This window comes from Podarcis cretensis (assembly GCF_951804945.1).
Source record: "Podarcis cretensis genome assembly, chromosome: 16".
Classification (NCBI taxonomy): domain Eukaryota; kingdom Metazoa; phylum Chordata; class Lepidosauria; order Squamata; family Lacertidae; genus Podarcis; species Podarcis cretensis.
The window spans coordinates 11,971,225-12,040,440 of record NC_137186.1 but is presented as its reverse complement, the minus strand read 5'-3'; the positions used below and the strand labels follow the sequence as shown (position 1 = coordinate 12,040,440).

General features: G+C 47.4%; 4 protein-coding genes across 12 annotated transcripts; all 4 read left to right on the top strand.

The window, feature by feature from the left end:
• The first annotated feature begins 1,655 nt into the window (after positions 1–1,655).
• APOA2 (apolipoprotein A2) lies at positions 1,656–7,640 on the top strand. The gene is made up of 4 exons (XM_079958553.1): positions 1,656–1,719; positions 3,930–4,011; positions 5,688–5,838; positions 7,387–7,640. Exons 2-4 carry the CDS (start codon positions 3,960–3,962, stop codon positions 7,499–7,501), a joined length of 318 nt encoding a protein of 105 aa, XP_079814679.1. The 5' UTR covers positions 1,656–1,719; positions 3,930–3,959; the 3' UTR covers positions 7,502–7,640.
• Positions 7,641–12,046: 4,406 nt separating this feature from the next.
• UFC1 (ubiquitin-fold modifier conjugating enzyme 1) lies at positions 12,047–15,419 on the top strand. The gene is made up of 6 exons (XM_079958515.1): positions 12,047–12,214; positions 13,389–13,456; positions 13,891–13,954; positions 14,304–14,380; positions 14,501–14,591; positions 15,166–15,419. The coding sequence occupies exons 1-6, from the start codon at positions 12,092–12,094 to the stop codon at positions 15,235–15,237; spliced, it is 495 nt and encodes a 164-aa protein (XP_079814641.1). The 5' UTR covers positions 12,047–12,091; the 3' UTR covers positions 15,238–15,419.
• A 6,896-nt stretch (positions 15,420–22,315) lies between these two features.
• USP21 (ubiquitin specific peptidase 21) lies at positions 22,316–49,680 on the top strand (the record flags this gene model as incomplete). 4 transcript variants are annotated; one of them, XM_079958013.1, is made up of 15 exons in its annotated part: positions 22,316–22,514; positions 27,794–27,887; positions 28,876–29,686; positions 30,838–30,930; positions 35,125–35,184; positions 37,645–37,768; positions 38,571–38,682; positions 38,806–38,943; positions 41,610–41,674; positions 42,104–42,207; positions 43,414–43,500; positions 43,741–43,819; positions 46,555–46,662; positions 46,770–46,884; positions 49,452–49,680. In XM_079958013.1, the coding sequence occupies 15 exons, from the start codon at positions 22,316–22,318 to the stop codon at positions 49,540–49,542; spliced, it is 2,280 nt and encodes a 759-aa protein (XP_079814139.1). In that variant the 3' UTR covers positions 49,543–49,680. The 4 variants fall into 4 exon arrangements, with proteins under 4 accessions (XP_079814139.1, XP_079814140.1, XP_079814141.1 ...); XM_079958016.1 differs by lacking the exon at positions 22,316–22,514 and adding an exon at positions 22,948–23,087; XM_079958014.1 differs by lacking the exon at positions 30,838–30,930.
• A 2,837-nt stretch (positions 49,681–52,517) lies between these two features.
• PPOX (protoporphyrinogen oxidase) lies at positions 52,518–68,727 on the top strand. Of its 6 annotated transcripts, none has more exons than XM_079958169.1 (14): positions 52,543–52,735; positions 53,040–53,085; positions 54,543–54,636; positions 56,157–56,291; positions 57,474–57,589; positions 57,706–57,838; positions 59,040–59,184; positions 59,303–59,493; positions 62,901–62,961; positions 63,066–63,184; positions 64,752–64,865; positions 65,591–65,740; positions 67,060–67,102; positions 68,456–68,727. In XM_079958169.1, the coding sequence occupies exons 3-14, from the start codon at positions 54,550–54,552 to the stop codon at positions 68,590–68,592; spliced, it is 1,431 nt and encodes a 476-aa protein (XP_079814295.1). In that variant the 5' UTR covers positions 52,543–52,735; positions 53,040–53,085; positions 54,543–54,549; the 3' UTR covers positions 68,593–68,727. The 6 variants fall into 6 exon arrangements, with proteins under 6 accessions (XP_079814294.1, XP_079814296.1, XP_079814295.1 ...); XM_079958171.1 differs by having other exon boundaries at positions 52,553–52,604; XM_079958168.1 differs by lacking the exon at positions 53,040–53,085 and having other exon boundaries at positions 52,518–52,604.
• The last annotated feature ends 489 nt before the right edge of the window (positions 68,728–69,216 follow it).

Below are 69,216 nucleotides of genomic sequence, written 5' to 3'. Positions count from 1 at the left end.
TAAAATGCACAAGAGCAGGCTAGGCCCCTTTCCCCCCTCATCAGTTGAGGAGGAAGATTCTAACATGAGAGGATTTAAATGAAGAATTGTTTAGCAGAGCTTGCTCCAGTTTGGCTGCAGGAGATGCTAGGGTTGCCACCTTCCCACCCCCAGCAAAGCTCCCATGCCTTTAACAGCAGTCACACTTGGCAAATTCAGCAAGATAAAACTTTTCCTGGCATGGAAATGAATGGGGGGAGTTGAGGGGAAAGATGCAGAATTTGTTTCTTTTTATTGTCGGGACCATTTATTTATTTTTAAGTCGTTAAGCATCATTTTTATCTGTCATGTGACAAACTTACTATGTACACAAAACACTTTGTTCAATTTTGGTCACCCCACCTCAGTTGTTTTTATAAACGGTTCAGAAAAGCACAGCCAAAATGTTCAGGGGGGTGGAGCCGCCACTCTGTGAGGAACGATGACAACATTTGGGTTTGGGGGGGTTTTTTAGCTTAGAAAAGATGTATAACATTCCTGTATTGAGGGGGAATCAAAGTGAGGCCAGGCTCCATCTGCACTTTACATTTAAAGCCGTATTGTATTACTTTAAACAAGCATGGCTCCCCCCCCCAACCAAGGAATGCTGGGAACTGTCTGCTAATAACTCTCTGTGTATTTTGCAATCTACAGTTCCCAGGATTCTTTGGGGGGGGGGAGACGTGACTGTTTAAATACTCTTTGAATACTCCTTTAAATGTTTGGTGCAGATGTGGCCTGGGCATAGCTGTCAACTTACAGATTTGAAAATAAGGGACCAGCAGCCTCGAAAATAAGGGATCAGCAGCCAAAATAAGGGATTTTCCGGGCACAGGTATGTTCAACTTCTGAGCCCTTCCGAGCCAAAGGCAGAAAGCCCAGCCAGCAGCCAATAAGGGACAGCAGTGGGACATGGCGCTGGGATAAGGGACTGTCCCGCCAAATAAGGGACGCTTGACAGCTATGGGCCTGGGTAGTTTTTCTCCTTCTTGTGTAGTACTAGAACTCAGAATCATGCAATGGAGCTGAAAGTTGGAAGATTAAGGAGTGGACAGACAAATTGAAGCACATAGTTAAAACTCTTGTGATTCCCTGACTGTACAAGGGGGTTAGAAAAAATCATGGATGTTTGTGGCTATTAGACAGTAACGTTTCTGAATACCAATCGTTCAGCTTTTGGCGTGATCCACTGCAGCCGGGCTGTTCCTCTGTTCTTACTATCCCTACACAACGTCCTTGTAAGGTAGGCCAATGTCATGAAAAAGGAGGCAGCCAAAACTGCAATCGTTACTCTAGATGTGACTGCACCAAAGGTTTATATGAGGGCGCTTGCCTCAAGGCAGGGCTTGCATTCTGCATTAACTCTGATATGGCCACGATTCCCTTGCCCACACTAAATGTTATCACTGAAGTAAGTGTGGGCCTCTGTGTGTACTTAACCCTTAGACCCCGAAGCTGTTGACATGGGAATTGCCTTAGTTAGCAGTTGCAGAAATCGCACATTGCACTTCCAAGAGGGACAGTCGATGTGGTGGCAGGTTGAAGGGGAGGAGGAGGGACGGGACGGGGCACAAGCACCAATCAACAGGGAGAAGAGATCGGGTGAAACAGGCTGGTCTTTTGATACCCTATATAAGAGCCTACAACCTCAAACTAACAATCACTTCTATGTTGACTGGCTCCTTGTAACTGATCTTTTGGGTAAGAATGAATTGACTTTATTTTATTTAAGAAGAAAGGGTTTGGGGTGGGGTGGAGCAATGGAATTGTCACTTTGCCCCCCGGCAGAAATATTGAAACTTTACCAGCTATGTGACACAGGCAGAAATCCAACCGGTGGCGCTTCTGCTAATAGAGCTTGACTTTTTTTATGGATTACGGCAGAATTCAAGTGAATCCACAAGCCCTGCTCTTGAAACCTTGGTTTGTGGGGGCACTTGTTCTTTCAGTGGGCGGGTGAAAAAAACACTCTCCTGGGTGTTCATATGGGTCTGAGCTGTGGCAGTTGTGCAACGGATGTCAAAGCACAGAATTAAGCCCCGCTGTGGCGCTGGGGGTAACTGCCCCAGTTTAATTTTAGCCTGTTCTCAAGAGGGGAAGAAGGTGTCAAGGGTGGAGCGGTAGAAGGATGGGAAAGTAGAAAATCTAAAAGGAAGCTGGTGACAAATGTAAAACGGAGGGGTTGTCCCTGACAATAGTTGTTGTTTGGCTACTGCTAGGCTGCAACAAAGGGTTGCAGCATGAAGTGCTCTGATTTGGGATAAACCGGATCCGTTCCGTTCCCAACAGTCAGTAAGCTTTCCCCCCTCCACACACACAATGTTTTCTTTATTTCTGCAAACCTTGGGGGCTCCCCCAGCCTGCTGATATTACCTCCTAGTGCTATGGTTGCCATACGTCTTGAATTTCCCGGACATAGATGGGATTTGGCAATCAGAAACAGTGTCTGGGCGAAAATCGCTTAAATATTCGGGAAAATCCAGACATATTACAACCCATGTCAGAAATGTAGATTTTGGCGAATTTCCTTTTTTTAAAAAAAGCTCAAAAAAACCTCTACACTAGTCCCAACTTGGCTTCATAGGCACCTGAACTAAGGGAAGTGAAATTACTATTGTTCGATAATCAACACCACATTTTAATTTTTAATTTAGAAAGATTCTGTGCCACCTTTCTGAGTTTGGGATTTCTAAATCACTTTTATTACGTCTGAGTGGTAGACGTAGACGGGTACAGCTCTCTCATCCCTTTGTTCCCCCCTCCCTTTAGCTGTTCAGCCTCCTCACTAACACAGGCATTGCAGCCTTCAAGAATGGCTGCTCCCTACTGACCAAAAAGGAGGGATACAATAGTTTCTAGTCCTCATGAAAAGTTTTGGGTTTTTTTAAAGCGTGCCATGCGGTTGGGCAGAAAACGTGAAGTGTTTTTTGGGGGGGAATTGTTCACAAAGTTCACATATTTACTATATTCTTTGTTTTTAAAGCAGTAAAGTATTTAACAAGCAAGCAAACAAAAAAAAAACTTCCTCACGAGAAACCTGAGAATTCACTTGGCCAACTAAGTCTATAACAGGGTTTCCCAAATTTGGGTCACCAGCTGCTTTTGGACTACAACTCCTATCATCCCTAGCTAGCAGGACCAGTGGTCAGGGATGATGGGAATCATAGTCCAAAAACAGCTGGAGACCCAAGTTTGGGAAACCCTTACTATACCTTTAAAGCAATGCTTCTATCAAACTATCTGATATGATGGGCCATCACTTCCCCCTCAGCCTCATAGTGCCAGGGGCTGGCACCATATTTGGTCTCTGAAGCTTCCTACCCAACCTGAGCTGTGGGAGGGTTTACGTGGCCTTTGAGCAGATAGCCTGTGGACTGCCAATGGTTTGTGGGCCATCTCTTTGAGGACTACTGCTTTCCAGCACATTCTTTCCTCCCAGGGAATTCTGGGCACTGTAGTTGACCCCTCAGGGAGCTTCAGTTCCCAGTAACTCTTAACGAACTACAATTCCCAGGATTCTCTGAGGAGAGCCACATGTCAAATGTACACTGTGGGTGTAGCCTGCGTACACACAATGCCCTCAAAGCACGTCTTCTCTCAAGGAATTCTGGGCACAGGACTTCACCCATAGCTGACAAGTTTCCCTTTCCTAAAGGGAAATTCCATTATTCCGAATAGGATTCCTCGCAAGAAAAGGGAAAAGTTGACAGCTATGACTTCACCCCTCACAGAATTCCCAGCAATTCCCTTAACAAACTACAGTGCCCAAAATTATTTTTTTTTGGGGGGGATGTGCTTTGAATGTGCTTTAAAGGTATAGTGCGTAGAAATCAAGCCGTAGAGTGTGTGGGCTTGGTCTTCCTTCCTCACCTCTTTTCTCACAACCTCTCCCCGTCCTCCCTTCCCCCCAGAAAGTCAAGGAGTGCTCCAAGCGTGCCAAAATGAAGGTGTTCGCTCTCGCAATCCTGTTGGTCAGCGTCTGCTGCATGGAAGGTACTGTGGGGCAAGGGGGCTGGCAGCGTTCTTCATTGCAAACCGTGAGGGAATCAAAGAGTGCTTCCAGGTGGAACTTAATTTGAAAACATAATAATAATAATAATAATAATAATAATAATAATTTATTATTTATACCCTGCCCATCTGGCTGAGTTTCCCCAGCCACTCTGGGCAGCGTTCTTCATTGCAAACCGTGAGGGAATCAAAGAGTGCTTCCAGGTGGAACTTAATTTGAAAACATAATAATAATAATAGTAATAATAATAATAATAATAATAATTTATTATTTATACCCTGCCCATCTGGCTGAGTTTCCCCAGCCACTCTGGGCAGCGTTCTTCATTGCAAACCGTGAGGGAATCAAAGAGTGCTTCCAGGTGGAACTTAATTTGAAAAAAATAAAATAAAATAATTATAATTATAATTATTATTTATTATTATTATTTATACCCTGCCCATCTGGCTGAGTTTCCCCAGCCACTCTGGGCAGCTCCCAATCGAGTGTTAAAAACAATACGGCATTAAATATTAAAAACTTCCCTAAACAGGGCTGCCTTCATATGTCTTTTAAAGATAAGATAGCTGCTTATTTCCTTCACATCTGAAGGGAGGGCGTTCCACAGGGTGGGCGCCACTACCGAGAAGGCCCTCTGTCTGGTTCCCTGTAACCTCACTTCTCGCAATGAGGGAACCACCAGAAGGCCCTTGGTGCTGGACCTCAGTGTCCGGGCTGAACGATGGGGGTGGAGATGCTCCTTCAGGTCACTGACAACCATTGAGGGTGGGTGTTTGTTTTCCACTTACTCAATTTTCTCCAGTATTCTTCCGTCTGGACTGAACTTCCAACAACAACACAATGTGGACACAGGAGAGGGGATACTGCTTGCGTGAGGAGCAGAGCAGAAGCTCTCTAGGTAGAGCATTTGCCTTGCATGCAGAAGGTCCCTGGTTCAGTCCCCAAAGACATCTCTGAGAGCTCAGGGAGTGGTGGCGGGATGACAATGAGTGGTGAGAAGGAGTAGAGGGAAAAGACTAGGAAGAGAAGGTGCTGAAGGGGTAACAGGGCTTAGTGAGCTGGGAGAGTCTGTGGCAGACAGAAGTCCAGAATCAGAGGCAGAAGCAGGAGAGGTGGAGGAGAGAGGCCAAGATGAATCAGGCTGTTGAAGAGTCATGGGTGACTCCCCCTCTTGCTGCAACAAGCTCTGTTCTCCTAGAACCAGAAGAGGCATGAAGTGGAAGGAGCAAAGACAGACTGCATGCCGGCTCAGTCTCCGATTGCTTCGGGGGGCAAACCCTGGAAAGGAGGAGACCTACACAATTGTGGGGAGGCAGGGGCCTTTAGTTTCGGCAAATGATTCATGGGGATGAAACACCTGGAGGTGGGTTCCTATGTTCATTAGGCCTGTTACTCAGCCAAGTCTTTGCAGATCCTGTTCTTGCTAATAAAGCTTTAACTCCAACATGCTCTGTGTGATTTACTGCTGGCTCGCTCCTGTCGTTCAGGTAGGGCTGGGAGGAACCCCTGGAGCGTCACTGAAGATGATGCTGAGCTAGTTGGTCTGATTCAGTATGAGGCAGCTCCCTATGAACTAAGAGGGTGTACTGGTTAATGGCTTTTCCCCTTTGTACTGTTGAGTGACCCCCTATTTACGAGTCTCTCCCTGTCCTTGCAGGGACTGTGGTCAGACGGCAGGCGGAACAGGCTCCAGCCGAGGCTTCTGATGTCGTGCAGCAAGTGCAGAACTACCTTAATAGCTTATCTGACTACTTCAAAAAGGAATTCGTGCCACAAGAGAAGATAGAGGAATTCAAGGCCCAGACAATGTAAGAGCTCCTTCCCCCACTCACATCTTTCTTTCTTTTTAAATGTATTTTTATTAAAAGTCCAACAATTCAGAAAGACAGACAGAACGAAAGGCGATTGAGCATGGTCAGGTACGGAGATGAAGCATTAAAAACATAACTTGTACAAAAGAGGCAATATTTTGATTCAAGGCAAAAACAGCGGATCAAATACACATATAAATGAAACAGCACCAGATCCAGTTGCATTTCAGCTGAAATGGGGTGAGGACCCTTTTTATACAATTCTAAAAAAAAACTCTGGATCAGGTAACCTTCTCCTCCACTGCCCAATAAAGGCACCAAATTCTACACATGGAACCTGGTTACTTTTACCAAGGCCTGATGGTTATTGGCTGGTGGTGAATCAGAGACTGGCTTTTTCTCTGCTAGCACCAGTGTTGTGGAATGCAATCTCCCTGCTGATATATGAGATGCTCCATCTGCATTGGCATGCTGCCGGCTTTTGAAGTCACTTATTTATACAGGCATTCCCTTATTCTCTCAGCCCGAGCCTCTTGTTTTAATTGCAGTTTCATTTTAATGGGATTGTTTCATTGCACATGCTAGTTACAGTCATTTATATATTAATGTTTCATCTGGATTGTTTTACCATGCATTTAAATTACACCGAATTTTAAACAATTAGTCTGTATTTTAACAATACACACAGGTCCCGCTATCGGAATGTTCCTTATCTACAGATTCCAAACATAAAGAATTATGCCCAAACAACAGCTGATTCAGATATCGGAACATCTGGAGTTTGCCCACATCCTTACTTGTTTGTGCTTTGCTGGTCAGTCGCAGCCATTTTGGGGCAGAAAGCATGGAAAAGGGGAACAGGCAGAGAGAAGGGAGAAATCAGTTTTTCCTTTGTCTCTCTTTTGTTGGTTGGCTGCGGCCATTTCAGGATGAAACCATGGAGTGAGAGAGAAGACAGATTGGACAAATCACGGATCAGAAATGTTCCCAAGGGAAATAATGGAAATTGTCGTTATGCAAACTCTGGCCTAACGAACGATTTCCTGAGGAACGCATTGCATTCTGAAAACTGCATGTACTGTACTGTGCAGTTGGTTCTTACGTTTTGTAAACTGCTTAGAAGCAATCTGGGCATTAACTAGTTGCATATATATGTAATTAATTAACTCATAATCGGTAATATGGCTAGGAATGGAACCCCCATGCACTGGGGCAGTCTCTCCAAAGAACAGCTGCTGAGGACTGCCCAAAAAGGGGAGAACCATTTGCCTTCATGATCTGCTTGTTGGCTTCCCAAAAGTGTCTGTCATATCACTGTTGGAAATGGATAGGATTGGAGCAGGCACCCCCAAATCCAGCCCTCCAGATGTTTTGGGACTACAACTCCCATCATCCCTGACCACTGGTCCTGTTAGCTAAAGGTGATGGGAGTTGTAGTCCCAAAACATCTGGAGGGCCGAGTATGGGGATGCTTGGATTAGAGGGAAGCCCTTGGCCTGATCCATTTATTGATTCTTTTATTCGTCCATTTATTCATTCTGACAGGGCTTACGTGCAGCGGGCACAAGAGCATGTGACTCCTGTGGCTGAACAACTCAGGGACCAGGCTACCCAGTTCTTCACCAGCCTTATGAGTACCATCCAGAAAAAGACCAAGTAAAGTAGTGGAAGCTGCGTTCAGAGAGGCTCCGTCCTCATCATCTGCTGAAAAGGAAACTAGGGGAAATCTAGCACCTTCTTGTAATCCAAAGACTGGCTGGATCTCACTCTGGTTGTAATAAAGGCGCCTTATTCTCTAAGTGTGTGCATGTGTGCATGTGTCTGGGTTTTGATACAGGCAGAGCATCCAAGATATTGCATGTCCACTCCGCTTAAAATAGCCAGCGATGGGGTGGGTGCCAAATGGGGACCCCAAAGCCCCCTCCATGTTCATCTTTTTCTTGTATACCATGCACAGTTCCCTGCCCCACTGGTACGTCATCCCAGTTTGCTGTTCCTCAAGCTGCTGTAATGAGCTTCAACTATTTAAACAACAACAACACTTGATTAAAAACCGCACTGTAAATTTAAAGTACTGTACTTTTCTGTGTATAATACTAGGGTTGTTTTTTATTACTTTAAAATAAGGTTAGAAATCTGGGGGCGTCTTATACATGGATAGTGCATATGCCGATTTTCTAAATTTGGGGTCCCCAAAAGTAGGGGGCGTCTTATACACAAAAAAATACAGTACATTTAACACACATCCCAAGGTAGACTGGCACTGTACACTGAAGGTTCTATTCTGAACAATGCTACAAGAGCCACCCCCCCCCGCCAAACAGAGGAAAGGGCTGTTTCCTGCAGCTTCCTCTTTCCCACAGTGGTCAGGCAGGTGCCTCTGGAAAGCCTGCAAGCACGACTTGAAGACAACTGCCTACTGGCGGAGGAACACGGGTGCAGAGGGAGCAGACCATCCCTGGCCCCACTATTCCAGTAGGGTGCCATCGCAGCGCCCCCCCCCCCCGACATGCGCTGCGCCCCCCTGGCGCACCACACCCCCAGAACGTGTGCCACGCCCCCCCGCCTGCTCTCGGCCCCCGGTAGCAGAGCATGCAGCTTTGCCACTGCAACTGCCCTCTGCCGATATTGTTCACTAAGGTAGAGTTTGCTCTGATCCAGCAAGCGCGCCTTTTGTTTAATATAAAACACACACTATTTAAATTGGAAGCGCCCAGTGTGGTTTACAAACAGGGGATTAAGCAACATCTTTAAAATACACCGCTGGGAAGGATAGCTCAGTTAGTAGAGCATAAGACTCTTAATCTCAGAGTCGTTAGGTTTGCTGTATTTCAGAAAGTGAAAATCTGGTCACAAAAGTGAGGGGTGGGTGTGTGTCAAATTTATTAAGCTTTTTTTTTTTGGCAAAAAAATAAAAATCAGCAAAGAAACCCACTTACAATATGGATTGCCATATGTCCAGTTTTTTGCGGACATTTACAATGGACGTTGAAAATTCCGCCAGGACACCGTTTTTGGAAGCCAAATCCCGGCGATGTCTGGGATTTTTCGGACGTATGGCAGCCCTAAGAGTCATTAATTTGAGCCTCACATTGTGCAGAATATTCCTGCATTGCAGGGGGTTGAACTAAATGACCCTCATGGTCCTTCCAACTCTATAATTCTCTATGTATATTCCTGCACAGCAGAGGTTTTCAACTTTTTTGAGTCCACGGCTTCCTTGGCCAATTACATTCTTTCTGTGGCACCCCTGTGGGGCTGGCAGCCTCTCACTTTTTTTCGAACACGCTCCCTTGTGGGGTGTTCCTTCAGCCTCCTCTCCTCTCATTTCTCCTCTCGGAAATGATCTCTTTCAGCTTCTGCCTTCTGGAAGAAGGTATAGGGTTATAAAGGCCAGGACTAGCCGCCTGAAAAACAGTTTCTACGCTAATGCAATTCTGGTTCTAAACGCAGCATAAGGGGTCTCTGTAGTATAGTGTATTTTAAAATGGGGTTTTAGAGGGTTTTTTAAGGGGTTTTTGAATGTTTTATGTAGTTTTTATGTAGTTTTTATGTAGTTTTTATGTAGTTTTGTGGTAGTTTTAGGTAGTTTTTATGTAGTTTTTATGTAGTTTTTCAATTTCATTGTTCCGCAAGGGACAATGACAATAAAGATATCGTATCGTATCGTATCGTATCGTATCTCCCCTCTCCTTGGGAGTCCTCTATTGCTGCCCGCCCCAGTGTTTGAGCTGCCCCCTGCCCCAAAGAGATGTGGCTCCTTACACTGTCCATTCCCAACAACAAGGGCCGGAGGACTGGCTGGCTGGGCTCCCTTGCCTGCCTGCCTGCTTGCTTGCTTACTCCAAGGTCGCCTCACCTTCTGGCAACCAGCACCCCCTGGGCAGCCCCAGAGGCACCATTCGCCTGTGGAGCTTGTAGCCAGGGCCTCTGCAACAAACAGCTGTGCAAGCCTTTGTGAGGCAGAGACGCAAGAAGGAATCAGAGGAGGGAGGGAAGGAAAGAGGGACAGAGGCCAGTGTTGCCTGCGGCACCCCTGACCATCATTTAAGGCACCCCAGGGTGCCACGGTACCCTAGTTGAAAACCACTGCTATACAGTATATGTAAAAATGTAAGGCTGTCATCACGCTGCGGTTCTTGTGGATGCCAATAGGTGGCCATGGCAACTGCAGCTTGATGAAAAGCAGGCAGGCCAGTGAGGAGGTGGCAAAAGTGACAAGCAACCCAGGTGAACTATTTAACAGAGGGAGGGAGGTTAATGGGTTAAAAATAAAATAAAATGAATATTACTTGTTAGCTATAGGTCATAGTAATCACTGCAAGAAAAATGTCAAACCAAACACAGAAAAGACGAATGTGTGCCTAATGGTACTAAGGGAGGCAATCATCCTGTAAACAGAGCTGATGCCACGGGCTCTGCTGCGACAGGCCAGCTCCATCTGGCCTCTCCTCAACTGTCACTTGGGGGCAGCCAGTCCATCAGGCTGCCTCAATGGGAGAAATACAAAACTCACCCCACCTGCTCTGCTGGAAGCCCAGCTCCATGTGCCAACTGGAAACAACCATTCAGAAATTGTTGCCTGAGTTCTGATTTTGATTTTCCTCTTCCCTCCTTGCCCCTTGTGTGTCATAGGGTTCTTGTTCTTCTTGTTTTTGTTTACATGGTAAGACTGTCTTGTTTTGACTGTATGCAAGCTACTCTGGGAGCTTTTTTGGCTGAAAAGCAGAGTAAAGGTAAAGGGACTCCTGAACATTAGGTCCAGTCATGGATGAATCTGGGGTTGTGGCGCTCATCTTGCTTTACTGGCTGAGGGAGCTGGCGGACAGCTTCCAGGTCATGTGGCCAGCATGACTAAGCCACTTCTGGTGAAACCAGAGCAGTGCACGGAAACGCCATTTCCCTTCCCATCAGGAGCAGTACCTATTTATCTACTTGCACTGGCGTGCTTTCGAACTGCTAGGTTGGCAGGAGCAGGGACTGAGCAACGGGAGCTCACCCCATCGCGGGGATTCGGACCACCGACCTTCTGATCGGCAAGCCCTAGGCTCTGTGATTTAACCCACAGCGCCACCCGCGTCCCACCAAGAGTACAAATGCTCTAAATAAATCAGCAGGTTTGAAGCTTCATGCTCAAACTCTCCAAGGCTTCGCTCCACAAGCTGGGAGAGGTCTGGCATTTGCCACGATTAGGCTGCTTTAACGGTCTACTTAAGTCAGATTTTGGGGACGCAGGTGGCGTTGTGGGTTAAACCACAGAGCCTAGGACTTGCCGATCAGAAGGTGGGCGGTTTGAATCCCTGCGACGGGGTGAGCTCCCTTTACCTTTACGTCAGATTTCAGAGAGCTTACAGTTTTGGACTACGACTCCCATGCGCCCCAACCAGCAAACGACAACTGGAGCTTGATGGGAATTGTAGTCCAAAAGACCAGTAGTGATGTATGGAAGTGAGAGCTGGACCATAAAGAAGGCTGATCGCCGAAGAATTGATGCTTTTGAATTATGGTGCTGGAGGAGACTCTTGAGAGTCCCATGGACTGCAAGAAGATCAAACCTCTCCATTCTGAAGGAAATCAGCCCTGAGCGCTCACTGGAAGGACAGATCCTGAAGCTGAGGCTCCAATACTTTGGCCACCTCATGAGAAGAGAAGACTCCCTGGAGAAGACCCTGATGTTGGGAAAGATGGAGGGCACAAGGAGAAGGGGGCGACAGAGGACGAGATGGTTGGATAGTGTTTTCGAGGTTACCAGCATGAGTCTGACCAAACTGCGGGAGGCAGTGGAAGACAGGAGGGCCTGGCGTTCTCTGGTCCATGGGGTCACGAAGAGTCGGACACGACTAAACGACTAAACAACAACAAGTCCAAAAGATCTGGCGGGCATTAGGGTGAGGCTGGCTGCTCCAAGCTCATCCGGCGGAGAGGAATCCGTCCGCACTCCCAATCCTTTGGTGTCGGGTAAAAGTGGAATCCAAGGAAACCACAGCGCCCTAATTAAGCCACACAAGAAACAACTTCCACCAACAGCCTACATGTAGCCTCTACTCTTTTCTCCCAGCTCTATGATTTTGCCTCCCCCCCCCCACCGCTCTACACTCTATTTCCGCCCTCAACAATCATGTTGGGGAAAGCGTCACGTGATCCATTTCCGCCCAACTGCTCACGTGCTAGGCAAGGATGACAACAACGCGCGACGTTTCCTCGCCCTGCCCAACGGGAAGCCATTTCCGGTTAGCGTACCTCAACAAAGATGGCAGACGAGGCTACTCGCCGGGTAGTGGCCGAGCTGCCTTTGCTGAAGACGAACGCGGGTCCGCGGGACAAGGAGCTGTGGATTCAGCGGCTGAAGGAGGAATACCAGGCGCTCATTAAGGTACGTGGTCCTTCCCGGTGAGGAGAGGGAGCTATGTGCCGGGAGGCTGACGTGGCTCCGCTGCACTACGGTGGCTTCAGAGGGTCAATTTTCGTGCTGCTGCAATAGGAGAAACTTGCGGGGCCTGAGGCTGCAGGGCTGTTGCCACTTCCCTGGGAGTGAGCCCCATTGAAAATCAGTGGGACTTGCTTCTGAGGAGACCAGCCTCCACCCACTCTGACGCCTACCAGTTGTTTCGGACTACGGCTCCCACCGTGCAGGGCCTTTGGCTGTTTCCTGGGGCTGATGGGAGTTGTAGTGCGAAACGTCCTGTACAGATGGTCCCCGACCTGATGGTTGTACAGTGGTACCTCAGGTTACATACGCTTCAGGTCACAGACTTCGCTAACCCAGAAATAGTGCTTCAGGTTAAGTACTTTGCTTCAGGATGAGAACAGAAATCATGCTCCGGCGGTACAGCAGCAGCAGGAGGCCCCATTAGCTAAAGTGGTGCTTCAGTTTAAGAACACTTTCAGGTTAAGAACAGACCTCCGGAACGAATTAAGTACTTAACCTGAGGTACCACTGTACTGTGATTCAGGAAGGTTTGTGCCCAGGAAAGCTGCCAGCCTAAGAGCCATGTCCGCACGCTGCTCTGTGCGGATGGCACTGCTGAGTAAACACACCTAGGACTTGTGTCTGAGTTCACCTTTCTTTTTCTCTCTCTCTCTCCCCCCCCCCCGCCCCAATTGATTTTTGGAAGCTTACTGAGATGAAATCTTTGTGGGGGGGACTATATTTTTAACTGTAACTACTTTTGTAACATTTTAACAGTTTTACTTTTAAAATAATAATAATAATAAGTGGGTGTGTTTGCTGCCCTGGACTCCTTTGGGGGGAAGGCTAGGATTTAAATTTAATAAATAAATAAATCCGCCCTCCTAAAGAACCCTGAGAACTGTTGCTTACCGCTCACAGAGCTATGATTCGCAGCACTCTTAACAAGCTACAGTTCCCAGGAATCTTTGTATGTGTGCAGGGTGGGGGGTGGGGTAATTTTAAATACTGTATATGGCTGCAGGAATAATCCGTAACCTGCCTCTGTTGGATTTTCAAAAAATGTTCATTACAGACATCATGCTATGGAGGTTACCTTGCTGTCTGTTTTATTTTATTTTATGGATTCTTTCTGTAGTATGTGGAAAACAACAAGAATGCTGATAATGATTGGTTCAGACTAGAGTCCAACAAGGAAGGCACAAGGTGAGTACAAGGGAGACCCCAAAACTTTGTGGGAAATCCTGGGAACTGTAGTTTGTTTTGGGTGCTGGGAATTATAGCTCTGTGAGGTCTGCACCCTGAACAAACTACAGTTCCTGGGATTCTTCATGACTGTTAAAGCGCCACAATAGTGCTTTACATGTATTGTGAATATATTCTACAGCACTTGGAGAATGTTGAAGACACACATTTTTACCCTGGCTTTTGGCAATTGGGATGTATATTTTTATTTCTGTAAGTTGTTTAAACTGTTTTTAACACTATTTTAGTTGCCATTAACCCACCCTGGGACCTTGAGGTGAAGGGTGGGATGATAGTAGCAATAATAGTAATATTAATATTCATTATTATGTGGATGTGACTTTAGTGCGACAGGAGATGTAACTTTGTCATATCTCTTTTTCTTTCCTTGCCAGGTGGTTTGGGAAATGCTGGTACATTCACAACCTCCTGAAGTATGAGTTTGCTGTTGAGTTTGATGTGAGTCCTTGCCCCATGACCTCCTCTGGTCTTCCTGACCCTCCTGCTTTTCATTCCTCACTTTCTGTGTGAGAGCTGCTTCTTTTACTTTTATATGTTTTATTTCAACAATTTGTATATTGTTTAATCACAGTTGCCTGTAAGCAGTGAACGAGAAACCCAATGCAATGTGACTGAAAATGAGTTAAAGCTATACAATCAGAGTTCAATTAAAAAGCCGGCTGGAATGAAATAGTTTTCAGAAACCGTCAGATGGTTTCTGGTGAATGGGTGGATTTAGGTGAGGGCTAATTAGGTCAACCTATGCAGGATTTCTAAGTATTAAGCTCTGCTTAAACCCCATTTGCAGATTCCGGTAACATATCCATCCACCGCGCCGGAAATCGCCATCCCAGAGCTGGATGGAAAAACAGCAAAAATGTACAGGTCAGATGTTCTCCTCCTCTATATTTTAGCCAGTTTGTATGGTGTGGTCTAGATCACAATTTCCCCTTGTATCTGTCCTATTAATGCCCCATATTAATACCTCTGTGTGTCTTCTTGCAGGGGCGGTAAAATATGTCTGACGGACCACTTCAAACCTTTGTGGGCCAGGAATGTACCTAAATTTGGGCTGGCTCATCTCATGGCCTTGGGGGTGAGTAGTAGGTGTGAGAGTGTGTGCGCGCACACATGTGTTTGACTGGGCTGCTTGGGACATCATTTAGTAAGCCCCAAAGGGCTGCTCTTGTCAAATGAGTAAATTGCATTGGCAGCAAACCTTCCGATTGAAAAACTGTGTCCTCCAAATAAGTATCAAAGCATGAAAACAACACGGGAGTCTTCCAGTTTCTTAAAGTTTAAGAAATGCGTTGCATTGGTTTTTGTGGACTAGAGCCCGTGTCAGTTGTATCCATGATACATCAGGGGTGGGGAACTTATTCTGGTCTGTAGGCCAGATCTTTAATTCCCCATCAGCTGGCAGGCTAGAATCAGAAAGTCATCCAGAAGGGAATGTAGCCCTCAGGCTGAAAAATGGGTTCTTAACCTCTATTGTAGATAATACTGAGCCTAGATAGGCAACTTCATATGTTGGATGTGAACTGGGAAGCCTTGTAATTGGAAATATTGTTGTAACAATCCTAAAAGTGTCAAGTATGTCACATGGCCACTCTTACCAGATGTGGGAAAGGAAGTGGCCCTGGTCTGATGGTCCTCTTTTTCTCTTGCAGCTGGGACCCTGGCTGGCTGTGGAGATCCCAGACTTGATATCGAAAGGCCAGATTGAGCACAAGGAGAAATGAGGCAGGCTGTGCGGCCTGCGAGTGGAGGCTAGGCCTCGGCTGCTCTCCTAGGCCTCAACCACCAACAGCTGCAGACTCAAACATGTGCCAGTGACTTTGTTTTGTGCTTCTCTGTGTAACTTCTGAACCCCGGACTTCCGACTGATCCACAGAACATGACTCACTAATTAAAAGAAAGAAAAGCAAGCCTTTCCTAAGAGTTGCTATTTTGCTTGTCTCTTGAAAAGCCCCCTGAACGCACTGTTGTGGCAAATCTTATTTATATACCACTTCATCAGGAAAAAAACTTTAGATGGTTTACATAAAATGATAGGAATTTTTTTTAAAAAATAGCAATAAAAGCAGACCTTGGGTTGTAACCAACTATGTTTTACTCATAGTAGAACCAGTGAAATTAATAGAGCTAAGTTAATGCTGTCCATTAACTTTAGTGGGTCTTCTCTGAGTAGGCACTGGATACAACCCTTTAAAAACGTAATAAAACTGAAACAAAGGTGAAAACCAAGAGGCGTTGAAGGCAAACGTCTGCATTGCTTAGCAGTCTTGTACCTAATGCTGCTCATGCATTCTGTTGTTGTTGTTGTTTAGTCGTTTAGTCGTGTCCGACTCTTCGTGACCCCATGGACCAGAGCACGCCAGGCACCCCGTCTTCCACTGCCTCCCGCAGTTTGGTCAAACTCATGCTGGTAGCTTCGAGAATACTATCCAACCATCTCGTCCTCTGTTGTCCCCTTCTCCTTGTGCCCTCCATCTTTCCCAACATCAGGGTCTTTTCCAGGGAGTCTTCTCTTCTCATGAGGTGGACAAAGTATTGGAGCCTCAGCTTCACGATCTGTCCTTCCAGTGAGCACTCAGGGCTAATTTCCTTCAGAATGGATGCGTTTGATCTTCTTGCAGTCCATGGGACTCTCAAGAGTCTCCTCGGGCATCATAATTCAAAAGCATCAATTCTTCGGTGGTCAGCCTTCTTTATGGTCCAGGTCTCACTTCCATACATTACTACTGGGAAAACCATGGCTTTAACTATACGGACCTTTGTTGGCAAGGTGATGTCTCTGCTTTTTAAGATGCTGTCTAGGTTTGCCATCGCCTTTCTCCTAAGGAGCAGGCGTCTTTTAATTTCGTGACTGCTATCACCATCTGCAGTGATCATGGAGCCGAAGAAAGTAAAATCTCTCACTGCCTCCAATTCTTCCCCTTCTATTTGCCAGGAGGTGATGGGACCGGTGGTCATGATCTTCGTTTTTTTCATGTTGAGCTTCAGACCTCCTCTTTCACCCTCATTAAAAGGTTCTTTAATTCCTCACTTTCCGCCATCAAGGTTGTGTCATCTGCATATCTGAGGTTGTTGATATTTCTTCCGGCGATCTTAATTCCAGCTTGGGATTCATCCAGCCCAGCCTTTCGCATGATGAATTCTGCATATAAGTTAAATAAGCAGGGAGACAATATACAGCCTTGCCGTACTCCTTTCCCAATTTTGAACCAATCAGTTGTTCCATATCCAGTTCTAACTGTAGCTTCTTGTCCCACATAGATTTCTCAGGAGACAGATGAGATGATCAGGCACTCCCATTTCTTTAAGAACTTGCCATAGTTTGCTGTGGTCGACACAGTCAAAGGCTTTTGCATAGTCAATGAAGCAGAAGTAGATGTCTTTCTGGAACTCTCTAGCTTTCTCCATAATCCAGCGCATGTTTGCAATTTGGTCTCTGGTTCCTCTGCCCCTTCGAAATCCAGCTTGCACTTCTGGGAGTTCTCGGTCCACATACTGCTTAAGCCTGCCTCATAGAATTTTAAGCATAACCTTGCTAGCGTGTGAAATGACTGCAATTGTGCGGTAGTTGGAGCATTCTTTGGCACTGCCCTTCTTTGGGATTGGGATGTAGACTGATCTCCAATCCTCTGGCCACTGCTGAGTTTTCCAAATTTGCTGGCATATTGAGTGTAGCACCTTAACAGCATCATCGTTTAAAATTTTAAATAGCTCAGCTGGAATATCATCACTTCCACTGGCCTTGTTATTAGCAGTGCTTTCTAAGGCCCATTTGACTTCACTCTCCAGTATGTCTGGCTCAAGGTCAGCAACCACACTATCTGGGGCGTACGAGACATCCATATCTTTCTGGTATAATTCCTCTGTGTATTCTTGCCACCTCTTCTTGATGTCTTCTGCTTCTGTTAGGTCCTTTCCACTTTTGTCTTTTATTATGGTAATCTTTGTACGAAATGTTCCTTTCATATCTCCAATTTTCTTGAACAGATCTCTGGTTTTTCCCATTCTATTGTTTTCCTCTATTTCTTTGCATTGCTCGTTTAAGAAGGCCGCCTTGTCTCTCCTTGCTATTTTTTGGAAATCTGCATTTAATTTCCTGTATCTTTCACTATCTCCCTCGCATTTTGCTTGCCTTCTCTCCCCTGCTATTTGTAAGGCCTCGTTAGACAGCCACTTTGCTTTCTTGCATTTCCTTTTCATTGGGATGGTTTTCGTTGCTGCCTCCTGTATAATGTTACGAGCCTCCATCCATAGTTCTTCAGGCACTCTGTCCACCAAATCTAAATCCTTAAACCTGTTCCTCACTTCCACTGTGTCTTCATAAGGGATTTGACTTAGATTGTATCTTACCGGCCCAGTGGTTTTTCTTACTTTCTTCAGTTTAAGCTTGCTATAAGAAGCTGAGGATCTGAGCCACAGTCAGCTCCAGGTCTTGTTTTTGCTGACTGTATTGAGCTTCTCCATCTTTGGCTGCAGAGAATATAATCAATCTGATTTCGATGCTGCCCATCTGGTGATGTCCATGTGTAGAGTCGTCTCCTGTGTTGTTGGAAGAGAGTGTTTGTGATGACCAGCTTGTTCTCTTGGCAGAACTCTATTAGCCTTTGCCCTGCTTCATTTTGAACTCCCAAGGCCAAACTTGCCAGTTGTTCCTTTTATCTCTTGACTCCCTACTTTAGCATTCCAATCCGCTATAATGAGAAGAACATCCTTCTTTGGTGTCACTTCTATAAGGTGTTGTAAGTCTTCATAGAACTGGTCAATTTCAGTTTCTTCCGCACCAGTAGTTGGTGCATAAACTTGTATTACTGTGATGTTAAAAGGTCTGCCTTGGATTCGTATCGAGATCATTCTATCATTTTTGAGATTGCATCCCAGTACAGCTTTCGCCACTCTTTTTGTTGACTATGAAGGCCACGCCATTTCTTTTATGGGATTCTTGCCCACAGTAGTAGATATGATAGTCATCCGAACTGAATTCGCCCATCCCCGTCCATTTTAGTTCACTGATGCCCAGGATGTCAATATTTATTCTTGCCATTTCATTTTTGACCACAACCAGCTTACCAAGGTTCATAGTTCTTACATTCCAGGTTCCTATGCAATATTTTTCTTTACAGCACTGGACTTTCCTTTCACTTCCAGGCATATCCACAACTGAACGTCCTTTCGGCTTTAGCCCACCCACTTCATCAGCTCTGGATCTACTTGTACTTGTCCTCCGCTCTTCCCCAGTAGCATGTTGGACGCCTTCTGACCTGAGAGGCTCATCTTCCAACGTCATAACTTTTATATGCCTGTTGTCTTTGTCCATGGAGTTTTCTTGGCAGGGATACTGGAGTGGCTTGCCGGTTCCTCCTCCAGGTGGATCACGTTTGGTCAAAACTCTCCACTATGACCTGTCCATCTTGGGTGCCCTGCTCGGCATAGTTCATAGCTTCTCTGAGTTCTTCAAGCCCCTTCGCCACGGCAAGGCAGTGATCCATGAAGGAGTGCTCATGCAAAAAAAATAAAAAAAATTGTTCTGAAATCGGTGGCAAATATTGGCACAGTTTTGAAAGGTTCAGTCCGCAATCTTCATTCAAAATGGTATTCGATTGTATGCAGCCATAGAGAAAAACCTGCTCCTTGATCTCCAGAACCATCAAGCAAAATTTGGTTACAATATCTTAAGAGGTATCCAAATGCATTACAAACTGACAAACTTCTTTCCAAATACATAGTATAGCTATGATTTAGCAGGGAGCAACATTCTATCTCTGCTACCTAGGAGGGATAGGTATGTGTGCAGGAAGAGGGGAATAAGCTATGAGGAAAGACTAGCTCAGGGTGGAACATCTTCCATCTCTCTGTGCTGCTGGGACAGACCTCAGCCTGAAATCCTGGGGAGCTGCTGCTAGTCAGGGTAGACTATACTGAGCTAGATTGATGTTGGAAGATTCGGGCCATGGGATTTGCTCCCACAATATGTTGTGGTGGCCACCAAATTGGATGGCTTTGAAAGAGGATTGGACAGATTCATTTTCATACCATAAATTAGGGTTGCCATATGGCTTTGGCTGTAATGTCTGGAAAAATCCGGACATATAGCAACCCATGTTGGAAGTGTAGGTTTTGGTGAATTTTCTCTGGATTTTCCCTTTTTGAGATATGGAGACCCTACTATAAATGTTCAGGGAGGTGGGTGGATTGTTATATTTTTGTTGGTTTACATAGCAACAACTGTGTCCCTCCAGAAAGCATTAATGCACCACAGAAAAACTAATAAATTAGAATGGTGTGTGGGTTGGGGCTCAGCGATATATCAATATAAATCACAATGTGGAGCCAGACAACGCTTCTCTTGATTTCTGCAGCCCCTGTTAACTCTGCTGGCTCAACTCTCCCCTGTGTCCTACAGGGGGCGGCAAATTAGAAAAGCTGGTGCCGGCAAAAATCACAATGCGGGGAAAACCGTGAAGCCAGCCAGTGTCTCTACATAGCTCCATCCTTATTTCAGACATCAAGATATATCAGAATATTGTGATGTTTCACATGGTGATATCTTCTTCTTTGGTGATCATTCGTAGCAGAGTAAGATTGTCTTCCATAGACACAGTTTTAACAATGAGTCCGTAAGTGATTGTGGAGGCCAATTCTGGATTCACACATCCTTCCACAGAGGGGACATTGGTTCCCGGGTGGGAGTTGATCACTGTGTGGATTTGCCAAGCGTGCCTTCCTTTTAGCATGTTTCTCCCTTGTGTCCTGAGTTCAAGTGTCTTCAAAGCCCATGACACCTTTGATAAAGGCTGTTCTCCAACTGGAGCGCTTGCAGGCAAGTGTTTCCCAATTGTTGGTGTTTATACTACATTTTTTTAAAAATTGCCTTGAGACAGTCTTTAAACCTCTTTTGTTGACCACCAGCATTACACTTTCCATTTTTAAGTTTGGAATAGAGTAGTTGCTTTGGAAGACGATCATCGGGCATCCACACAACATGACCAGTCCAACAAAGTTGATGTTGAAGAATCATTGCTTCGACACTGGTGAGCTTTGCTTCTTCCAGTACACTGACATTAGTTTGCCTGTCTTCCCTAGTGATGTGTAAAAATTTTCAGTGACACAGTTTATGGAATCTTTCGAGGAGTTAGCTTTGTAAACAAGCATTTTGGTTTCCTTGCGAATGTCCCAGTCCTAAAGCACTCTGCACTTCATTCGCGAGAAAGCCGCACTCGCAGAGCTCAGACGATGCTGGATTTCGGCATCAATGATGGCATGGTGATATATCATGATGTTGAAAACCAGATATTGCCTAGCCCTAGTGTGGATGGTCCAGATGATCCACCATTGAGTGTTCTATTATTCCATCAGTGACATGTTGCAGAATACGCCCATGAAAAAAACACCAGTCTGGGGGCTTCCTCAGTGTGACTGGATGAGGCCCTGTGTGAGTTTAATTCCGTACAAGCAACACTGCCTTTCCCCTCAGTTGATATTTGCTGAGCCATTAATGAATGGGTGGAAGGTAGCATCCAGTTAACATGTCCAGTATCCTCTCCCCTTCATCTTCTCAGTAAACTGATATGAAGCGAGTAATTAATACAGAGGAACGTGAGTACTGAGATGAGCAGATTTTTGCAAGCTGATCTAGGATGGTTAGTTTACCACCATCACAAGGAAACAATTCTCCTTCTCCCTGGGAAAGAGGAGTGAATTGGATCAGAGGCAACAATAAGCACATAAGCATCCTCACAGGCTCATTATGAGATTAACGGGATATCTCACGTATGGTTAGTTTGCATACAAATGCTAATGTTTTTCGATTACAGTATATGGTTCAAGGAAACATGGGTGGGTGTGCCCCCCCCCCAAGTATTCAATTTTAATTAAAAATAGCTTTTAGGGCAGGTTTCGTCCCCTATACACTTTTGCTTAGGGGGTTCAGCCCTATTTGATTTGCTAGTGGTTGATGTAAGAACAGTAAGGCATGCTTACTTGCAAGGAAAAATGTTTACTTCAGTGTTACAACAACCTCCTTGCCCTGCTCTGCTCAGAAGTAAGCGCTGCCCTGTTCAATGGGGCTTATTGTCATGTAAGTGTGCATAGGACTGAAGAATGTTGTACCAGCAATGCAGTCTTGTAGCATTTTAAAAAGACTAATGTAACAAGTAACAATGTAACAAGTATCTATTTGTTAGCCTTCAAGGTGCAGCCAAGATCTGGAAGTTCTTTTACATTTGCATTAACTCCTGTCAAACAAAGTGGATATAATTATGATTAAATATCCTGCAACTGCAATTCCTATGCACACTTAACATGGAAGTAAGCCCCATTTGTTTATTATCATTTCTTATTTCTTAAGTGATATTTCACCTTTCCTCCTGAACAAAGGAGTTCAAGACTGCAGACATCAACAAAAAACATTAAAACACACACACACCCCAACCTGGAAATAGTTAAATTCATTCTGAACAACAGTTTAAAATTTAAATTTAAAAGCATTTCTATTCTGCTTAATATTTCAAAAATCTCTTAAGTGGTGCGAATTACTCCTGAATAAACATTCATAGGATCTGGTTGCAGCTTGCGAATAAATCACAGCGAACGACTCCCAAGAACTATACAATACATAGACCGGATCCGACTTGCAAAGCGTCTAGCCTCTTCTTCTTTTTTTTTTGTTTAAAGGCTACTGCGCCTTTAAATTTCCTGGGACGCTTCCCGCCGTTTCCACGGCGACGGAAAAGGTGAGAGTGGCAGGTCGGGCAAAGCAAAAGCTGACTGTGACGCTACCAAAACAACAAAAGGAGCCTAGGGAGGATGAGCTGCGCACGCGCAGGTCCCGTCAGTCCGTCGCCTGCGCGCGCGGGGCCCGAAAGGCGTGCCAGCGCCTGCGCGTTGGAGCCGCGCGAAGCCGGCCTTGGCCGGGCAAAAGCGCGGAGTGCGGCGGGGAGGGGGGAGGAACAAAGATGGCGGCCCGTGCTGCAGGAGTTGTTGTTGCCATGGCGTCCTGCAGGAGGTGAGGCCCACACACCTGAACTCCTTTGCGGCACCGGGGGTCTGTTGCGGGACGGGGTGGGGTTTGAGGGCTGGGGGGGGGGGTGAGGGCCGTGGGCCGTGTAGCACGAAGGCTTAAGAAGAGGGGGGCTCTAAAGGCTCGGTTAAAAGGATGCTGTGGGGGCTCCTCTCCGTATTTGAGTCGTGGGGCCGGCTGTGGGTCTGCATGGGGGGCACAACGCGACTTAGGTAAGGCCCACCTGCCTAGATGCTGTCTAGCGCAGGCGGCATTCACACGCTGTGCCTGTATAACGCGAGGGGAGGGGGAGGGCAGGGAGCACAATTTGACATTATTATGTAATCGCAGCATAATAATATGTGGGGTGAGTCTTGACGGGGTGGGGTTTGTGTTTTTTATTTGGGCGGGGGGACTTCTCTCCCCAGGGTCCTCGGTGAAGGGGGTGGGGAATGGGCTTCTCATGGGGGCTCTGGACTGCGAAGGAGGAGGGCTCTAGAGGTTGGCCGATGAGGCTGTGCCGCCTAGGAGTTGGGGTGGGCTCTTGGTGACAGCAGGAAGACCCCCAACCTCTATGGAGTAAGTGGGTCTAAAGTGTGGCTTGGAAGTAAAACAATTGAGGGGGGGGGCTGTTCTGGGTGTCAGTATGCTTTTTATGGCACTGGTCCTCAGCTGGTGGGTTCGGGGACCCCGCTAGTGGGTCACGGCTTGTTCCAAGGTGGGTTGCAGCAGGAGCACGGACATCATGCAGATACATGGTGAAAATATTAGGGAATGGGTCCCAAATTGTATGGATGTGTTGAAAGTGGGTTCTGGGAGTGAAAAGGTTGATAACTACTGTTTTATGAGATGCATGGACAAGGGCTACTAGGAGGCTGCCTCTTGAGAAGGACATCCTGCCGAGGGCGAAACCAACTTCATCTATCTGCCAGTGGAGGATCAGCTGCTCCAGTCCTTGATTTTCCTCTTCCCCCCTCATTCCATTTTCCTTTCACATTGTGTCTATTGAATTGTGAGCTAGTTCGCAGATATTGTCTTATCCTTTAATTTACAAACAGTGCTTAGAGAAATTTAGGAGCTTTGATAATGATGATGATATAGGTTTTAAAATAGGGAAGGTATGGACTGTCTTTTTAAATGGGAAGATGCACCCCAAATCAGAAGATGGATTTGTGTTTTAGGTGTTTAAATGTGCTTTAGGTGTTTAGATATATTATTGGGTTGTATCCAGGGCTAGTTCTACCCATAGAAATGAATAGGCATGGCTAATTCAGTTCCATTTCGATAGAGTAGATTCATCTACTCAGAGTAGAGTAGAAGTTGGATAAAAACCTAGTATTTAAATGGTGTATGGCAGTGTCATTATCTGGCTTTATGGTGTTTCTGAAGATTTGGTCAAATTCACAGAAAAGGATAGAGCTCTGAGTGTCTCTTTGCTGCTGCAAGATATGGCAGTAGTAAAGATCTGAAGGATTTTTTTTTAATGATGAGGTGGAGGCCGCTAGGTGTCATGGCTTCAAACAGGGTTAGACATAGGAGAGGAGAAGGCTGTTGAACTTCCATATCCAGTAGAGGTGGAGAACCTGTTAGGCCCTCCATATGTCATTAGACTACAACTTCCATCATCCCTGATCATTGTCCTTGCTTGCTGGGGCAGACGGAAATTGGAGCCCAGCAGCATCTGGAGGGCCACAGATTCCCCATCCCTGGTGTACAGGTTGAGACTACCTTTGAATTCCCCAGTGCTGAGGACAAACATGAGGGGAAGATTGTTGCTGCTTTAGCCCTGGATGATGGAAGCTTTCTGGAGGGACCTGGCTGGACAAAGTTTGTACTGGAGAACTGGACCTTTGCCTGACATTGGTGGGCGTGCTCTATCTCTCCCAATAACGTTTTGCATGTCAATGAAGCTTTGGAACTCCCAGGGGATGTCTTCTTTTCCATTTCAGCCATGGTGAAAAGAAGCAATAGAGCAAAGGGAAGATATGAGGACCAGTGGTGGTTGTCCTCAAGGAGCACATCTGTGATCCTCCAGATGTTAGACTCCAACTCCCATCTTCCCTGGCCATTGGCCATGCTAAGAGTTGGATTCCAGTTAAGTTGTGGGGGAGGGAGACACAGATGTAGACTGGCTGATAATAAAGAGAACTCTGGGATTTTTGTGTATGTAAATAATAAGCTTCTAGAAACCAAGGGGAAGTGCTCTTGTTCCTGAAGCCTGCTTGTGGGTTTCCCGCAGGCAATTGGCTGGCCACTGCGAGAACAAGATGCTTGACTAGGTTTTGGCCTGATCCAGCAGGCTCTTCTTTTGTTCTTCTTTTGTTTTTCATAGGATTGTAGAGTTGGGAGGGACCCTGGGAGTCATCTAGTTCAACCCCCTGCAATGCAGGAAGCTCAACTGAAGCATCATTAGATGACCATCCAACCTTTGCTTAAAAAACCCCAAGGAAGGAGAGTCCACCACCTTCTGAGGGACCTACACAATTTTTGTTCTTCTGTTGCATCTCCTGTGTCTGTCTCTATTCATTCCTCTTTCCTCTGTGTTCCTATGAATATTTTAGAATATAAGCAAAGGACCACTCAGGCTTCTTCAGTGTCATTTATATAAATGGGACTCTCTGTATATAAGTAAATGAGAATGTGTCGAAATTCTGTGTGCCAAGAAAAGCTAGATTCTATAACCACGGCAGAAATTATGCTGATAATACATTTGCATATTCTTTTTTCATCTACTTTCTCTTGCTTCTGCTGTGTAGTGACAAATACCGTAACTATACCGGTTACAGAATCTTCTCTTCTCCTGCTTGCTTTCAAGTCTTACTTTGCAAAAAAGGAAAGGTTTTTCTGAAGGCTAGCTCTTTACTTTGATCCCCTATTCTGTGATTGGGTGGAATTTGTGTGTCCCAGCCTGTTTCCTATGTGGCTCTTGAGGTCTCAGTGGGCATAGCTCTGTCTCCCATAAGAAGAGCCCTGTTAGATTGCACTAAAGCTGGGGCGGGGGCCAGGACCTTGTGACCTCTACATGTTGTTGGACTGCAGCTTTCATCTTTGAGTCCAATATCCCGCCTTTCCTTTTTTTATATAAAATATTTATTGGGTTTTCCAGGATTAATATAATATAATATAATTATAATTAATATAATATAATATCCTGCCTTTCCTAGTGACCTGCCAAATGCTCCACAGTCGGAGCATGAAGGCACCGGTCCTCTGCTGCTTATTTTGTTCCTCAAGTCTGCATAATTCATGTAATTTCCATAGTTCTGCTTAAGCAGGCCTTTTGAATTTGGCACAGAAAATGGGTTTTCCCTTGTTTTTAAATATGTCGCTCAGAATCTTGTTGCCTCTGTAAAGACCTCCTTGAGTTTTGATTTCCAAAGAATTGTGATTTCCAAAAGAATTGCGCCCGGAATGCAGAAGAAATCCCCTTTGGCCAATGGTAGCAGAGGAAACTGAAGGAGAACCTCTGATGGAGAATGGCTAGCCAGCAGCTCTCTGAAGCTCACAAGCAGCTCAAAGAGGCAATAGCCCTTTCCTGTTCTCCGCTTCTTCAGCAGCTGGTATTCAGAGGTATACAGCCTCTGAACTCCACTAGCCTTCGTGGCTGCTACCCATTCATAGACTGGTCCTTCACGAATGCGTGTAAATGCCTTGCAGTACCACCTAAAGTCATATAACTACACAATGCCCTAAAGCTGTTTGGCTGATACCACTGTGGCAGAACTTTGGGACTGGGGGCTGAATGCGGCCCTTCAGGCTTCTCTGACTGGGCCAGGTTGCCTCTGGCTTGCCAGGATGGAAAGATGTGTGACCTTTGCGTGGCCTACTATACAAAGTAAGAGTTGCACCCATTGCTCTGCCCAGTTTACCACTGACTCTGCCCTGACACTGGCATGTGGCCCCTGGAAGATGCCCCATGAGAGAATGCGGCCCTTGGGCTGAAAAAAATGCCTGACTTCCCTGCCCTATGGAGTGTTTGTGATTTTTTGGTCAACCTTTAGGTGTCCTGGTTATTGGAATAAAATGTCCCATTTAGGTAAGTAGATGCACATGAAGCTTAATTCATGAAATAATTTAGATGCAAATGCGAGTGAGCAGCGATGCTGCCTATTCCCCCTTGCTGCTCTCGAAGCTTGGAACTCCCCCCTAAATATGTACATGGCGCCACCTCACCTCCCTTCCTTTGAATCACTTCTCAAAATTAATCCTTTTCTAAGGATTCTTCTTTCCAACTTTAACCAAGTTTTAGGCCGATGTAACTGCATCTGTCCACAATTTCTCCCCCCCTTCTTCATTTCTCCCATTGTCTGTTTTGGATTGGAAGCTCCTTGCAGATGGCCAACTCTCTGTACACCCCTCTGTGACTTACTGTACCCCAGAAATGGGAAGTCTGTGGCCTTCCTGATTTTGCAGAACTACAACCGCCCTCATCCCTGACCACTGGCCATGCTGCCTTTGGCTGATGGAAGGGCCACAGAGTCTCTGGTGCTCAAAAGCTTGCACTGACTGGCCATACTGGGCCAGGTTCAAGGCTCTTAACAACTTGGACACCTCAGTGTCCACCTCTCCCTTGTATCCCTGCTGATCAGAGAAGTATTCAGGGGAATCACTGTTAGTTTTAGTGTCCCCCCCCCCCATGGCTCAGATGCGCAGCATTTGGTAATGTGGGCCCAGTGGAACCTCCTTCTAGCCAAGGTCCGACAGGCCCCCTCCCTGTTGAACTTCTGTGCTTTCTGAATTGGGTTAAAAAAATAATAATCCAGCAGGCATTTTAATTTAATTCTGATTTTGTAATTTTAATTGGGTTTTGATGTCATTGTATTGAGATTTTTGTGTGCTGCACAGAGATGATATAATGGAGAGCTATATAAAATGTCTAAGCAAATGAATAAAAATGTGAAGGAAACACCCATTATGTTACAGGTACTCCCAGCCAGGTGGCCTTAGGCTTCGGTTTCCAAGGTTTTGACAATCTGCGTACCTCCAGAGCTCCTTTCACTCCGTCCTTGGAATGACGAGAACTATTAAACCTGTATCGCAGAAATAAAGCCAAGGTTCTCAGGAAGCCAGAAGCTGAGCTGAATCCTGCATTGTGTTTACAGACTATGCTCACCCTTGTTTCTGAGGAATTGGAGTTAAGATGTGGCCTCGGTTCCCCCTGAGATGCAGGGAAGCGCTTCCCTTTCCATTGGGACCACCTGTCCTGGAATCTGGCTGTGGGGAGCATCTCTGAGTAAAGGCGGAGAATTTTACCAGTTTTCCTTTGCTGTTTTTTTGTCTTGCAGGGCATCTGCCAAGAGGAGCCCTCCTGCGGTCAGCCACCTCTGTGAGGTGTGAGCCAGGGGCCGGCGGGGGTGAGAGTCTAGCACTTTTTGAGAGGTGCGTTTCCAGCTTGCTGGGCTGGGGTCTTTGAGCTGCTTGGCTTTGTGCTGTCCATTTCTGTTGAGTGCCTGTTTTGAGGGGCTAAAAAATTTCCATGCTTTTATTAAATTGGAAACTGGGATTTCCCAAGAGTCTGTGTGCTCAGTCCTCTGAACTGACTTTTCCCACAGTCTCCTGATTTAATTGCTGCATTGTTTTAATGTGTATTTCACTTAAGGGTGTCTATATTGTAAGGTGATTGTGTAGTTTAATTAGGAATGTTTCTACTTCAGTGTTTTGTTTCCTTTATACACAGTAAAAAGCACAGAAGCCTATCCTGAACGTTAAGTGGTATATAAAGTTGTTAATAACTGATTCTATCCAGCTAAATCCTACTCAGAGCAGATGCACTTAAGTCAATGGACAAATTAGTAATAGCTATTTATTTCTCAGTTGGCTCCAATCCAGTATTAATAACCAGTAGCCTCATATTTGGCATTGCTCTGGAATGATAAGGAACCAAAAAACCAGTGCAGCTCTGAAAGGTTCAGTCTGCCATCTTGATTCCAAATGATGCCCAGCTGTATCCAAACATAGACAAAAGCCTGGTCCTTGAGCTCTGGAGGAACCATTATGCCAAATTTGGTTATGATATCTTAGCAGGTATCCGAATGCACAGCCAACAAACATACAGTGGTACCTTGTTTTAAGAACAGCTTAGTTTATGAACAACTTGGATTAAGAACGCTGCAAACCCAGAAGGAGATGTTTTGGTTTGTGAACTTTGCCTTGGAAGCAGAACATGTTGAGTGTGTTCCATTTGTAAATTGAGTCCCCCGCTGCTATGGGAAAGCAGGCCTTGGTTTCAGAACGCTTTGGTTTAAGAATGGACTTCCGGAACGGATTAAGTTCGTAAACCAAGGTACCACTGTATTTCAAAAACGTAATGTGAAGAAACAGACCTGACCGTTTCCCCACTTCCCGCTTTTGTTGCTTTTCTCCCCAGGGCCCTCCTCTATCTCCTCTCCGCAATGCCGCAAGCCTCCGAGCACCGCATGAGCCGGGCGAGAGAGCAGTCGGTCATCACCTCTCAGCCGAAAGCCACCTCCAAGCTCCCCAATGGACACCGAGCCCCGAGCCAAGAGCACCGTGGCTGCTCCTCCGCCGCCTCCAACGGACTTTCCGTGGCGTCCAAATTGCGCCCGTTGCCACCCAGGCCGAGCCCTCTGGATGACAGGGGCAAGAAGCTGGAGCTCGACCGAGGCCGGGCCTCCAAGCGCAGCGACACACTGCGCGCCTCCGCCTCCCGCCGCGGCCCCGTCAAGGCAGACCACGCCCTCAAGGTGCCTGGCTGCCCGCAGGCCGGCACCATCTCTGGCAGCGCCTCCTTTACCATGCCACCCGGCGTCCTCCTGGGCGGGCCGGACTCAGACCGCTGGAGCGGCAACCTGCTGCGCTCCAAGTCGATCAGCATCGGCGACCTGAGCCAGTCCGGCAGCCGCGGGGAGGAGCAGCTGAGCGCCGTGCTGAACCGGCTTGCTCTCCGGGACCGCAGCCCGTCGTGTAGCCACAAACACGGCCTGGGCGCCCTGGCCCTGAAGAGGAGCTCGTCTCTGCGGAGAGTCAACGTCACCCCCGGGGCAGATGGGAGGCCGTCGCCCACGCTGCTGTCCGTCCGCACGGAGGGCTGCCCCAGGACTCGCGCCCTCGACCCGCAGGCCACGGAATACGCTCGTTCCCAAGACGTCCCGGTATCCACCAGCCCACCCCAGAGCAAGGGCCCTGTTCCGAGCAGGCTGGAGGAGAAGGCCACTGCTGTAAGGGACTGGCAAGGGGTGCCCAGCAATGATAATCTTTGGGGAAATGGAGGGCCCCAGGCTTTACAGTAGGGTACACGGGTGTGAAGAAAGTAGATAGAAGGAACTTTCTTAACCTTAGAATCCAGGGCTGTCTAGAAAACTGATTGGCAGTAGATCCAGGGGCAAACTGAAGAAAGTAATTCTCTGCAGCACATGTAGATTCACTTTTGGCATCTCTGTATTTAAGCAGTTGCCTGGGAGTTGTAGGCACAAAGGAATTCCCTGTGGCAGAAGGGTCCTGGATTCCTCTTCCGTCCTGCACCCCTCACATTTGTCCCTCCTCAGCCAAAATACTTTGCAGAATGCTTTCCCCTTCCTCCTCCCTTCCTCCCTGGCTGCTAAGAATCCCGCGTCCTGGGTTTCCATACTAGACATGGAGGACCAACCTCTTAGCAAGCTAGTGCTTAGAAAACAAAGTGTGGGATACTTACTGTTTATTCAATTTATATTCCGCCCTTTATCCAAAGATGTCAGGGCGGTTCATAAGATCAAAATACAGGATAAAAGGACAAAATAGATAGTTAAAACCAAAATGAAACGATAACCCCCACCCCAAGAAACACATTTAAAAGCTATAACTTTTGTGGCACTATGGGGAGTACGTTGCCATGAAGTGCAGTCACAGTTGCCATTTTGGTTTGTCTTAAAGCAGGATTGGTGTAACCTGTGGCCCTGCAAATGCTGCTGAGCTCCAGCTTCCACTCTCCCTGACCATTGGCCATGCTGGCTGGGGCCTACCGGAGTCCAGCAACATCTGGAGAGCCAGAGGTTCCCACTCCCTCCTTTAAAGGTGGATGACTTTTTGTTCATCTCTTGATCGCCTGATAAAGCTCCCATGTTCAGTAGCAGTATACCGCTGAATATCAAATGCTGGGGACAGGCTGTTGCCTTCACAATCTGTTTGTGGGTGCCCCAGCCTGAGCCGACTCAACCTCTGCTTGCACACCAGGACTTCTTTCTCTCCTCTCCTGGTGCATCCCCCCTAACCCCCCAAAATAATTGCCCCAGAGGGTTGCGTGAGCAGAAACTAATGCTCGCTGGATTTCCCTTGATGTTTATGCTGTCCGCTCCCGCTAGTTTTTAACTGCTTTGTTTCATGTTCCTCCCAGGCAGACATGCACGCACGCAGGACTCTCCTTGGCAGACGGCTAAGTATCTCTAACAGAATAGACAGCCACAAGAGTTCCCAGCATTCCTTGGGGGTGAGTCTGTGGGGGGGGGGGAGAGCACCGTAGTCGTTAAGCTGGTTTTAAGTGGCTCAGCTGCATTAGACACACTTAAGTGGGTTTATCGGCCATGGAACCTTGCAGGTTGTGCTTCGGCGAGTCGGACAGAGATCCTTCTCTGAGAATTTGCAGGAAGCCACCACCAAAGGAAGTTTAGGGGGACTTGTGGTAGTTTGCCTGGTTTAGATTTGAACTTCCCTTATACTACTAAGGCAGAATACTGGCCCTTCTAGTTCAGTATTGTCCGCAGTAACGGGCAGCAGCTCTTTGGGATTTTCCATCCCTACCTGGAGATGTCAGGACCATCTGTGTATAAAAGCAGATGCTCTATGCCACTGAACTATCCCTCCAAAAGAATAATAACCATTGAATGGGTTCCTGTAGATCTGCCCCTAGCTGTTTGCTTTCCCCTTTGCCTCATAGGAAGGCTGCCTCTGTATCCTTCATATCAATTACTTACAGTCCTGTAAATACTGGCAGATGGCCAGCATGGATCTGGTTCCCCAAGGCAGGAGGGTGGAGTTCTGGCCTGACTCCCACCACATGCCAGCTGCTGGGAAGTGAGACAGCACAGGCATGGCTTCTTACAGCAAGGCGCTTTGGGTGTCGTTCGGGTGGCAGTGAGAAACTTAGGAAGCCTCTGTATACAGAGTTGAGTTTTATCGGAACTGACTCTTGAGGGTTTCAGGCGGTTGACATCCCCAGGTCTTCTTGGAGAGGCCAGAGATTGAGCCTGCAACCTTCTGCATGCAAGGCAGATGCTTTGCCACTCAGCTGTAGCCCTCCTCACTCTCAACAGTGGTCCAGACAGAGAGGAGGGCATAAGAAGCTGCCTTCTCTTGAGTCAGACCATTGGTCCACCTAGCTGCTCAGTATTGCATATACTGACTCCAGGATTTCAGGCAGGGTTCTCTCCCAGTCCCACCTGAAGATGCTGCTGGGATTGAACCTGGGACCTTTTGCAAGGCAGACGCTTTTCCCACTGAGCTATGCCCCGTCCCCAAGGGGTGATGGCTGTTCATTGTGCTGTCACCCACACACATGGTTTTCTTTTCTTCTTTCTGTTTATTGCATGGTGAAAATCAGTGAAGCTTTTTGTGGACAAACGTCGTCTCAAGGAGCAGCCTCTGCACAGTTGCATTGCAAGCTGCTTCCGCTGGTCCATCTGCCCCTGTTGGAGCCATCTCAGAAGATGCCTCCTTGTGGCCTCTCCAACACTTGAAAGCAGGAGGCAGATGGGAGGGAGGGAAAGGAGACTTTTCTTTGGTGATGGCCTATCGAAAATCACATTTGTTTCCATAGAAACAGATGCATGGAACAAAATGTATAGAGTTAGCAGATGTCTCCCCTAAATCTTTTCTGTGAGTGCAGGCAGGGACGGTCTTTTATTGGAGGGGGTGGCGATGGCTTAGGGGAAGGCACATTCTCAAATGTGCCCATTTTCTTCCACTGCTGTCCCAAGCTGGCACCCTTTTGCTGAACCTGGACTGATTTGGGGGTAAAATGTCCGCGCCCAGCTCCTAGCTCACTATCTGCACCCAGTTTCCCCCGCTAGTGACTCTGGTCGACTCAGGTGCTGACATCTTCCAGAGTTGTAACGGCTAATTAATTCCCTGCGGCAGGGATTCTCTTGCGCAGTTTTTATAGGTCTGTGTAACTATCCGACTTGCCCTGCCCAAGGTAGCTTTTGGGGAACGTCCCATTGTGCCAAGGTGGGTTGGCCCACTGAGAAGTCGCCCGAAGCAGTTGCCCGCTGGGTCTCGGGGCTTTTCTTGAGGACTCTGCAGGGGCCTCTTGGGAAGGCTGCTAGCCGTAACCCTGGTCACCCTGAGCTGTGTATATTTGCTTTGGTTGTGTTTTTATTGTGCTGCGCCGTTCCCACCCTGGCTCCGCAGTTCTCCGAAAGCGTTGCTGCTCCCCAAAGTAGCTCTTCCTGCTAATTAATCCCGCCGAGATGAGCCTCCAGGAGGAGCCAGGAATAGCCAGGGGAAATCGGATCAGCTAATGAGCTGCTGGCTTATAGGGACGTGAGGGAGGGCCCGCCAGTCCTTTTCCCCGCTTGGCGCTGCGCAGGACGAGGGCTGCACCTCTTTCTCGCCGGCTCTTCAAGCGGGAACGGGCAGCGGGGGAGCCATGCCGGGGCTCCAGGGGGCCACTCTGGTGGAGCTGCCCCGGAAGCTGCACCGCACGTTGGCCACCAAGCGGGAGCTTCATGGCCGAGCGGCGGACATCTCTGAGTCCGTGGTCCACACGGCGGTGATGGGGCTGCTGCTGATGACCAGTGAGGTAACCCCCCCCCCCCAATCTCTCCCCGTTGCTGCCACTAAGTTGATAATGTCTGACGCGGCTTCATTGCGTGGCTTTATTCTACAGAAGTGCCCTGAGCCTCTTTCTCCGTATCCTTTACCTTTTACCTTTTTGGTTCTTTGGCTGGATTTATACCATTCTGTTCCATATGGGACAGTTTTCATTGTAATGAAGGATGATTAAGAAACTTGACTATTAAAAAAAACCTGCTGTTTGCTGGGAGAATTTGAGGAACAGGGAGCTTTGGCCTATGGGACAAGGCTGCAGCTGAGAAGAGCGTGGAAAATGCTTTTCCTTGATTTCATAGTGGATGAGAGCAGCGCTTGTTGAATTATTTGTCTCTGACCCAGTAGTTGCCTTTAATTCTGGCCAGCGACTAGGGACCCAGTTACAATGTTTGTGATAAGATGTTTCCCTCCTTCTCCTCATCCGCCCACTGCAAGAAGAGGAGAGGACATTTTTAATAGCTGTTTGAAAGAGTTTTTTCTTGGAGTTTTTTCTTGTGAGAGAAACCTGCATTTGCTGCAGTTCCCTTCTATATTACTAAATTCATACCCCACTTTTTCCCCCCAAAGTTGTCCAGAGTGGAAAACACACAAGCAAGAAAACAATCTGAACATCTTAAAAACACCACTCCAGTACGGATGCAGGCCTGCTTTTATTGCACCACACAGCTATTTAAAAATGAAGAGGCTTGGTCTTCTTTTGCAGCTGGTCTCCCTGATCTCAAGCTCTTCCTTCCCTCCACCACAAAAAAAGGAAACTGAGAAAAGCAACCAGTTAGTGATGTTGCTGGGATGAAATGGCTGTAGATCAGGGCACAACCTTCCTGTCAAGGGCCAATGGTCTAAAGAAGGGGTTGGCAGGATCTGTGGGGCTGCTGGACTCCAATTCCAGACGTTGCTGGACTCCCATCAGCCCTGGCCAGCAACATCTGCAGGGCCACGGTGTCCCCCTTCAGCGGATACAGCAACAACTTCATATGCTCATACAGTTCTCTTACATTGGAAAAGTCCATAGTTCAGTTGATCAAGCCCTTCCTCTGCCTGCAGAAGGTTCAGTCCCTGGCATCTTTAAGTGGAAAAGATTCTGAAGCTCTAGAAAGGCATGGCAGTTGGTGTGGAGCCTATTGGGTCCTCTGGATGTTGCTCAGCTGCCTCCCATCAGCCCCAGACAGCAGGACCAATGTTAGGGAGTTGGATTCCAACAACGTCTGATCCCAAAAAGGTCTGAAGGGTGCCTGATTCCCTCCCCCTGGAGCTAAGGAAGGATTGGTATCCAGACTCGTTTGGGGGCATGCAGCTCCTGTTTCAGAACTTCTTGGTTGCAGTCTTAAAAAAATGCCCCAAGGGTGCCTCCCTCCCTCCCCCTCTTGATTGTGTTCAGATTTCCTTCCTGTCACGGCAAGTCGCACAATATAATTGCGTGTATTTAAATCCTCAGCGGTTACCGCTCAAGCTAACCTGCTTCAGAGCCGCTGTGATTTGCTCACTCCTTCTCTGCTCGAGATGACTAGGTAGGGGAGCTGGAACTCCTCCACAGCTGGAAGGGAGAGGTGGATTGATTTGAGAAGCCTGCAAAAGGCAGCTTGGCCAGAAACTGCAGTGGAACGACCCCTAGACCATTGAGAGGAATCCTACTGGGGGGTGGGGAGCTCTGGCAATGCCACAAGAGAGACCTGTGCCAGTCTTCGGGTTGGGATGCTCACTCTGTATGTGTACTTAAGTACGGATGTATCTGTCAATCCTGCATGTGGAGACGTGAGACGAGACGAGCCTATTATTCCCGCTGTCACAACACGCAAACCATCCCTCCCTCTCTGTCTCTCTCGTTCACTCTGTCTGTTGTTTTTGTTTTTTCCAGACGCATCACACTCTCCTGCTGGGCTCTGGGCACATAGGTCTCCGCAACCTTGGCAACACGGTAAGAAGTGGGCGCTTAGCCTCGCCAGCCCCAGGTGAAGAGAACTCCCCCCCCCCTGCATAAGGGGCTTGTCACAAAGGTTTCTTTTGAAAGGCCCCAACAATGTGCAATTTTTGTTATTCAAAAGATGCCTTAAAATAACCGGCATTGAGAAGTCAAACTTGGTAGGAGGCGAGGTAGCCGTGTCAGACTTGCCACAATGAGAGCAGCAGAAGTGATGTCTCTTATTGAGTTTGTTGTGCGTGTGTTGCAAAGGTGGCAAATCTTTTCTGGGTTGGTGGGTGAGATCTGCATCTTTCCTACCCCTGGAAGGCCACATTTGACAGGTGGGTGGCGTTGCCCACCTGCCAGTTGCCTGGATCCGCAGTGGCATCTTGCGATGCAGCGCTTTGAAGCCCTGACTGTTGGGACTTCAAAGCGTAGCGTGGGGCTGTTTGAAAGCCCTTTTGCAAACGGCCCCAGCTGCTCTTTAAAACTCCAGAGGCCACATTTGACAACCTGGTAGGCCAAGATTGGCCTGTGGGTTCCCCACCGCAGATGATTTTGACCTTTCAGCTTGTATGATGTGTGCATATTCTGCACAACCGCTCTGTGCCGTGTACAGAAAACAGGTTTGGAATTCTGCATCCAGGTGTTGCTGAGGGAGGTGAGGTTGGGTGGTAGGCTCCACAAACGTTCTGCACTAAGCACCAAAATCAGACGCAGGACCCAGCATCTTTGGAAACTCGGTGGGATTTTAGGTGCTTCCTGAAGGCAGCTTGCAACCCTGCCGCTTCAGTCCCCGTTCCTAACCCTTGATCCCCTTCTGGAAGTTGTGGGAGCCTAGCAACAAGGACAACCCCAGCATAACTAAGAGCATACGCTGTGGTTGGTTGCTCCAAAATGGCAGCACACTCCTGTTTCCCACCACCACCAGGAGGGGAAAAGGGGAGAGCATGGAAGTCAGGATTGCTGGCTAGGAATATGGGTGTTTTATTGCATTCTGCACTGGAGCACTAGGTAGCTGATGTGCAGTTCACAGTTGTTCCCCCTCCTGTCCAGGCACTGACTCACCCCAGGCCTTCTTTGCTCCAGCAAGGTTTTATTTATTTAAAGGCATTTAAAAACAGCTTTTTTTATTACAGTCGTACCTTGGATCCCGAACGCCTCGCAAGTCAAACATTTTAGCTCCCAAACGCCGCAAACCCGGAAGTGACTGTTCCTGTTTGCAAACTATTTTTGGAAGCCAAGCGTCCGATGGGGCTTCCGCAGCCTCTGATTGGCTACAGGAGCTTCCTGCAGCCAATCCAATCAGAAGCCGTGCTTTGATTTCCATCTGTTTTGGAAGTCGAATGGACTTCCGGAACGGATTCTTTTCGACTTCCAGAGTACGACTGTATTATTATTCACTAAACAGTGTGTAACATAAAAACAATGGGTTGTAGCCAATGCAAATCCTATTCAGAGTAGACCTATTGAAATTAATGGACCTAAATTAGGTGTGTTGGTTTTTGAAATATTTCTTACTGTGTTTTCAAGAATAAGGAAATACATCATCGGAGTAAACTGTTGAGTAAACTATCGTATATATCAGTGTATAAGATGATTTGTTTTTCTAAAAAAAGAATGTCAAAATTTATGGGGTGTCTTATACACTTATACACGGATAGTGCCGAGGGTGTACTGGTGATTGGTTGTTGCCGCGAGCAGGAATGTTTCATTGGCGATAGGGATGTTGATTTGTGTATGCAGTGAGGGCTGCTGCTGTGGCAAGTGGCCAGTTGAATGGCAGTTGATGGCGGGTGATTGTTTTTGCCCCCCCCCCCAAAAAACCCCTCAAAAACTGTGGGCAATCCGCTCCCAAAAAAGCTGAACAGCTGAGGACAACTGTCTGCAAAAAAACCCTCAACAACTGTGGGGCACCCCCCCCATTTTCTTAAACCTGAGTCCCCAAAAGGGGGCGTCTTATACATGGGGGCATCTTATAGACGGAAAAATACGGTATGTTGATACAATTGCAGTACACAATTGTACTTCCCTCAGTCAGCAAACAACCATTCGCAGAGCCTTTGTAACAAACTAACTAAATGAAACAAAACTAAATCTCCTGCCCTGTTGGTTTCCCCCCCGCTCTGAGTTGGACCAACATTGGATACACCCCAATGGGAGGGGAGTTTATTCAACTTGTTTTTTCTCAGAGTAGACCCGTTGAAATTGATGGCAAAGACAAAGTAACGGCATTCTGTAATACAAGGGTAAGGACAGAAAATGTCTCGTTTTCAAGTCCCCACCCAGTGATGTTCTGCAGGGTGCTGTGTTGGAGGTAGAATTTTCCCAGCTGATTTAAAGGTTCTCCCGGGACAATACAGGGGCAGGTGACCTTTCAGGTAGCTGCATCCTGTATGTCTACACACCATCCCTTTTGGGGGAACGGGAATGTTGCAGGCCATGATGATACCCCCATTGTATCTCCCCCTCCAGTGCTTCATGAATGCTGTGCTTCAGTGCCTGAGTAGCACCAAGTCCCTGCGGGACTACTGCCTCCGTCGGGAATTCCGGCAGGAACAGCCCAGCGCTCTGCGGACCCAGCAGGAGCTGACCGAAGGTAAAGGGGGGAAGCGGAAAGACCCTGCCCTGCTTTTTCTGTTGTTGTTTGTCTTCCTGTTGGCAGAGTCGGTTATGTAACCAGATCACTGTCTGAACGAGCTTCAGCTAAAAAGGATCCTTGTAGTGAGCCAGCAATCTAAATTGGTCTCTGGAGGGCCTTAATCCAATCCCGGTTGACCACTATTATATAAGTACCTCTGCCTTGAACAAAGTATTATATAATTAGAGGACCTAATTCCAGCACTGTCCTGTCCCTTTCTCACCTGCGAGGTATTCATAGGCCACCGTCTCTGGCCTTCAGCTTGCAAACGTATTACAGGAAACACCTAAATAAATATTGTGGGACAAACTGCCCAGGCTTATAATCCACAATTTTGAGGTGGGGGGTGGAATGGTGGGACAGGGAGAGGATTATGAAAGTCACTCCTAAAGGAGTGGGCGTTTGATATTGCATTGTGTTTGCACATCTTTTTCCATTGCTCCAGGCCCTCCTCTGACCCCCTTGATAGTTTTCCACCAGCAGTATCTTTGAGCCTGTCCTGTTGGGAGGAAGAGGGTCTAGGTATGAGTTCTGCCTCTGCCACAGTCTTCCCTGTGTGGCCTTGCACAGGCCACCTACCTAACTCCAAGCCCCAATTCCTCATTTGTAAGACAAAACCAGGAATGGTAGCATATTTGCCGTGTTTCGAGGAAGAGGAAGCAAAATGAAATTTGCTGAGTGTTTTCCCCAGTGTAAAAATGGAGAAGGAGAAAGGGAACAACTCCTTTATTTTCTTTTTTTGTGGCTCTTCATTCTCCAGCCTTTGCAGATGTCATTGCCACTTTATGGCACCCCGATTCCACGGAGGCTGCCAACCCCAGCCGCTTCAAAGCCGTCTTTCAGAAATACGTGCCATCCTTCACAGGATACAGGTGAGGCAAGTTGGGGTGCCCATTGCCTTATCCCTGCCCCACTGCGGCTGCACATTTCTTACCCACCCCAACATTTCCCCCACCCCGGCCTGCCCAACGCTTCTGCCTTTCTTCCTTTTCTAGCCAGCAGGACGCTCAGGAGTTCTTAAAATTTCTCATGGATCGGTTGCATGTGGAGATTAATAGGAAAGGGCGCAAGACTCCCAGCATCCTCTCTGACGCCAAGCGACCCTCAGTACTAGAGGACACGGACACCTTGAGGTGAGTGCAGAAAATGTGGTGCCATCTTGTGAGCTGTACAGAAGAAACTGCTCTATACCACAAATCGGAGCATGCTTCTATTTTTTAAAGGGGAGAGGGCAGGGATTGAACCTGAGACCTTTGGCTTGTGAGGCGGGTGCTCTACCGCACAGCTACAGTTCCTCCCTGAATGTGTCAAGCTGCTGTATACCAGGTCATCTATCCCAGTACAGTCAAGTTGCATCATCTGGGCATTTTACTTACACAAATTCACTTTTGCATGCCCAGCTGCGGCTCCATTCCAGCCTTTTTCTTCTGCCTCCATTTTTCTCTCTCTCTTACTCACCTCCCCCCTCCCTTCTGCTGCTCACTTTCACATGGGGGAGTGAGGGGAGGTAGCAGAAACATGGGGGAGGCCTCCCCATGGGACTTCTCCACCACCAGCAGCCAAATGAAAAGTAACTTTGGCTATGCATGGTTTTCACATATATATGCAACACCTGGAACTAAACCCTTGCATGTGATGCAACTTGACTGCATTGTCTGCTGATAGTGGCTCTCCACAGCCTCAGGTTTTTGGCAACTGCTATCTAAGAGCTCTTATGTTTTGTTACTGTTTACAGTCATTTCTCGGTTTGAAGTCGCTTTTCGGGTTGCACTTGGTGGCGACCCGGAAGTAACGAAGCGTGTTACTTCCGGGTTTCGCCGCTCACGCATGCACAGACGCTCAAAATGACGTCATGAGCGGAAGCGATGAATCGCAACCCACGCAGACGCGGGGTCGCGGGTTGCATTCGCTTCAGGATACGAACGGGGCTCTGGAACGGATCCCATTCGCATCCAGAGGTACCACAGTATGTAAAGTGATTGTTTGAATGATGCCAGTTTCTACTATTGACACAATATATGCCGCTTTTCAGCCAAAAGAGACCCGCAAGTCAGCTCACAAAAGAATAGATACACAAATGCCAACACAAATGATAAAAATTCAAAATAATTAACATTTGAAGAGTGTTTGACTGCATTCGTTTTCCTGCCAAAGAGGCAAAGAGCATTCCCTACACACACAAAATTGAGAGCAAGATCAAATCTTTAAGCAGCGGCTCCTCCTTATAAGAGTCCCAGTTAGGGGGCAAGGCAGGTGGAAAAGCTTGCCCGGGTTGATTCCAGGAGTCTTTCCCATGACTAGAGATCCTTGGAATTGGATCTGGAACTGCTGCAGTGGTACCTTGGGTTAAGTACTTAATTCGTTCTGGAGGTCCGTTCTTAACCTGAAACTGTCCTTAAACCTGAAGCACCATTTTAGCTAATGGGGCCTCCTGCTGCCGCAACGCCGCCAGAGCACTATTTCTGTTCTCATCCTAAGGCAAAGTTCTTAACCTGAAGCATTATTTCTGGGTTAGCGGAGTCTGTAACCTGAAGCGTTATGCAAAGCACAGGCTCTGCTACTGCTTTATGGCCCCCTCCCCTAAACACCACCTCAGAAGAGAGAGGAGATAATGCTAGAAGGGGCTTCCCAAGGAAGCTGAATGTTGGAAGATTCAGGACAGACAAAAGAAAGTCCTTCACTCAGTACAGAGAGGTAACCCGTGGAACTCACTCCCACAAGACGAGTGGTAGCCAGCAACTTGGATGGCTTTAAAAGAAAATTAGGCAAGTTCATAGAGGAGAAGGCTCTCAATAGTTGCTTGCCACGGTGTCTGTGTTCTCCCTCCACCGTCAGAGGCAGTTGCTGGGAAGCGCAACTGAGGAGAGTGCTGCCACTTGCAGGCTTCCCAAGGGATCTGGTCAGCTACAGTGAGAGCAGGCCTTGATGGGCCTTCTGGTCTTGCAGGGCTTTTCTTATGTTCTTACAATGGGCTCATATTTCCCGGTCCAGTGGCCTGTCCTAGTGCAGGGTGTTTCTGACCTACCTGGGCTAATGTGGTGAACAGTTGGGCCTGACCTCCCAGTGTAGCTGAACTACTAGCAGCGCTCAGAGTGTGTCTGAGCACATAAATGCTGGAGGCTGGGTTTCTAGTCACCGCTTGAAGCCTGATTCATACTTGCATCTCCATTGCTCAGTGCAGAGCTTGGATGTGAGAATTGCCATGCTTGGAAAGCATTTGTGTGTGGAGGAGGTGTTTGATGAAATCTTCCCTGCGGTGACTGGTTGTTGCTTACTTAATAATAATAACTAGCCGTTCTGTACCACTCCAGTTTTCAAGTGACATTGCAGACATTCTCAGGTAATTTTTACAACACCCCCGTAACCTGGACTGGTATCGTCACACCCACGTTTCAGATGGAGTCTGAGACTGGCTTGCCAAAGACCATCTAGCGAGGTTGCTCCTGAGGCAAGATTTGAACCAGGAGCTTACAGGTTCCCAGCTCAGTCTCTTACCCCCATGCCAGCTATCAACTTGCTGCCACTGAGCTTCCAAATTTCAGGGGTTGATGGGCCTCCAGTTCACCATCAGTGCCTGGGATTGTAAGCTCATCAGGGGCCTGTTTTGGCTTTCTTCTGCAGTGATGCATTGGTACTGATGTTGCTGAATTAAAATAATAATCGTTTTGCAGGTGGGCTCTGCTTCCTCCTGTTCTCTGCCCCGGTAACCAATGCCCCACCTCCATCCAACCCTCTTCCACTTCCTGCTCATGTTGCTCACACTCTCCTCTTGGGTTTCTTTCCTCCCCCCCCCCCCCAGTGATGACGAACAAGCCAACCAGATGTGGAAGCGCTACCTGGAGCGAGAAGACAGCAAGATAGTAGGTGAGCAGGTGTTGTTTCTTGCACAACCTTGGGCTGCCAGCTCCCATCATCATCCCTGACAGTTAGCCAGGGACTGATGGGAGATGGAGTCCGGCAATCCCTGCCGGGCCACAGGTTTCCCCCATCCCTGCCCTACAGCATGGGAATGGTCTGAGCTGAGCCATAAGGTCGAAATGATTTGCCTGTGACTAAGCCAGTCTAGGAATCGCCCACCTGGTCACACAGGAACATGAGGGCCACTCGAGGGTAGACCCAAATTCAAATGCCAGTGTGCAACTCCGACAGGGTGCTTTTGGTTCCATCTATTATCAGCTTGAAATGCTCCTTTGGAGCCAGAACGCATGAGCTGTAGCAGAATGTGCAAGTCGAACGCTGTTTTTAAGCTGGCCCACACAGTAACAGAAGCATTTCTTTCTCTCTCTGTGCTAGATCTCTTTGTCGGCCAGTTGAAAAGCTGCCTCAAGTGTCAAGCGTGTGGCTACCGGTCGACCACGTTTGAAGTTTTCTGTGACCTCTCCCTGCCTATCCCAAAGGTAGGCTCCTCGTGTCGTCACGGCAGGCTTCAGGGCAGATGCTGTTAAGTGACTGATGCAGCTTCCCTACAGCAAGTCAGCTAGCTAGCCTGGCTAGCTCAGAACTGTCCACTAATATGACTGGTAGTTTAAGGGATCCTTTTTAACTGGAGAGTTAATCTGGGAATCCTCTGGAGTGTTTTCTCTTTTAACTGGTTAACTGGTCAAAGTATTGGGGTTTTCCCCCTATCCTGTAAGCCAGGAGTAGGGAAGGTGGGACTTTCCATATGTTGCTGAACTCCAGTTTCCATCATCCCTGATGACTTTATACTGGCTGGGGATGATGGGAGTTGGAGTCCTTTGAGCTCTGGAGGGCTACAGCTTCCCAATTGCTGCTGTGAACCACTTCAAGAGAGAGGTTTTTTTTTATAAAAAAGAAAAGGTGGTGATTTTAATATTAATATTCCTGGTTGTCATTTTGTGTTTATCTACTCATGAGCAATATCAGAAATGGGCCGCCCACCTGTCAGTCCCCTGTTGCTACACTGTTATCAGGCGATGCTTCCTTTTGAAGCCCCAGTTGTCAGGACTTTGAAATGAACCGTAGGGCTTTCAAAGCCCCCCACGTTTGGTGTGGTGTAGTGGTTAAGAGCGGTAGACTTGTAATCTGGTGAACCAGGTTCGCTTCCCTGCTCCTCCACATGCAGCCTCTGGGTGACCTTGGGCCAGTCACACTTCTTGAAGTCTCTCAGCCCCACTCAACTCACAGAGTGTTTGTTGTGGGGGAGGAAGGGAAAGGAGAATGTTAGCCGCTTTGAGACTCCTTCAGGTAGTGATAAAGCGGGATATCAAATCCAAACTCCTCTTCTTCTTGCAAACTACTGGACTGTGGACCTTTCCTATAATTTTGCAGTGGCTCGGAAGCAGCAAGAAGGAAAAGGGAGGGGGTTTGGCCATCTGAGCAAAGGGACTTGACATCCCCTTGAGCAGGGGAGGTAGACTGAGCTGGGGGAGGAGAGGTTCCTGCACCCAGCTTCTGGGTAAATTTTGGCACTTGCTGGCCTGGCAGTGGGGCAGAGGGACTGCCAGAAGTGGAGATCTTCATCCCTGCGTTTGTTTTTTACGTGTGAGCACTGATGTTTGTAAGCCTCCTCGAACGTTCAGCCTAATGGATAGGGTGGTGGTAAAGATGATCTTTCCAACCAAACCCTTGCCCTGATTTCACAGAAAGGCTTCACCGGTGGGAAGGTATCTCTGCTAGACTGCTTCAGCCTCTTCACCAAGGAGGAGGAGCTGGATTCTGAAAACGCACCAGTAAGTTCATCGTGCTTTTCTGCCACGTGGGTGATGGCATTAGCAGTAGCACCTGTTTTATTGAATTTGTGGTGTCTTTTTGTTTAAATGATAATTGTCCCACTGTTTAAGAGGTTTTTTTAATAAAAAAACCTCCAGTGGTTTATAAAAGCTTTTACAGAAATAAAATGTAGTATAAGCATCTTCTCTTCTTCTTCTTCTTCTTCTTCCTCCTCTTCTTCTCTCTCTCTCTCTGAGCAGGTGTGTGACAAATGCCGGCAGAGGACCCGAAGCACCAAGAAGTTGACCATCCAGCGCTTTCCTCGCATCCTTGTGCTACGTATCCTTTCTGCATTCTCCCCCCCCCCCCCGGCCCAACTTCCCCCAAGAATTGGGAGCCAGTCAGGGCTGCAGCTGGCGGCAGAGCGCCCAAAGTATTCTGTTTGTATTTTATCTGCAGATGTAGAAGCCACTTTGCAACCAAAGGTTACCAAAGCGGCGTACAGAAAAATATCAAGTTGAAATCCCAACTCAGTAAACTACAAGGAACAATAGCAATTTCTACAGTTGTACAATTGTTGTCCTGTAGTATGACTGCGCCACACTGCAGGGAGAAAGTGGCTGCTTAGAACAGTCTGTTAAAAATGTTAAGATGGTCAAATTGGCCTACTTTTCAGGCTGGCTCTGCAGAATTACACAAAGTACTTGGGATAAGCGATACATACAGTCATACCTCATGTTATGTTTGCTTCACGTTGCGGCTTTTCAGGTTACGAATGCTGCAAACCCGGAAGTGTTTATTTCCGGCTTTGCCGCACGCGCAGAAGCGATCTGCGCGCTTTGTGCATGTGCAGAAGCACACTATCTTTTTTTAAAAAAATACATTTTTATTAATTTTCCAACAAAATTATACAATTTTATCCAAATTTTAACAAATAAAAAAAACATTTTGGACTTCCTTCAGCTTCTCTGGTAATCATCCATAGTTATTCTTCAGTATGCATTCCCTTCGTTGTATTGCCATTTATCTTCCCTCCCCCTTCTATTTCTTTTTGACAATACATCTTAACTTTTACAGTGCTTCTTGAAACCCCACTAGCGTTGTTTGCACATCACACACATTTTTCAGATATTCCACAAACTTTTCCCAGTCTTCGGTAAACTTTTGGTCTCTCACATATCTTATTTTCCCAGTTAGTTTATCCAATTCAGCATAGTCTGTCAGTTTCATTCTCCATTCTTGTATCGTCGGTATTTCCTCTTGTTTCCATTTCTGGGCCAATAAAATTCTTGCTGCTGTAACTGCATACTGAAAAAGTTTACAGTCCTTTCTTTTTATTTCTTTTCCTGTAATCCCTAAAAGAAAAGCTTCTGGTTTCTTTACAAAAGTATATTTTAACATCTTTTTCAATTCATTATATATCGCTTCCCGGAAACTCTTCACTTTCTTACACTCCCACCACATATGATAAAACGTTCCTTCTTTTTCTTTACATTTCCAACATTTCTTACATGTCTTATACATTTTTGCTAATTTTACTGGTGTGATGTACTATCTATAAAACATTTTCATCACGTTTTTCTTCAATGCCATGCATGCAGTAAATTTTAGATTTTCTTTCCACAATTTGCAGAAGCACACTATCACGCTTTGCGCACACACAGTAGTGGCACTCTACTTACGGACTTTTCAGGGTGTGAATGGCACCCCGAAACGGATCACGTTCATAAGTAGAGGTACTGCTGTAAATCGAAATCGGATGCTTTCCTGGGTTTCCTAAGGAATTCAGGATTGGCTTCTTCTGGCCTCTAAAGACGACGCCGCCAAGGCTATTCTGGCTTGGGTTTTCTTTTATGATGAAGCATCAGGTTACGCTGCACTGATGTGTGTGATACTCGGTATCTTGCTCCTTTCCAGTCCTGCTGAGTTTAGGGGGGAAGGCAAGAGGTGTATTCTAGAGCAGTGGGACCAGTGGTCAAAGTGCCCTCGCTGCACTCTGCACAAGCATTACAGTCCTTCTCCAGGTTGAGTCCTGGAGAAAACTGTATATAATAAAGTGGCTTCTGCAAGGTTTTGCAATACAAGGTGGATGCCAGAAAGCTGCTGAAGCCCACCTAGTCCCCTAGAACAGCTTGACGCATGAAGAGACAAATTTATATAATATATATTTCATTTCATTTATATCCCACCTTTGCTCCAAGGAGCTCAAGGTGGTGTGCCTGGTTATACGCCAGTGTGGTGTAGTGGTTAAGAGTGGTGAACTCGTAATCTGGTGAACCGGGTTCGATTCCCCGCTCCTCCACATGCAGCTGCTGGGTGACCTTGGGCCAGTCACACTTCTCTGAAGTCTCTCAGCCTCACTCACCTCACAGAGTGTTTGTTGTGGGGGAGGAAGGGAAAGGAGAATGTTAGCCGCTTTGAGACTCCTTCGGGTAGTGATAAAGCGGGATATCAAATCCAAACTACTACTACTACTACTACTCTTCTTCTTCTTCTTCTTCTTCTTCTTCTTCTTCTTCTTCTTCTTCTTCTTCTTTTCTCCTGACCTGTTTTATCCTCACAACAACCCTGCAAGGTAGGTTAAGCTGAGAGGCAGTGACTGGCCTCTAAGGTCACTCAGTGAGTTTAATGACCGAGTGGGGATTTGAACCCAAGTCTCCCAGCACTTTTAATTGCTTTGCCATCACAGGCTCAAAACAAACATATAAGGATGGTGCTTAAAAAGCAGGCTAAACCCGTGAGATTCACTTAGATGCACACCTGCCATCAGGTGTAGAATTGGAAGGATGAGTTTAACTTATTTTTTATGAATCATTTATTTATGGCATTTACACCACCTTTAGCCAAAAAGGTTTTCAGAGCAGCTTACAAAAACCAAATACTATCCCTCCCGTGTGGCTCACATTCTTAAAGGACATGACACACGAGGAAGAAAGGATGGGAGGAGGAAAAAACAAGCTTGAGTACTTCAAGTTATAGCCAGTTATATTGGTTCATGTGTTTTGAGAAACAGACGGTGAAAAGCAGGATATCAGTTTTGAATAAACAAAATTCTTTAACTCACCCTGTCCCAGACCTGAACCGGTTCTCCACCACCCGTTACTCCATTAAGAAATGCTCCGTGTTTGTGGATTTCCCCCTCCAGCAGCTCAACCTGAAAGAGTTTGCCAGCGAAAAGGCCGGTGAGTTGGCGTGCCAGGTCTGGGCCAATCCCTCCTGTGCCGTCTCGGGGCCTGCTTGCTGGAGAAGGGGAAGTCTGAGCTCCTCCTGTTCTCTCTCCCTGTTCCAGGCACCCCTGTGTACAACCTCTATGCCCTGTGCAATCATTCTGGCAGCGTCCACTACGGCCACTACACAGCCTTCTGCAAGGACCAGTCTGGCTGGCGGGTTTACAACGACTCCCGGTGAGCAAAGAGAAGACGATGGCTTTCCTTTCCTTTCCAAATCTCCACCGTGCTGATTCTAGTCTAGTTCTAAGGAAGCTTTCCTAGATCAAAAGCGAGGGTGTAAACACTCTCCAGGGTTTTGTAGCCAAACGACGCTGGTCAGGCAATCCAAATTCTGTGACCCGGGTTCGAAATGCGTAATTTCCTTGTTGAGTAATCCTGGGGAGGAGAATTCCCCGGACACTGAAGGCCTCTTCCATCTCATAGGGAGATAGGGAGTAAGACCGTTGGTCCAGATCGCTCAATATTGCCGCGTCGGTCTACTATGGAGTCAGGAAGGTGCTCTCTCCAGGGCCTGCCTGGGGGTGGATGCAAAGGATTGAGCCTGGACCCTTGTGCATGTAAAACACACACTGAGCTGTGGCCCATCCTCCCAAAAAAGGAACCTGGGATATATAGGAAGCTGCCTTGTATTGAATCAGACCGTTGATTCACCTAGCTCAGTGCTGCCTGCTCTGACTGGCAGCAGCCCTCCAGGGTTTCAGGCAGGGGTCTGTCTCTCCCAGCCCTACCTAGAGATGCCCAGGATTGAACCTGGGACCTTCTGCATGCAAGGCAGATCCTCTCCCACTCTCATTCAGCCGCACTTGTTGAGGTTTCACACACACACACACACACACACACACACACACACACACACACATTCACTTTCAGCTGTTTTGTAGGCATACGGAGTAGAAAAGTCCTTTTTTCGTTCTTAAATCAAACCGTGAAGGGCAGGAAGCTGAAAACTGCACCCTGTGTCAGCATTTTCCAACTCTACAATTCTGTGATTCTGCACCCGCTGTGGGACTGTGGCGCTCACCCAGGCCAGCTCTTTTATGGGTCAGAGGTCACTTCCTGAACCCTCCCTGCCTGTGGCCTGCTTCCTTGCACCATAAATCCTGTGCTCTGCTCTGGACCAGGATGCTAATATAATTAGGTAGCTGTACTAACTAAGTAGCTTAAGACACCTGTTCCTAATGTGTGCCCTGCTTGGCAAGGGTTTAAAGCAGGCCAGGCTGCTGCCTGAACACCCTTGATGCAGCCTTGCAGCCAACTGCAAAGCCATTCAAACCCGGCTGCCCTAGAACCCAAATTCTGCAGTGTGAACAGCTCAGTTTTGCAACCAATGCAAAACAACAGCAAGGGGGTTGTATCCAACGTAGAGTAGACCCATTGAATTCAACAGGCATGACTGACTAAAGTTCATTGTTTTAATTAGCTGACTCTGAGCAAGAGTGAGCAATCAAAATCTCTGGTTTTCCTCACTGGCATGTTTCCCCCCCTGCTCTTTAGCACGATACAATCCTCTCCTGCTCATTATGGGATGCTGGACATTGGTGCCCTGCCCACCAACCTCTCGGAGTCTTCTTTGGCCATCACAGTGCTTTCTAAGATTTCATCTAGCATAGCTCATGTATCACCACAAAATCAAAATGGCTACAGAAAAATAAGAACCTGGCAATTAGATTGATAAATTATCTGGCCCATGCTACACCCTGTGACTTTGGCTTTCTTCTATACACTTGGCAGTGGTTATTAATTTTATTTCGTATCCTCTACACACATGGAAGGGACGCGGGTAGCGCTGTGGTCTAGACCACTGAGCCTAGGGCTTGCCGATTGAAGGTCAGCGGTTCAAATCCCTGCGACAGGGTGAGCTCCCATTGCTCGGTCCCTTCTCCTGCCAACCTAGCAGTTTGAAAGCACGTCAAAGTGCAAGTAGATAAATAGGTACTGCTCCGGCGGGAAGGTAAACGGCGTTTCTGTGCACTGCTCTGGTTCGCCAGAAGCGGCTTAGTTATGCTGGCCACATGACCCGGAAGCTGTACACCGGCTCCCTCGGCCAATAAAGCGAGATGAGCGTCGCAACCCCAGAGTCATTCAAACTGTACCTAACGGTCAGGGGTCCCTTTACCTTACACACATGGAAGTTTACAAAAGTACTGGGCAGGGAGGGGCGGCAGTACAGGCGACTCCAAATTTCCAGTTGGTTCAAAATGCAATTGCTTATTTGACACTGGGAGGAGATCATATCACTGGGAGGAGATGTGATCTCAATACCATCAGCTTTGGTTATTTACTGGTTTTTAGACTAAATTCAAAGTGCTGGTATTAACTTCCTAGAACCAGCACACCATAAGGGCTGCCGTCTCCCGTGTGACCAAGTCTGAAGTTCATCTTAAGATGTTCCTTTACTGTAAGACAGATGTGGGGAACCTGAACTGCAGCTCCCTATGAGCCCCAGCAGATGTGATCAGTGGGCAAGGATGATGGGAGCAGTGGCAGACTTTCAGATTTCACCAGCGCCCTTTGTGGATCCACCTCTTGCCTTCCAATCCGCTCAGTTAAGTACATTAGAGTTGTGGTGCGCTGCTCAGCGCCCAGTGTGGCAGAACTGGTCACTCTGCCTAAATCCGCCTCTGATGGGAGTTGTAGTTCTGCAACATCTGGAGGAGTATCCCAGGCGAGTAAGATGAGGCAAGTAAGGTTTCTCTGCTAATGTGCCATCCTTTCTCTCCCCCCCCCCGCCCCTTTTGCAGTGTGTCTCCCATCAGCGAGAACCAGGTCCCGTCCAGCGAGGGCTACGTCCTTTTCTACGAGCTGGGTGACATGCACTGGAAGAAGCAGTAATAGTATTGGAACCCAGCACTTTCGGCCCTGCCGCCCCTCTTACCTCATAGAGACTGGTGCTCGGGTCTTTTTTTAAAAAAATCATTTTAAAAAAGCGACGGCGACAAAAAAAAAACAACAATAAAAAAACAAACGACACTGTGTGGGGTTTGTTTCTACGAGTGACCCGGGTCATCCACTTCTCCATATACGTTCCCAGGTTCCTTTTTATTTTATTTTTTTCCCCTCATTTGTTCTTTTTTAAAAATAAAATAAAAATCACCAGGTCTTAAGGCGGGATGGGAGCGAAGTGGTTGCAGGGCAAGGCCTGGCAGAGAGAGAGAGAGTGTATGTGTGGGAGCTTGTGAAGGGATGTGTGTGTGGGAGGAAGAATGCACAGAGCCTCCATTGTCCGTCCGCTTGCCCCCCCCCAAGCCCTCAGGGGGGAAATAACATGCGCTTACCCCTCAGTCTGACTGTGGCAGCCACTACTGATTTTAAACGACTATGTGACTTTGTATATATAATGATGGGTTTGTACATAGATGACAAGAGAAAAATGAAGAGGTTGAAACTTTTTTTGTGAATAAATTTACTAAAAAAATAATAACAAAAATGGTGTTTGTCTCACTTCTATTTGGGGGAAGGGGTCCTTTTGGGGTATTGGTTTAAAGCAGGCTTCCTCAACCTCAGCCCTCCAGGTGTTTTGAGACTACAATTCCCATCAGCCCTGACCACTGGTCCTAGCTAGGGATCATGGGAATTGTAGGCCAAAAACATCTGGAGGGCCGAGGTTGAGGAAGCCTGGTTTGGAGTGTCGGACAAGGACCCAGGAGAGATCAGGGTTCAAATCATCACTCGGCCATGATGCTCACTGGGTGACCTTTAGGCTGTGGAAACTCAGGCACTGGTCCCTTTGGATGAGAAAGAATTCAGGTACTTAATTATCATTTTTATTTCCAATTGTGAAATGGTTTATAGGTGTGAGTGTGTTCATTTTGTGTGTGTGTGTGTTTGTAACAATGCTTACATCTTGGCACAGAGTTCTGTGCAATCTAGAAGCAGGCACATGTTTTCTTGTTGCAAGACAAAAAAACAGTGGTACTTTTTGTGCTAGCATAATGAAGCCTGACTGATTCCTGGGCAAAACTGTTAGAAGCATTAGTTGGTTGCTGGGGTGACCCCACCAGAGTCCAATTAGTATCTCTACTCATTTGGGATACAGGAAGCCCCAGAGAAGGGGTGTGCATCTCTCTCTGGGTTACTTTTTCTTTCTAAAATTCTCTGGTGTGTTTATAAAAAGTTTTTCTCTCCCTAGCCCTGAGAGTGTCATTTGTCTTTATTTGAGACTTCTGTGAATTAAAATAAAATTGTCTTTAACACAGGAGACAAAGGAAATGTGTGAGAGAGAGAGAGAGACAGAGAGAATTGTATCCTAGAGATTATCAGAATGGCAGTGGTGTTTAGGGGCTTCTGTTCGGGTCAAGATTTAATTTTGAAGTGCATTATTTTCACTGTTACTGGGACTGTGTATTTTATTATTATACCTTATGAATTACAAGGGGATTGCTTAATTTTATTGTATATTTCTTAATGAACTGTTTTTGTTAACTTGTTTTTTATTGTTTAAATTTTGTTATATTTTGTAACAGTGAATTATGGCTTTTCCACACCATGAAAAAGACACGATAGCCAATGCTAGTTGATGGACAGTAGATTATTATTAATAATAAGTAACTGTGTTAAGTTGCTTTGCCCAGGGAAACCCAAAGATGAATTCATTTCAGTGGGTTTACTCTTAGTACAGTTAGTTAGCTACAACCCTGGGAGATTTAAACTTCAACGTGCCATACTCAAAGCCACTTCCCATGCATTATCTAGTTGCTGTCCTTACAACAACTTTGTAAAGTAGGCTGTTGTTGTGCCCATATTGCAGATGGGGAACACTGAGGCTGAGTGTGTTTTGCTTAATGCCACCTTGTTGAATCCTTGACCTTGATACCTCCTCTTGAGTCGCAAAGAGACAGGTAGCTCTGAGCATTTTAAATTCCGATGTCTATCAATCACTTATGTTGTTGTTGTTTAGTTGTTTAGTTGTGTCCGACTCTTCGTGACCCCATGGACCAGAGGACGCCAGGCATTCCTGTCATCTACTGCCTCCAGCAGTTTGGTCAAACTCACATTAGTAGCTTTGAGAACACTGTCCAGCCATCTCGTCCTCTGTTGTCCCCTTCTCCTTGTGCCCTCCGTCTTTCCCAACATCAGGGTCTTTTCCAGGGAGTCTTCTCTTCTCATGAGGTGGCCAAAGTATTGGAGCCTCAGCTTCAGGATCTGTCCTTCCAGTGAGCGCTCAGGGCTGATTTCCTTCAGAATGGATAGGTTTGATCTTCTTGCAGTCCATGGGAGAGCAGGGGTCAGCAACCTTTTTCAGCCGTGGGCCCGTCCACCGTCCCTCAGACCATGTTGTTGACCGGACTATATATTTTTTGGCGGGGGAGGGAATGAACGAATTCCTATGTCCCACAAATAACCCAGAGATGCATTTTAAATAAAAGGACACATTCTACTCATGTAAAAACACGCTGATTCCTGGACCGTCTGTGGGCCTTGAGAAGGCAATTGGGCCGGATCCAGCCCACGGGCCTTAGGTTGCCTACCCCTGCTCAAGAGTCTCCTCCAGCACCATAATTCAAAAGCATCAATTCTTCGGCGATCAGCCTTCTTTATGGTCCAGCTCTCACTTCCATACATCACTACTGGGCAAACCATAGCTTTAACTATACGGACCTTTGCGAACGGGTAGCTCTCAGTATTTTAAATTCTGATGTCTATCAATCACTTATAAAAGTGCCCCAGGTCCCGCCCACCAGGCGGTGCGCGTAAAGTAGGAATCGTTACAGAATGCTCAACGTTCCACTCGCCCCGCCTCCCCTCCCTTTGCAGCCGAGCGAGTCGCCCGAACCCTTACGTCACTGTCCCTATTAGCCAATCCTGGGCGGAGGGGAGGAGCCCTGAGCTCAGCTGCGGTGGATGAGAAGGAGAGAAAGGAAAGAGGGAAGTGGATGCAACGTGCAGCCATCAGAGTAAGGGGGCCGGACGTCGCCCGAGGACTAAGGGTGGGTGGTACACGTGTGTTTTGTGTTCGTGTGAACGCAGCCAGAGAGTGGAGTAGAGGACATATTGGTGTAGAAGGAGTCAGCTGCTGTAAATCGAGGTGGGTCGGTCTGGAGTGTGTGTTTATTATGGTAGAGAGAAGATCGAAATTATATCGGTAGCAACTAAAGGAGGCCTCGATACAGGGTTAGGGGGTGCGTTGTACATCCGGTTGGGGGGTACCAGGAGGGCAAATTGGGGAAATCGTTCCAAGGGTAGGCTGCGGGGTGCACGTTACAGACAGGAAGAGAAATGTCATCAAATGACGGGTTGGAAGGCATATTTGCTGGTGAGGTTCTGGAGCAATTGGGAAGGGTTTCTGTGATGTACTTTACTCATGAATTACCGCATTTATATCCTCCAAGGAGCTGAAGTGTGGTGTCCATGTTATCCTCGCAACAACCCTGCGAGGTAAGGCAGAGAGAGCTGGTGACTGGAGGGAGTCACCCACAGTGAATTTTGTGGCAGAGGGGAGATTTGAACCCTGGCCTCGCAGATCATAGTCCAACACTTTCACCACTATGCCACCGAAGGCTTTCATTGTGATCACAAATAATCCCTGGTCTTTACAGGGGGCATGGAGTGGGTGTGGCTGGCTAGGTGCAAATAACGCAGTAAAGTGAATGGGGGGAGGGAAGAGAGCAATCTTCCCTGAAGGGGCTGGTTAGTGGGGTGACCAGACAGGGGAATTGAACTCACTTAATATAGACTGCATGCAAACCATCCATTTAAAGCACACACACACACCCGCCAAAGAAATCATGGGAACTGTAGTTTGATAATGGCATTGAGAATTGTAGTTCTGTGAGAAGGCATACTAAATTTCCCAGGATTCTTTGGGTGGGTACTTTAAATATATTGTGTAGTCACAACCCCATTAAGTGTTGGCTACTTTGCTGAGCACCTCAGGTTGTGCAACAATTGGTTTACAAGCCGCATTCATGAAGGCTTCCAGACTGCGTTGTGTGGGCTGAAAAATGTATTCTCATGTGTGTTAATAATGGCAACCAGGAGTGGCAGCAGAGACTCATCTGGGGGTGGGAAACTTTCAGTTGCAAGTAAATATATGGGCTGGGGAGGTATTTTGCGGGGACGACAATTTCAGAGTGGAACATTTCCTCTCTATGATTAAAGTGCACATGGTGAGGTTAATTTCTTGATTTCATAAAATTTATATACTACTTGGTTGTAGAAAACCTCAAAGCGTTTACAAAAAGTTTATTAGTTAAAAGAAAAACCTAAAAATAAAAACCAGCAATTAACCAAAAACACATACGTATTCTAAATATCACGTTAACCCATATATTTATATTATTTTTTCTTATTATATTTATATTAAATAAATCTTATTTATTTATTACACACACATGCCTCCCACCTGTTCTCTGAGGCACTCAAAGTGTACACATTCCCCTCTCTGTTTGACTGGGGTCACATCCATGCCTTGCCTTTAAAGAATCCTGGGAACTGTAGTTTGTTAAGGAAGCTGGGAATTACAGCTCTGTGGCGGGTAAATTACACTTCCTGGGATTCTCTTGGAGGAAACCAAGTGCTTTAAATGTATGGTGTTGGAGGATACCTTCAGCCCAAGTGCCTTAAATGTATGGTGTTGGATACCTTCAGCCCATTTGTTATCTCTCGGCTCAGCCAACCTCACAGGGCTGTTGTGAGAACTGAAGACGGCTGTCAGTATGAATGCCACTGTGAGCTCCTTGGAGAAAGAGATGTAAACCGCTTTGAGGTTTTAATTGCAGCCAAGCAGCATATGAATGTTGTGGAATAATAAATGTAACAATAATAATTTGGGGGGCATGGTGTTGTGGGTGACCCCCTGTATGTAATCGGATCCTTTGCCCGACTCTCTCTAGAATCCCAATGCAGAGGACCGTGGCTGTCCTTGGTGGGGGGGTGAGCGGCCTTGCAACCTGCTACTACCTCGCCAGAAGCCCCCAGGCCCCCAAGGTGAGTGTGGGACTCTCTGTGTGGTACTGTTGCTCTCTGGAGGGCAAGGCCTGGAGGGAAACAGCACTGCATTTGTCGCTTAAGTTGGCCATTTTGTGTGTGCGGGTGACCAAGGGCACAGCTTTAGACAAGCATGGCTTCCCCCCCAAAAGGATTCTGGGAGCTGCCATTTGTTAAGAGTGCTGAGAGTTGTTCGGAGACTCTTGTTCCCCTCACGGAGCTACAGTTCCCTGGGAAGAAGGGCTGAGCACTAAACTCAGAACTGCAGCTCTGTGAGGGGAATTGGGGATGTGCTAATAGTTCTCAGTACAGTGGACGCTCGGGTTGTGAATGTGATCCGTGTGGGATGCACGTTCGCAACCCGCAGTGTTCACAACCTGCAGTGGCGCGTTTGCACACGCGCGGGTTGCAATTCGGCACTTCTGCACATGCACAAAGTGCAATTTAGCACTTCTGTGCATGCGCGACCCTCGAAACCTGGAAGTAACCCGTTCTGGTACTTCCGTAACATGAAAAAACGCAACCTGAAGCGTCTTTAACCCGAGGTATGACTGTCCCCTTAACAAACTCTCCTCTTCCTGGGTGCTGTTCTGGAGTTTCTCTCAACACCTAATTTGGGGGATTCAAGGGGAGCAGAGCGGGAAAAGGCCCCATTGTACGTTTCCGAGCACAATTCAAAGTGTTGGCATGGACCTTTAAAGCCCTAAACAGCCTCAGCACTGTATATCTGAAGGAATGTCTCCACTCCCATCGTCCAGCCCGGACACTGAGGCCCATCTCCGAGGGACTTCCACCAGTTCCCTCACTGTGAGAAGTGAAGGGAAGCAGGCAGAGGGCCTTCTCGGTAGTGGCACCTGCCCTCCTGTCAGATGTGTGACTTTTAGAAGACATCTGAAGGCAGCCCTGCATCAGAAGGTTTTGAACAGTTAACGTTTTATTACGTTTTGGTATATGCTGGAAGCTGCCCAGGGTGGCTGGGGCAACCCAGTCCGATGGGCAGGGTACAAATAATAAAGTTGTTGTTGTTGTTGTTGTGGAAGCTCTTGTAAGGGTTTCTATAACAGAATCCGTTCATTGGATCTGGCCCATAGGAAACAAGGAAGATGGTTCTGATAATAATCAGCCCAGCATCCTGATAAACACGGGTCCCATTTGATACTATTTGGTCACATTCTCATGCGCACACTAGTGTTCAAAATTCCCCAAGCGCATTTTGCGACTGCAAACAGTCCACTTGCGACCAAATGGAGATGTCCTGTTGCCAACTTGGCGCCTGACATCTCCATCTTCTGGCTGGCACACAGAAAAAATTTCTGCTGCCATACCACCTGCGCAGCAGCAAAATTGGTGAGAGAATTGCTTTCCAGTGCAGAAACAACAACAATAATGATAATAATTAAATTACATTGTAAAAATAATCGTCGTGACCGTAGCCTAGATTTAAGGTGCCATTTGGCAATTAGCTTATATATCTGAGGTTTTTTTAACACTGACACCCACCCCACCCTTTCTCTGTCCAGGTAATCCTTTTAGAAAGCAGCAGCCGCCTGGGAGGATGGATCCATTCCACCCGTACAGAAGATGGGGCGGTTTTTGAGCATGGGCCCAGGGGGATCCGCCCTGCTGGGGCCGTGGGAAAGAACACCCTCCTTATGGTATGTATTTTGTAAATCGGAAGCCCTTTACAATCAAGCAGTATATCAGTTGTATGAAATAAAATAAGCTGATAAGTTGAGGCCCTTGATAGCTCAGTTGGTAGAGCATGAGACTATTAATCTCAGGGCCGTGGGTTTGAGCTCCGCATTGGGCAAAAGATTCCTGCATTGCAGGGGTTGGAGTAGATGACCCTTGGGGTCCCCTTCGACTCCACAATTCTATGATATATCCCTGGCAAGATACTCCCAGCTGTGCTAGCCTGTCACTGGAAACATGGCCACTTGACCCAGAGACAGATGATACTTAATCCTAGTGGACTGCTTCTGAAATCACCTGCTTGCCCATTCTCTCTTATTACTGGTTTTCCAAATTATTACAAATCAGTCCGAATTCCTTTAATTTAATACAATTGCTCTTTTTTAAAAAAATCAGGTTTCCCACTCCTGTTGCAAACATATGTCCATTACTTCTCCTCTTAATCCTTCTCTTGAATTCTCTTCCATTTTGAGAATTAGCAAGAGAAGGACCTGCTTGCCAGTTCTCAGAACAGAATTGGTTTGCCTCAAGCCATAGGCCAGGCACCAGAACCCTTTGGCTTTCCAGATGCTGCTGAACTACAGTTCCCATCAGCCCCCAGCAAGCATGGTGGGAATTGCGAGGCCACCGGGGTTTGAACCTGGGAGAGGATGCTCTGCTACTCAGTGATGACACTTCCCCAAAAGCTGATCTGGGCGGCATTGGCTGCTGTTATCCATGCATCATCATCTACAAATGGTCACAGGTCGTTTTATCTTTAGAAAGTTCGGTGTCGACTTTCTAAGTCCCACAGACTGCAAATCATTTCAGATCCGCATTGCTTGGGGAGCGAAACAGTCCCCATAAGCAATCATGTTTGCTATACAGTGGTACCTCAGGTTAAGAACTCAATTTGTTCTGGAGGTAACTTGAAACTGTTCTTAACCTGAGGTACCACTTTAGCCAATGGGGCCTCCTGCTGCTGCTGCGCCGCTGCCACACGATTTCTGTTCTCATCCTGAGGTAAAGTTCTTAACCTGAGGTACTATTTCTGGGTTAGCGGAGACTGTAACCTGAAGTGTCTGTAACCTGAAGTACCACTGTAATACACTATTTTGAAGTCGAGCATCTGCACTGGGGTTAAGAGGGTTGCGATTCCTTTCTAGGTCTCTGAACTCGGACTTGATGCAGATGTCCTTCCTGTCCCCGGTGACCACCCAGCAGCCAAGAACCGCTTCCTCTATGTCCGCGGAGCCCTCCATAAACTCCCCTCGAGTATCAGGTACTTTCCAGAAACCCTGGGGATGGCTTTCGGGAGCCCTGAGATCAACCTGTCCTTCCTATCTGAACCCGGAAGGTGATACTTTGTCCGCTGTGTTTTGTGGGTGGCGATTCCAGTGGCGTCGTGCGGACTGTTCCTCCTTTCACCCGCCCTCTGGTCTGGAGTGGCCTGAAAGAGCTCCTGTCCCCCCGCGGCTCTGAAACGGACGAGACCATCCACGGCTTCGTGAGGCGTCGCTTTGGCCAGGAGGTACGTGCCCAGAGGAGAAATGTGGCAACGCTCATTTGGGGGAGTGAGCCAGGAAGGTTTTCTTATGGAGGGGCGTTTTGTTTTGGCTGGCACAGGGCAGGGGGGAAAGGAGAAGCGGACCAAGGGTGGGGCAGGGGCCGTCTGTCTTATCAGCTCCACACAGGGCCTGAGAGAAGGGTGGGTTCCACTGCTCTCCCTGCCCTGCCTGTTTCTCTCACACAAAGCCTCCCAACAGAGTCAGGGTAAGCTGTTCTCTAAGATATCCATAAAAGAACAGGGCTACTGCCTGCTTAAAGGGAAGGGTACTTTCCCCGTCTCCCCCCACCCTTCAGGCGAAGGGCCACATTCGCTTCAGGAGAACTTTCCAAAAGCCACATGAGTCAGAGGCAAAAGTGAGCAGAGCAGTGAATGTGAATTTTACCGTTGCACAGAGAACTAGTTTGTACATAACACTCATTCGCCCCTCTCTGTCCTGTATCGGGAAGTTTTTAATGTTTGCTGTTTCATTATGTTTTTATATGTGTTGGAAGCCGCCCAAATGGGTGGGGTATTATTATTATTAAGGTAAAGGTAAAGGGGTCCCTGACCATTAGGTCCAGTCATGGCCAACTCTGGGGTTGTGGCGCTCATCTCGCTTTACTGGCCGAGGGAGCCGGCGTACAGCTTCCAGGTCATGTGGCCAGCATGACTAAGCTGCTTCTGGTGAACCAGAGCAGCACACGGAAATGCCATTTACCTTCCCACTGGAGCGGTACCTATTCATCTACTTGCACTTTGACGTGCTTTCGAACTGCTAGGTTGGCAGGAGCAGGGACCGAGCAACGGGAGCTCACCCCTTCGCGGGGATTCGAACCGCCAACCTTCTGATTGGCAAGTACTAGGCTCTGTGGTTTAACCGACAGCACCACCCGCCTCCCTATTATTATTATTATTATTATTATTATTATTATCATCATCCTCCATCCAGGCAAGTAATAGGCCTGATTCAAATTCAAAGACACATTCCAGCCAGGCAAAATCACCCAAGGACCAGCAAGAGGGATGTGGCTTGTGGGAGATTCCAAAGGGCCAGATAGAAAGCCTTAAGGGGCCACATTTGGCCCCAGGGTCTGAGATTCCCCACCCTTGATTTTTAAATCACCCAACATCAGGGCAGGTTGCCTCTTTCTTGCCTTGAGTGCTGCGTCCTTCATCTCCACAGCTGGCCGACATTGTCATCGACAGCCTCTGCCGGGGGGTGTTTGCCGGAGACTGCCGGACCCTCAGCGTGCGCTCCTGCTTCCCGGCGCTGTTCCAGGCCGAGCGAAGCCACCGTTCTGTCATCTTGGGCATGGCCCTTGGCGGAGGTGAGGGGCCGTGGGGAGTCGGAGAAAAAGAAGGAGGCTTTTGGATTGCATGTTTTGCAATTTCAGAAGGGAAGGACGCATAGAAAAGTTTCTGATATCAGACTTCCTTATCTTGTAGGGAAAGGCCCCCCTGTGGATTCTCCTCTGATCCGCAGAGCTCGAGACGAGCAATGGAGCCAGTGGTCGCTGCGTGGTGGCATGCAGACTCTCCCCGAAGCCTTGGAGGACTTCGTGAAGCAGCGTGGGGTGGAGATTCACTGCGGCACCCCTGTGAAGCGGCTGGAGAGGGCGGCATCCGGCTCCTGGAAGGTAAGAAAAGGGCCATTGGGGAGTGAGAAAGGAGTGCAGGGAAGCTTCCTCTCTAGGAATCTCCTTTCAGCTGCTCTGGAGTTATTTTGCCCCATTCCTCTTGCGATATTTCCACAGAGGCCCGTTCAAGTCACGCGGTTAAAGTGTTGGGCTCAAAGACCTGGGAGATGTGGGTTCAAATCCCTTTCTCAGCCATGAAGGTCACTGTGGGCACCCTGGGCCCAATCACTATCTCTCAGCGGACTTCCGGGTTAGCGCGATCCGAGTAATGGCGGATTCCCTCCGAGCTCCGGAGGGAATCGGCTCCATTGCAAACGGGTCTCACCGCGACGACGACGCGGGGACCCTTAGAAACCGCAGGCGCGGAAGCCTGCGGACCTGGTGACTCGGCGGGCACCTAAAGCGCCCCCCCCGACCCACGAAGAGCCTTTTTAAAGGCTGCGGAGAGGGTACGGGGAGTGGCGTGGTGCTGTGAGTAGACCGCTACTGCAGTGGAGCGAAGCCGCGAGCCATGGCCGGAGACCGCTGACTTTCTTCCCTGAAATTCGGACTCTAATTAATCCGTGAGTAGATTGGAATTTGGACTTTAAAAAGCTTATCCTTGAATTCGGCACGATCGGGGGATGTGCTAAAGGGAAGTCCGCACCCCCCTGCTTACAGAAAATTTAAAGCAAAGATCGGAGAACTAAGGTGGAGAGTTCTTTCCTTGGTGTTCTGTAAAAGATAAGATTTGCATGAATTTGACAGAAGAAGATGTGTGCTGGAGAGTAAGAGTGATTTTTTAGAAGTTTGTCTTTTTTGAACCCCCCCAGACCCGGGGGTGTCCTTTTATGTGAGCTGGAGAACAAGGAACGAGGAGTTTGACAGCTGTCAAAGGAGCTGTCAAACGGGCAGCGAAAGTGAAAAACTCTATTATTTAACACTTTTTGGACTTAATTTGTTACATTCGAACTAAAGTGGTTGGAAACAAAGTAGGGAAATAACAAAGTAAAGGACTATTGGAAAAGATTACTAAGTAACTAGAATCCCCCTAGGGGAAACATTGAAACATTGCAATGGCTGCAGATGGAAAACTACAGGCAGAGCTAGAAAGAATGTTTTTTCTTGTGGGAAAACTGGAGGAGCAGACTACGGTCATGAGTAAACAACTCATAACCTTGAACTCTAAAATAAATGACTCTGCTGAAGGTACAATGGATTTGACTGTGGAAAAGTCTGCAGCTGAATCAGAAGAGATAACTTCGGAACAGGGGGAGAGCGAGCAAGGGCTAGTACAGATGGAGACTACCAACCACAAGCCTACATTGTTAGAATACAAAGAAGAAGACCCTTGGATTACAAATCTGCGAAAGATGCGAAAGAGGAGGGAGGAAGCCCCTGGAACATCTGGAATACCTGATTTTAAAAGAAATAAGAAATACGACTGGGGCTTCCTATTTGAGTATGGACTGGTTGATCTTCTGCAGCAGCTGGTGTCAAGTACTCTGGATGGAAGAAATTCTGATGAGACTGAGCTGAAATTTCCCCGAAACCTGAGGACCAATGAGGAGGGTTACCAACAAGATCGGCAAAGAGAGACTGACAAGGACTTAAAGGCCTCAGATGTGAGGAACCCAGGCTAAAAACTGTTGTTATGGATGGGGGGACATTTGGAAGGGACAGAAACCGGGGCTGGGGGGGGGGGAAAGGAGAATTTGTTTTTAAATCTTTATGACTTTTGTGTTTGATTATTATGACCTATTTTTAAGATTAAAGGGAAATTCGTGGAAGGAACTCGAGACGACCTTAGGAAAGGCTTTAATGTTTTATAAGAAAATTGGATAAGTAAAATCTGGCTAAGTAAATGGTTTTTTTTTTTAAAAAAAAACATATATATATATAGATATAGTAATAATACGCAATGGATGAGAGATTTGAATTTGCTGAGTTAATGTAACTGAACTAGGATGTATGAAGGGGGGATGGGGGGAGGTCAAGAACTGGGGTTAGGAAAGTAAGGTTATGAAATTTTTATACGTGTTGTCTTTGTCTTTGTGTGTGTATGTTTGTCTTTATAAAATGTGAAAATTTAATAAAAATACCAATCACTATCTCTCAGCTTAACCTGCCCAGACACTGAGGTCCAGTGCTGAGGGCCTTCTGGCGGTTCCCTCGCTGCGAGAAGCCAAGTTACAGGGAAGCAGGCAGAGGGCCTTCTCAGTAGTGGCACCCGTCCATCAGATGTCAAGGAAATAAACAACTGTCTGATTTTTAGAAGACATCTGAAGGCAGTCCTGTTTAGGGAAGCTTTTAATGTTTAATAGACTATTGTATTTTAATATTTTGTTGGAAGCCACCCAGAGTGGCGGGGTATAAATAATAATAATAATAATAATAATAATATATAACCTGCCTCACAGGGTTGTTGTGAGAAGGGCGAGATCCACATGCTCCACTTTGAGAGTCTTGGAAAAAAAGGTGGGACTGAAGTGGGATGATGAACGATAATCAATTGAAGTGATATGAATAAATAAGCTGCCATTTCCTTGCAGGAGCACCTGTAACCATGTGTGGGCTTTAGCCGGCTGCCCCTGACTATAAATTGAGCTGTATCCAACTGAAGCATACTCAAGAGTCGACCTGCTGTTTTATTATTGCATTTTATCTCGCCACTTCCACCAAGGAGCTCACGGGGGGGGGGGCATGCATGGCCCTCACCTTCTCCATTTTAACCTCACAACAACCCTGTGAGGAGGTAGGTCAGGCTGAGAGACAATGGTTGGCCCATGGGCACCCAGTGATCTTCGTGACCGAGTGGGAATTCGAACCCCGGTCTCCCAGATCCTAGTCCAACGGGTTGGGTACTGCAATAACCAGCACTGGGCCAGGTGCCAAGGTTAATCTTTTTTAAAAAATAAATAAATTATTGATTTTCCAAAATTTAAACAAACAAACAAACATACATCTTAATTGTACTTAATCCAATCTTAGTAACATTATTAACTGACTTCCTCAAATCCCCCTGGCTGAATTTCAGTGTATATAATTGTAACAGTTTTCCAAAACCAATTTTCTCATAAAATTAATCAGTTAACATCTTTCTTTCTTCTCATTTTAACTTTAAAAATGTTATTCTCTAACATTACATATTTAAATCCTAAGCCTATCTGGTATTTGCAAATTTTTCCAATTAAGTTATCTTAATATATTTAACTAAATAATCTTTGAATTTCATCCATAGGTGCCAAGGCTAATCTTGGGGACATCACCCAGAGTTTTCTGAGTGGTCATTTGTGGTGGTGGTAAGAGGGCTGGACTTCAGCCAGAGGGCCCTGGTTGACCATCTGATAAATCACTGCACTTGTGTTAGGGATCCTTCTGTGGCTGGCGCAGCGTTGATTGATGCTGGCTCTGCATTTCTCCCTTAGATAGCGCTTGAGGACGGCATTGTGAAGGCAGATCACATCATCAGCGCTTTGCCTGCCCAAGGTAGGAGAATCCTCTGTCCTGGAACAGGGACTGTGGAGCCTAAGGACCACATTTCATCCTAGGCAACCGTGAATAGACTCAACCTGCCTCTTCTCTCTCTCCAGCGCTTGCTGAGTCGCTCCCTGGCTGGGCCGAACCACTTGCCCGAGAGCTGCTGGCCATCCGGGCTGTTTCTGTGGGGGTGGTGAACCTACAGTACAGAGATGTGCATCTCCCCGTCACGGTAAGAGGCTTTTTCGATGCCCCTGCTCAAAACACGAAGCTTGCTGGTTCCCATTGCGTGGCTATTCCCGCCCCCTCCCACAGATGGAGTAAATAAAGACACCGGACACCAGAAATTTAGGTTAATGGGCGAAAAATGGCCACAACTTTATTGATTACAGGTAAGAACGGTATTGGCTTAGGCATTGGCCCTAACAGACTATCCAGTCTAACCGGGAAGGGTTAAACACCAGCAGGGGGAGCCCCCGAGATGCACATCCCTAGGCGCTCCCCGAGGGGTTACCGCTCGGGAGCGCGCTTTAGGCCCTAGCCTCCGTAGGTTTTGGACGAGGCGACGCCCCTCGGAGTCCTTTAACGAACTACCCTTCAAGATTTGGGGGAGGTGATGGCGTTCCTCCCCCCCCCCCCCCGATCTCATTTGCCAAGACCAAGGAGTTGTGACATTGCTACGAGGTAGGTGAAAAAACCAAGTGGCTTCAAAATTCCAGCCAATTAGCCAAATGGAAAAACTCCTACCAGGCCCCTTGCGGCGACCAGCCGAAGCCCATAGCAAAGTCCGAATGCCAAACCTAAAGGGCGGGTGGGTGGGAAATCGCAGCTGCTGTAGAGGAGGGAAAGGGGCGAGCCAGGGGCTGCCCCGACCTTAAGTGCCCTTAGGTCGGCCCGCCCCTGCCACCAGCCGATTAGCTGACGCTGCCGGAGATGAATAGTAATGGGAATCCCCTGATCCCGCGGGGCTGGCGCCAGCCCCGCAAGACTGTGGGCGGGGTCGTGAGCCCGCAACACCCCCCCTCCTAAATTCGGGAGTGGCTTTGCCAGGAGTGTTAAGGGGCAGTGCAGGCAAGAATAATGTCTCTCGTTTCTCTTAGAGTTTTTCCCCCTGTTGTGTCACACAGGAGAAAATCCGTACATGCCCATAGTTAGATCTATTGCTTTGGGAACTGGGAAGCTTTACCAGGTGAATTTCTACCTGTCACAGAGCGCAACAACTTTGAAACCAAAGAAAAGGGGAATGTGGCAAAAACATCCACATGCCCATAGGAAGATGGAGCGGTTGGAGGAGAGGGTGGGGACACCTTGCCAGCTAGAAATTCAGCGGGTAAAGTTGCCGGGCGCTGTCACGGGAAAGATTTCTATATGTCCACAGAGAAATGGAGTGATGTGACAAGGACTGGGGCTTAAGCCTTAAATTTTGAGAGCTCTGGAGTGTACATTTTTGTAATGTTAACTTCAGCTACAGTCAGTGGTCCTTGCATGTCCTTGCAAAAGGCTGTGTGATCAAGCCCTCCCCTTATTTTCTCAGGGGTGTGTGTCCACCCATGTGCCCACCTGCCCCTTGATCTGTGAGATTGGCTGGGAAACCCAGGCAGGGCCTTCTTCAGAGTGGCCCCAACCATTAGGAATAGGTTTAAATACTGTGTGTGTTTGTTTGAATGGGTTTTGTTTGTGTTTGTGTTTTTGTTTTTGAACGGTTCTTCCCAGAACCTTTAGGGCAGAGTTGAAGTAGAAATAAAGAAACCTACGCTTTGTGCGATTGTGTGTATTTTCTGCCAATCTCTTTCTTCCAGGGATTTGGGCACTTGGTACCCTCCTTCGAGGACAGCTCGTTGCTGGGCATTGTGTACGATTCTGTCGCCTTCCCCGGGCAGGATGGATCCAGCGGTCCTTGCATGCGCCTGACAGTAAGAGCCGGTGGGAGGCAAGGGGCTAACCTCCCACCCCCACTCTAGGATCATGTTCTAAATATGGCTTAATGCAGGCTTCGTCAGCCTGGTGCTCCTAGAGCATGGGTAGGCAACAAAGGCCCAGGGACCAGATCCAATCGCCTTCTAAATGCGGCCTGCAGATAATTGGGGAATCAGCGTGTTTTTACATGAGTAGAATATGTGCTTTTATTTAAAATGCATCTCTGGGTTCTTTGTGGGGCATAGGGATTTGTTCATTTTATTTTATTTTTTCAAAATATAGTCTGGCCCCCCACAAGGTCTGAGGGACAATGGTCCTGCTGAAAAAGTTTGCTGACCCCTGCCTTTGAGGCTCCTCCATTAGGGCAGATGGGGCACTGCCCCACTAACCTCATCTGGCTCTGAGCCAGCCCCTATTTCCTGACTGTCTTACAAGCAGTCCAGGGGCTGGCACTGCTTGGCAGCTTCCTCCTCCTTAGGCTCCGTGTTGCCCCTGTAATTGTGCTCATCGGGGGGGAGCTCTAGGATGCTGGAAGTGGGAACTGTCCTGCAGAAATTGACCCACCCTGGCCACTAAACCCTGGACACTCCGGCTTCCATCAGCCTCAGATAGGCTGGGAGTTCTAGTTCAAAATGGGTGCTGTGCCAAAATGGGTCCCAGAAGGCAATGCAGCTTTCAGGCTGGGAAACAAGCTTTTTAATGTTCCGCTCCTTTTGCCCAGGTTATGCTGGGTGGTGCGTGGTTTACGTCGGGGCTTGGAGATCCGGACACCGTCCCCCACGCTGTGCTGCTGAGCCGGGCCAAGGCAGCTGTTAAGGAGCACCTGGGGGTCTCAGCCGAGCCCTCCCGCAGCATCGTCAAGGTGCAGAAGGTACAGACCCTGGAGCAGAGAGAGAGAGAGATGGGAGGGGGGGAGAGTGTCAGTCTTAATTCCACAAACCTCCTTCTGTGTTCCAGCTGGATGCACAGCTCCCATTAAGTTCAAGAATCACAGAATCACAGAGCTGGAAGGGGACCCTGAGTATCATCTAGTCCAACCCCCTGCAATGCAGGAATACGCAGCTGTCCCATGCAGGCATCAAACCTGCAACCTTGACATTTTCAGCACCATGCTCTAACCAGCTGAGAAAAGTGAACTGATTTATGATGATTATATTGATTTCCTTTATTTCACAAAACGTATAATAAATAATAATAAAAATAAATTTTATTTATACCCCGCTCTTCCCAGTTCAAAAACCGGGCTCAGGGCGGCTAACAACAAATTTTAAACACTTTAAACCACTTAATTATAAAAGCAGCATAAAATACAGTATAAAAACACGAATAAGAGTAAAATTCAAAATTCAAAAATCAATTAGATAATCCCCAGGGCTAGCTGGCTGAATTGGTCCTACTTGGGCCAGCGAGGAGGCCAGGGGAGAATTAGCTGTGGGGTCTCAGAGCGGGTGATCTTCATAAAAGGGGAGGGGGAGGGAAGAGAAGGGAAATGAAAGATCAGGCTGAATTCAGATTAAAGGCCAGGCGGAATAGCTCTGTCTTACAGGCCCTGCTTGCAAAGAAGAAACCCTCAAAGTGGTTGACAAGCAGAATGAAAATGAAATTATCAGTGTGTGTGTTTTTTAAAAAAGTTAAAAGCAACTATTTAAAACTTTATAATAATGAAAACCAACATTCACTTTTCTGCTGGTGAATGGGCTGGGCAGCCTTAGACAAAGCTGCTGTTTTCAGCTGCTCCTTTGCTCCTGCAATTTTGGGAGGGCAGTGCGCCAAGATGGTGTACAGCATGACATAAATGGAGAGCTTTAAAAATGCAAAATTTGGGCGGAGGTTAAGAACCAGGGTGCTTTGACCCACCGTCTGTGTTGCTTTCGTGATGACACAGCCACTGTGCTGGTTGTTCCCATGGTACAGATGGAGAATTGGTGGCATGAGGAGGCTGTGGGGATTTGAACCCAGCTCTTTGCTGTCCAAGCCTCAATTTCTGTGTCTTGTGTGTGGAAGAAGCAGAGGAGAGGGCAATGCATTGGGTGAGAAGCAGAGAGAAAAAGAGTCGGGGAGGGGTATTGAAGGGGAGAAGAGAAAGGGGTACAGGATCTCTTTTTATATATATAACTCCAATTTGTTTGAAAACATTTTGAGTTGCTCAAGACCACCTGCAAACCCCTTTGCCCCTTCCTGTCTCTGCAGGCCTGCATTCCTCAGTATACACTCGGCCACTGGAAACACATAGGTAGGCCTTTCTTTTTTAACTATCAAGACAATTTAATTCAGCTATTTTCATGTTACACAGCCTTCCAATATGAGTGTGTGTGTGTGTGATAGAGAGAAAGCGAGAAAGAGAGTTAGGCCTCAGCTTCATTAATCAAAAAATAATGTTTTGAATTCATTATAAAAATACAACACCGGATGGCGCCAGAGAGCAAAAAAAAATTCTAAGTGATTTTTGCATAGCATTTTTTCTTTCGTTCGTTATAACGATTTAATTTCTGACTTATTTATAGCCTTTTCCCCCCATGTGTAGCTCCACCCAGAGAGAGAGAGAGAGAGAGAGAGAGAGAGAGAGAGCAAGCAGACACACAAACAACCTAGTGCAGCAACACCTTTCTATGTATACAGTGGTGCCCCGCAAGACGAATGCCTTGCAAGACTGAAAACCCGCTAGACGAAAGGGTTTTCCGTTTTGGAGGTGCTTCACAAAACGAATTTCCAATGGGCTTGCTTTGCAAGACGAAAATGTATTGCGAGTTCCTGCGGGTTTTTTTCCCTCCCCCCCCCCCTTTTCTAAGCCGCTAAGCCGCTTATCAGCTGATCCGCTAAGCCGCTTAACAGCTGATCCGCTAAGCCGCTTATCAGCTGATCCGCTAAGCCGCTTATCAGCTGATCCGCTAAGCCGCTAATAGCGCTAATCCACTAAGCTGCTAATGGGCTTGCTTCGCAAGACGAAAAAACTGCAAGACGAAGAGACTCGCGGAACGGATTCTTTTCGTCTTGCGAGGCACCACTGTATTCTATCTATATAGTATATAGGAGCACAGATCTTCAGCCAGGGGGTCGGGACCCCCAGGTGGGTCGCAGCACAGCTCTTTCTTCTTGCCATGTTGAACTCCAGCTACAGCTGACCAAACCAAAGGAGCGCAGTGCATGCGGTGTCTGGGCCAGGATGCATCCTTATGAAGACACACTCATTTTTGCTACAGGTGCTGCAAACTGAAAGGCTAGAGCCTTTTTCCATAAGAAGAATATTTCTGGCAAGCTGTGTATAGCCTTCCTGTAGTGAGGGAGCTGTGACACTGTTTGCTTTCTGGTCTGTTTGTGTGGCTCTCTCAACTTCTCCTGGTCTGTTTGTGTGGCTCTCTCAACTTCTCCCAGAACAGTTGAATGATGGGGACCAGAATGCGGGAGGGTGGTAACTCAGCGGAAGGGATGGCTGCAGGAAATCAGCTGGCAGAGGCTCCCACCTGGAACCCTGGACAACCGCTGCCAGTCAGTGCAGGCGGTCCTGAGCTAGATGGAGCAATGGCCTGACTCGGTATAAGAAGGCAGCGACACATGTTCCTTGCTAACCCTTTGCTCTTTCCTTTAGAGAGCGCAGCGGCTTACCTGGAGCAGCAAAAGCTGCCTCTCAGCCTGGTTGGGGCTTCCTACGAGGGCGTCTCGGTCAACGACTGCATCTCCAGTGCCCACACTGCCACAGCCAAGCTTCTCGGCCATGTCTCCTGAGAAAGGCAGAGGGAACTTCGTCTTTCCTCGGCTTGTGGGACTCCTGCCCCAAAGTGCTCCTCTCAGCAGGATAAGAACCAAGGCTGCCAGCGAACTGCCTGGAAGTGGGGTTGACGAATCTCTTGGCACAAGATCCAGGCCTCTCGCGCTGAAACGCAGAAGCGGGTGGTTGCGTTGGTTCAGCTTGGAATGGATTTGCTCCTCTGAGCTTATATCTATCTGGTCCGCAAGCACCACACACTCTGTGCTCAGCACTGTCTGGAGAAGGCCTCGCTGAGGACTAGGAGCATGCGTTGCTGCAATTGGAAAAGCGGGTGTCTAGTCCCTTGCTTTCCTCCCTCCCTTGCAATTTGAGGTTTCCCCTGGTGCTTGGAAGTGTTCGTTGCTTTGTCTGAAGATTATGGGGAAGGTGTCTGAGATGCTCTGCTGTTGGATGGTGGGGTTTGTGTGGGCCCTGCCTGCTTCCTTCCCCCCACCCTTCAGTTCTTCACAAAACTGACTATTTCATAAGTGTCTGCTAATAAAAATATATATCTATCAGCCCTACTGCTGGGGGTGGTTGGGCTGATTTCTCGCTCCCATTATTTGCGTACATAAAAGTGCAAAGCTTGAGGATTCAGGCAG

Excerpts from the sequence above, each read along its gene's own strand:
- APOA2 (XM_079958553.1), top strand. The coding sequence starts at position 3,960 with ATGAAGGTGTTCGCTCTCGCAATCCTGTTGGTCAGCGTCTGCTGCATG. Across the intron at positions 4,012-5,687 it reads CAGCGTCTGCTGCATGGAAG|GGACTGTGGTCAGACGGCAG; the intron begins GTACTGTGGGGC and ends CTGTCCTTGCAG. Across the intron at positions 5,839-7,386 it reads GAATTCAAGGCCCAGACAAT|GGCTTACGTGCAGCGGGCAC; the intron begins GTAAGAGCTCCT and ends TCATTCTGACAG.
- UFC1 (XM_079958515.1), top strand. The coding sequence starts at position 12,092 with ATGGCAGACGAGGCTACTCGCCGGGTAGTGGCCGAGCTGCCTTTGCTG. Across the intron at positions 13,457-13,890 it reads TCCAACAAGGAAGGCACAAG|GTGGTTTGGGAAATGCTGGT; the intron begins GTGAGTACAAGG and ends TTTCCTTGCCAG. Across the intron at positions 13,955-14,303 it reads AGTTTGCTGTTGAGTTTGAT|ATTCCGGTAACATATCCATC; the intron begins GTGAGTCCTTGC and ends CCCCATTTGCAG.
- PPOX (XM_079958167.1), top strand. The coding sequence starts at position 52,584 with ATGCAACGTGCAGCCATCAGAGTAAGGGGGCCGGACGTCGCCCGAGGA. Across the intron at positions 63,185-64,751 it reads ATGTGCATCTCCCCGTCACG|GGATTTGGGCACTTGGTACC; the intron begins GTAAGAGGCTTT and ends TCTTTCTTCCAG. Across the intron at positions 67,103-68,455 it reads CGGCCACTGGAAACACATAG|AGAGCGCAGCGGCTTACCTG; the intron begins GTAGGCCTTTCT and ends TCTTTCCTTTAG.